Source organism: Lytechinus variegatus, chromosome 2 (assembly GCF_018143015.1).
Source record: "Lytechinus variegatus isolate NC3 chromosome 2, Lvar_3.0, whole genome shotgun sequence".
Taxonomy (NCBI): Eukaryota; Metazoa; Echinodermata; class Echinoidea; order Temnopleuroida; family Toxopneustidae; genus Lytechinus; species Lytechinus variegatus.
Genome location: NC_054741.1, coordinates 20,678,441 through 20,750,529, shown reverse-complemented (window position 1 = coordinate 20,750,529; position 72,089 = coordinate 20,678,441). Strand labels below are relative to the sequence as shown.

At 36.2% G+C, this 72,089-nt stretch overlaps 2 protein-coding genes across 2 annotated transcripts; one reads left to right on the top strand and one right to left on the bottom strand.

Annotated features, from left to right (window-relative positions):
• Positions 1 to 38,524: 38,524 nt before the first annotated feature.
• Positions 38,525 to 51,303, top strand: LOC121407540 (lysosomal protective protein-like). Its single transcript, XM_041598673.1, has 9 exons — positions 38,525 to 38,820; positions 41,249 to 41,360; positions 41,892 to 42,029; positions 42,553 to 42,711; positions 43,697 to 43,788; positions 45,452 to 45,536; positions 46,218 to 46,388; positions 47,376 to 47,521; positions 47,987 to 51,303. Exons 1-9 carry the CDS (start codon positions 38,636 to 38,638, stop codon positions 48,309 to 48,311), a joined length of 1,413 nt encoding a protein of 470 aa, XP_041454607.1. The 5' UTR covers positions 38,525 to 38,635; the 3' UTR covers positions 48,312 to 51,303.
• On the bottom strand, positions 50,661 to 68,282 carry LOC121407539 (scavenger receptor cysteine-rich domain superfamily protein-like). Its single transcript, XM_041598672.1, has 6 exons — positions 67,925 to 68,282; positions 59,218 to 59,535; positions 58,185 to 58,499; positions 57,606 to 57,733; positions 55,321 to 55,528; positions 50,661 to 55,072 (listed from the first exon to the last, which is right to left on the bottom strand). Exons 1-6 carry the CDS (start codon positions 68,013 to 68,015, stop codon positions 54,195 to 54,197), a joined length of 1,938 nt encoding a protein of 645 aa, XP_041454606.1. The 5' UTR covers positions 68,016 to 68,282; the 3' UTR covers positions 50,661 to 54,194.
• Positions 68,283 to 72,089: the final 3,807 nt, after the last annotated feature.

Here is a 72,089-nt window from a genome sequence, read left to right as displayed (position 1 = left end):
GGGACCGAGGACTTCGTACCGACTTAATTATGATCCAGGTTGACAATTCTTCTGACTCAACGCCATGTCATTACCTGTCTGGAAGATGGTGGCTAGTAAAGATGGCATCCTGTCTCGGACCTTAGGAATGACGGAAGATATCAGCACTAATTCTATGAGTTAATGTGGATGTTGAGCGTTAATCGCACAGAAGAGTCATCAAAGAGGAAGTTCGAAACAGCAGACATTTTAATGATCGGTGTAACATATCACGATATCGACATGGAAGGTCAGTGCTACCCCCTTGACCGATTAAACCGAGCGTGGACTTTCTGATTTGGTCAGACTAAAATGTGATAATGCAATATCCCGTAGCGAAAGTTTATAGTTAATATCTGCAATATATCATGATAACGCAGAAAAGTTGTCAGCTCTTAAATTAATTTCCCATCTAGGCTCTTCTAAACGTAAGTTGCCAATTACCATGTCACTTAAAAAAAAACTTTAACCTTGCGACAACTGCTATTACGAAGTCAAGCTCCTCCAAAATTAAACATTCTAGCATCCTTCATCAAAAGAAACACAACTGCTCCTTGTTTGGAATTACTCAAAATCAGAACTGAAATCAGGAAAGTGGATAGGAATTATCTCTTGACGTACATTTTTTTCATGATCAACATGATTAAAATTCCAGTTAATTCCCTTTTCGCGTCCCATAATCATCTTAAGGCAATGTCTTGAAAATGGTAATGAGCTGAAAAATGATATTCGACATTTGAATTGACGTTGATAACTTGCCCATAGGAACATGGATTATTGATGAAGATTAATTCAAATTATTTTGGCAAAATGTAATCTTTCCTTTGCGATGAAGCTGCAGTTGACGAGATTGTATGTGACAGTTATATTATTAACAATAACCCTGGAATCAATGACAGGTATTAGGAAGAGATTGCCCTGCATCTGCACTCTTATGATTGGCAATATTGTAAATTAGAATTTTATTTACGAGAAGAAAAAACGCGTAAAAATAAGGGCTTCGAGCTTTAAGTTCATTAGCCTTCACGATTGCTTATCACTTTGAATAAAAGCGTAAGAATAGCAATCAAACGGACAAATTTGTTCACGGACCATTAACTCGTAGAGTAACTTATCCTATGCTCTTATGTATCCATTCATGTACAATCGTCGATTTCTATGCGTTCAATATAATATTAAATCCAGTTTTAAAATATTTTTTCAAGCAGAAATAATTCAGCTACACCCATAGGCGTGCGTAAGGGTATTGTCAATAATGTATTGAAAGGGAATTAATTTAGCCAAAGGGATATCTTTGTGAACTGACACAGAATTTAGTTTATTGACATCATTGTGGTACTTTCGGATCCGAGACAGATTGGAGAAATTTTTTTTAGAGAATCGTCTATTGGATAGGATTAAGATGACAAAATAATAGGGATATCAAGAGAGAACTGATGCGGTATGACACCATGTTAGATTGAGTGGAAAGTATTGACTACTTCTCTTGTTCGACAACTATTATAAGAGCCAAGAATGAAATGCCTTTAAGTGGTGGGAATAATAGATCATCGAATTGTTCATGTCTTGACGCCAATCTGTGGTTATCAGATTCAAGAATATTGGAATTGTTGGGCACAGATTATCGAATGTTCCAAGTCTAGACGATGATGGGTCTGTGACCAAGTGATTTCACAGAACGGAGAACATTATTTTGTAGCAGTTTATTCACCTATCAGCGACCTGGGCACTTTTACTTACATTCTACATGACACCCACGACCCCTAGGATTGATACTTCTTGTCAGGAACAATTAAACAAAATGCTTTTTGGAAATTATGAGATCTTCTGCATGAAATGTTCTACGGCGGCCGTACGGCGAGTCGAAAATAGTCGTTTTATTCATTTTTATTCAAACCACCTATATCATGTATATGTAGCTGGTACACAAAAAATATTAAAACGGCTGTTTTCGACTCGCCGTACGGCCGCCGTAGAACAAATGTGACCAAGGTATAACTCAACCAACACTTTCGATCGCAATGGCATTTCATGAAAAGAGAATGGAACACTGTATTTATTATTCATTACTTTTTAATGGTAATTTTTCACATCGTTCCTTGTAATCTAATCTGAAGCTTAATACATTAATGTTGACCTATGATCATGATGACTCTACATATCTTGCTTATATTTTCGAATTGAAATGCAACGATTTCGTTTAGGTAAAAACTTAAGTTGTATACTGAACATGCTGAAGGAATGGTGAAGGAATGAAAGTAAAAGAAAAAGTCAATCCTACAATACGCCAAATGGAAAGAGTATCATCTTACATTGTTTGCATCTCAAGTTTTATATTGATCGAACTGACTGAAAATGAAGAAAACATGGAAAGGAGAAGCCGATCCATCTTCTATTATTTCCAAACTTTTCGAGAGGTACTTGTCCGATCTTCTTAAACATCCCATTTCACTTAATAGTCATTGAATGATAATATGAAGAAAGAAGAACAATCAAACCATGCGGCTTCCCAAGAAACCTCTCAACCAAGATTGAATAGTGTCCGCTCTATTTGTCATCACTCTTCTTTCGTGGTACAAATCAATTTTCTGCACCACGGAGGTATATAGTCATGATAATTTACCTTTGACTTGTTCTGAATATTCTATTTAAAAAAAACGATAAATCGTACATTTATAAATCCTTCACCATTATGGTGGAGTGGTATTAATTTTCGTGTAAATAAGATAATTTCTACAGAAAAGGGGAGCTTTTTGGAAGAAAAAAAATGAACGTTTGCGGTCAATTTCTCCGACTCATCCGCACCTGTGCGCCGCAAGAGGTTAGTGATTAAAGATTGGTTAATGATTGATGGAAGGACTGTCAAGCAAACACTCTTCACTACGACCAAACCCATTCCTCTCAACCCCCGGTCTTCACCACTCTCACCTGTCTCCAAAGCCTTGTTCCCATGGTAACCAGTCCTCAACCCTCTACATGAATTAATAAGGCCACTTGTCGTCCGTCTTCAACATTAACCCTACCGTTTCTCCTTTATTCACTCATCGATCTATAGCGCAAATAACCCACCCGATGTGCTGCTGTTCACCAAAGGAACAGTTGGCCTGGAGCACACCTGTTCTTAAACTACATGTTGCATTAACATTCTTGCACCTTCTTGCCGCGGCGGCACACCAAAAAAGCCCTTTCGACGCATGTGCCTACATTTGTCACTCTCCACCCAGGTCGAAGTGGGTACTTTAGCAATTAATTGCGCAACGAACATGTGGATCGGTTTTATTATTCAAGTAAAACACATTTTACAAATACCAAGCATACTCTTAAATGAATTTATGTAATTCCGTGATTTTATGGATTTGATTACTGGACTTTACCGAAGAACATTACCATTTTCTTTTATTATGCTGGGTATTCTGGGAAAACAAGTTTATAGCACCCCTTCATGTGTCAACATGGTCAATGACATGAAGCTCTTGTGTTGTGTTTTTCAACTTTAAAATTCGGCGTCTCATAATCTTTTTATTCTTGGCTCGAGCAATGAATTCTATAACTCAGAAGTGAACTTTGAGGTTATTCGTAATACACTCTGGATTCGGGTATCACGTTTACCATCTGGTCGCTCGAGATCGTTACTGATCTCAAACACACCCATCATTCGGTCCTAAGTTTAGGTTGCCCTCACATGACACCAACTCCAAACCAACTTATTCGAAATATAGCTTTGATAGGCCTGGTAACAATTAATTTCGACTTATACTCTTTGCCATCAAAAGTTGAATTGTTTTGGTTGTCCGGATCGCATTGCATAAGATCAATCCGGCACTTTATCTCCAGTGCTAACTACCATGGTAACGCTGCTCAACTGCCAATAAAAGTCAAGGATTTCATGGGAGCACGGACCTACTACTCTGAGAGAGTAGTAGTAGTAGAGTAATATGTCCATGATGGAAGTTACCATTGGATGACAAAGTTGTTATGATCATGCCCATGCAAGGGGTCTATAGACTTGTTGCGATCATGGAGGTCCTTTGCATATAGCTCCATGTTGCGATCCAACACATCCAGTGGCGGTTGCAGCTAACGAAAAATTAAATGCGACCAAACGTTACAAAATAAGGGGAGCGTTCCGTTTCATGAAGGATATATTATATTGTCAGTGATTTCACCAACAAGTTGTTCTCAGCAAACCACATGTAAGGATTGCAGTAGCTCATTGTGAAATAGCAGTTTGTAGGTGAAAATAATTGACAAATCGCTTCATGAAGGGCTGTCCGGATCAAGTCCGTTACAGACTGTTGAAGATATCACATGCGAAAATGTTCCACGTCTGTTTTACCACCTCTAGTCATGCTAGTAGGTCCATGGTTTTACCAGAGCGATGTATGCCAAGAGGTTAACGCTCTTTGCTTATTATCCGTCTATCAACACATGCAATATTTTCACCGCAACAACTACCCCTGGATGAGTCTTTAAATCGCATATGTGATGTCAATCTAATTCTATCTGAAGCGATCAGGGCAGAAAGGTGAACCCGATTACTAAAGTCAGAGACGATTAAAAAGTCTCCACCCTACACAAAACGCCTATGGGCTACGAAGAAGTTGAGAAGAATCTACATTTGGAGACTTCCAATTGGCTGTTAATTGATATCTGTTAGCAGATTGGTTGCATTTCTGTTTAATCGCTGAAAGATGGAAGCTGAAAATCGGGGATAATTGTTTACAATTTAACCACATCATTGATTTGTTCCTCTGAAATTTTGTTATTGCTTGACGAGAGATTCCCATTAAAGCAATACCCGAAGGCAGCATTTTTAGAAACCATTGAACACTGTCAATAAAAAGAGCACGGACTGCGATTGAAAGTTTTATTTCGACGAAAGCTCTTTGTAAAAGCCAACCAGTGACATTCATGGTCGTATATACTCAGTGGGGATACCCCCCGCTCCCCGGCCCATAAGTTTCAAACCATTTTTTTTAATGGACATGTCGCAAAATTACACGCGAAGTGACGTGCACCAGATGCCCGTTTCATAAAGCACATGGAACTGTTGTAACTTTGCCATTATGGCAACTACCATGGAAACCTTGATTTTGATTGGCTGCTGAGCCCTGTTACCATAGTAGTTGTCAATATGGCAAAGTTACAACAGTTGCAAGTCCTTCATGAAACGAGCCCCGAAACCACATTTTGGTCCATTGCTTTTGATATCCACACCGACCGTTACATAGATGTCAAATCATAACACCTACGAATCCGAAAACCATATCATATTTTGATATGACTGAACTTTTCATGGATAAGTCAAGGCCGCCCTCTCCCTTTCTCCATCTGTTTCTCTTCTCATCTTCAATCTGAACCCATGAGCAAAATGAGTTCTTAATTTCATTTTCAATTTCATGTTCTCCTAAGCTCATCATTCTGCACTTCCTAATGATGTAAAAGCTCTTTGAGGGTGAATTGCGAAATAGGTCTTATTCATTATAATCCAATCTTCCCCCTAGATACCATGAATACTAGAACGCTATCATCCACACTGTCATCCCGAATCACCATGGCAACCGTCAATCAACCCGTTTTTAACCGACCATGGCGACCAAGGGAAAAGTGTTTAATTGATTGATTCCGATACCGGCTCAGTGGGGCTAAGCCTAATTATTTGATTGGTAAAGTTGCATTGAAATAATTTATTTTAATTGGAGCGCCTGTTGTAAGCTACTGAATCTAAAAAGACGATGGCATATCAGTGATATAAAGTTACATTTTGATCATGGACCTACTACAAACGATTTGATATTGATAACACGTTCAGTGAAATATGACCCTGGTAATTCTATGTTTAGAGAGAGATTGATAAACCATGGAATTATTAGTTCGTTTATCCATGGATAAAGCCTTCGTTATCCGTGTATGGATGCCATAACTGTTTTGTATCTGATCTGCGTAGTTGTATAGCACAGCACGCATATATATGGTTTATAGGTTAGCAGCCTTGATGTCTGTCAATAATTATCCCAAGTCACAGCGCATCATCGTGATTATCGTGGCGTTTTGTGTCACGGTGCAGAGATAATGCCTATCGACTATGCCTTGTTGGGTCACTGCGGTCTGCAACATGCAGGGTGGACCAACAACACATGTCCAGTCTGTAACATATCAAGATCATGGAGGTTTTATACCGTCTATATTCAACGATCTGTTGCACGCAAGAAGGCAAGGTGCTGCAGATGAAAGAGCAAACTTGCTTGGAGTCGGGATGTATAGGATAGATCATGAAATTAGTCAAAATGTGGGTTTTGATATTATGGACCCAATCCCTTGCTATAAATTCCAATCGATGTAAGATCTTTCGACGATTGTCTCCACCACAAGGGATAAAATTGTTGAAACGATCTGGCGACGATAATAGCGATGGTGGTGGTGGCAGAGCTAATGCTGATGATGATGGTGGTGGTAGTGGTAATGGTAATGATGATGATTGTGGTTGTAGTGGTAATGGTGATGATCGTGGTGGTATAGTGGTAATGGTGATGATCGTGGTGGTATAGTGGTAATGGTGATGATCGTGGTGGTATAGTGGTAATGGTGATGATGATGGTGGTGGTGGTAATGGTGGTGGTGGTAGTGGTAATGGTGGTATTGGTGGTGGTGGTGATGATGATGATGATTGTGGTGATAGTGGTAATTGTGGTGGTAGTGGTATTGGTGATGGTGGTGATGATGATGATGATGATTGTGGTGACAGTGGTAATGGTGATGATCGTGGTGGTATAATGTTTAATAGTGATGGCGTTGGAAGCGGTGATGGTGGTGGGTGGTGGTGGTGATGTTGTTGTTGGAGGTGGTGATGAGATTAATAAGATGGTGAAGTTAGTAATGTTATAAGTGGCGAAGATCATCGTCATCGCTATCATTTCGTTACCAGCACTATACACTATATACCACTAGAAAACATTACTGTTTCCAGTATACGGAAATTATCTGGAGCCAAGTCAAATTGTTTCCATACCCAAGTTTAACGAGGAGGGGATGGGGGTGGGGAGGGGGGGGTCTGCATAGTCCTGCATACCACAGACCCATCATATTCAAGGCAAATTTCTATGACTGAACTTCATGCTTGGGATTTCATCTTTCAATATGTTTAGGACTTGACAGATGTATTCATTCAACGACCTTCCTTCCTTTTCTACAAACAAAATTACAAGCATCCTAATCATTCAGCAATACTCAAATCTAAATGTTATTCATGTAAATGCATATAGAAGAGATTCACATTTCTCCGACTCTTTAAAGTATATCACCGTTGATTGAGATGCATGTCCACGCGATGTCTGGAGTTACATGATCAAACATGCGACGAGTCGAACTTTCGATGTCCTTTCTTGCAAGCTTTCATGTCATCGGCAGAAAATTGACAAAAATTGGAAGGAAATTGGGAACGTTTGCTACTCAAATTATTTTCTTTCAACCTTGGCGAGTTGCATATCATGGGAAATTGGTGCATCTCACGAATCAGATCGTGGATTTGAGAAGAAAGACATGTATGTATGTCACATTCTCAGAACAGTTCTTCTTGTGAATCTAGACCACTGAAGAATATCATAAGGAGTAAATCGGACATGATGCACTTCACCGTTGCGTGCTTTCGAGTATCAAATCCAGGTCAGTGTTTCAATTATAGGACGAGTTCAGTGAATACGTGTCCCAATATTTGTCTCAAACCCATGGTTTCATAAATGCGTTTCAAAGGTGGAGTGAAGCAGAACGACCTCTCAAAACTAGGATTTGGTTAAGATAATCATTTTTTATCATGTTATGATCTTGTACTTACTGCACATGATCATGTTAAACATTTATCATAGACCTACACAATAGTGTAATGGACCATGGTTTGATTTCAATAGCTCATGGGCCTACTGTTCAGTATTTCCCGATCTCCCTATATATCAATCAAATGCATTCGATGACTTATTCAGAAGCGTAAAAGAAAGCAACCACCGATTAATTACCAATGACGAAATTCTGTCACACCTATAGAATGTTATTGCTTTTCCCCATGACTCGAAAGTAAAAAACGATACCAACACTTACTAGATGGATCCAGGGACGCCCCCTAAAAGATTGTTGCCACGGTGACGGAGTCACTAAACCTGGGAGGAGTTCGTCTGGAAACCCCCCTCACCGCGATTTCGTCATCGCCGGGCAGAAATTTACAATAATTTTCCATTACGCCATAATCATAGTCCCTTTCCCTAATTTCATTGCATATTTTCTAGATGAATTTGTTAGAGCAGAATAATTGAGATCGGGGGATTATCTATATTTAATGAGATTTTGTTTCCATTTACACGATGACCAATATGCATCTTCGCTCTTCCATGATTCCATGTTATTAGCATGATTAGGCATCTTTTAAACTGACCCATTTCATACCACTATCCTCAAAATGTTGGTTTAAAATTTTCCATTGCATGTGTCATCTATGTCATAGCAACGAATCAAGACTAACGGAGTGAAATAGAAATACACCGGGTATTGCCAAACAGACTCGAACAATGTCTTGTCGAACAGAAATATTATCGAATGGAAAATTTACTTAAAATATTAATTATGCAGCCAAGGACATTGCCATGGTGATACAATGAAACAGGATGCTTGCCTAGAATGTGATAATAGTGCTGGGTCTCTTTTCATAAAATTTGATAATTTTGCGTGTAATACAGTCCATGAAAGGGTCCTTGTTGTTTTGCTTCGTATCAACAGTCTTGAATTGGAAGAGTTTCAAAATATTTATTATGGCGTCTCTTATTCTCACGTTTTATCATGCCTTCCTTGATTATATTGTTCGTTTAGCTCAAATATCGTCATGCCCCTTGCTATATTGATGAAAAAAGCAACAGATCAACCATTCATAATAGCCATCGATTTAAGTCACCAGTGACTATTGTATCGATCTCAAATTGAATCCATTACATTTGCAACTACAAGTTGGACGACACAGGGGTTTATGGAATACTTCAAGAAATCGAAGTAAATTACACGTTTAGCTTGACTGCAAACTGTGACAGTGTACTTCGAGAACAGCATAGCTGAGCTGACAACAGGACCATGCAGGGCAATACAAGGAACTATTGCCCTTCGATGAAAACGATAGACACCGAGATGCTGCATTATTTAGCACATGTAAACATTGATTCGTGCTGTTATCTAACAATATATAGCTAATTATCAACCAAGGCTTTATGTCCTGGTGAGGAAGAAATTGAAGAGCATGCAGGGGAAAATTAAATAGAAATAAAAAAACAACTTCCAATATGTTGTAACTGCAAAAGGAGGGAAACTGCAAGGAAAGAATGATATACGATGAGTAATTTTACAGATCAATATTTTTCCATCTTTGATGATGATCGTTTAATCATGACTGAATGGAGAAAAATCGGAAATAGTTATCGATTACTACACATCGGGTATGGAACTATGTCCATAGTGGCTTTTATCTGGGGGAAGGGACGTCCCCTTGAAAATGTTGACATCAGTTAATTATCGATGCGGAAATTTCGCTCACATAAAACGCCTATCGATCCGAGCAGCTTTACTGGAGCCATATAACAATGAATGGAAATAACTGGTGTGACATCAGATAATGGCGACATCAAAGTAGGGGGCCTAAATCGTCTGTGAATAACATTCAAAGTCCGACTGTCTTCCTATACTTCAGTCTGTCGATAACTGTTGACGATTTGATAGCTTATATCGTTTTAATCTAAATTGACACCGAACATTTTGTGAAGCTGTAAAACATGGTTATAAATTGAATTCAACCTAATTGAATGTAACATATGCGGCATTTGCCATATAGTTACTACTTCCATGTTAAATTGAAAGAAATGTTCTGATGCAAATGATAACTTGGTTGTTACATAATACCTCAAAACGATAGGTCTCATATTATAGGCATACTCGTCCCCTATATATTCATGCTTATCGTCTGCCGTTCATTTTGGGCGTGCTGGTTTGCTATCTAAATCTAAATTGCACACACTCTATCTTCCCCAAAAATAGTTTATCTTAATCAAAGTGAACATGGTGAATGGAAATTATCAAGTTTTAAAGAATTATCTTGTTCTGCTTCGATTTTACAGCAGGCAGGTGATAGAAGTCGCGAATTATCCGTCGAAAATCCTCAAAACGCATGCGAACTGAGTCCAAATTCGCTGAAAACAGCCCGATAACCGTCTTTATCGAAATCGAGGGCAGTCTAGTTTGCCCAGGTCAGCCTCCATATAGGCCTATTACATATGGATATGTAATTACTTAGCCAAATTGACTTTTTCGGTCTATAGGCCTATTGTTTGTAAAACATGGTTATTTCTGTATATTGACTGCATAGATATTATGATACTAATAAGTAGGGAAAGCGATGTTTGGCATATAAACAGTGACTGAAATCCAATTATTCTGATTATTGGAATACGGTTACAACAGAACGGGTGAACATTCGTGTCTCTGTGATACAGTAAAGAAAATATGGTCTGTCAAATTTGGGAGGGTAGATTTATGTCGAGCTGTGCTGGTTTTTCGAACCATCAAAATGGTAAAAATCAATACCAAACCACTTTGCCATCATTTATAGGTCACGGGTGTCAAAACTGCATTCTAAAATTCCCTAAGACGGCACCAGGGAGATTACTTTACAAAATTGGAGGAATGCGGAAATCGACTCAAATAGCTGACGATTTAAATTTATTCCGACTGAAACAATAGCAAAGGACTGTATGCATCATCACATCAAATCGAATTTACAGCCCGCTGTAAATTTTATCGTCGAAATCAAGCGCGTGTATTTAGTGTGGGCCCAAGGGAGAAGATCTTTATAGTTGCAATGTTTGTCCAACATTTAAATCATAATATACTGCTCTCAAAATATTGCTGCTTTGTTCCGAAAAGTGTCTTTTTATTCGCTAATATTGGGGAAGTTACGAATCCGATTCTTTTGGGAAACGTTCGGAACATGACTGTGTGTAAGCAATCTTCCACTTTAAAACTTTGAATTCGTAACTTCTAACATTTTAACTCGCTTGACTAGCTGACTATTGACATGATGAGGGGGCAGAAAACTATCGAACAAAAAATAGGAAGCTTAGGCCCCTTTGACTCTCGAAAAAAAAAGATGTTAGAGATTATAAAATTATGTTAACCTTTTCAATTTGAATTTTTTTTTATCACAGAATATAATAGAATATCCAGAAAATTATATATTTCATCTGTTATTCATCTCCGTTTCTTTTTTCTCATGTTTTACTCGGTAGAGGAACTTTTTGGAAGTGTCAAGTGCCCCCACCCCCCCTCTATGGATCAGCATCCATATAAAATATTCTAACCAAGCCCTCATCATCACTCACGATGCTCTTCCTCTTAAATTTTCTCTTCCATCCCTCCATTTTATCGTTATTTCAATGCTACAAACCTATACCAGTCTCTTAATAATCTTATCTGAAATTAGACCCATTATCATGATTATTTTCTTTGGAGCTAAATGCGATTACACTTCTACGTGCATTCCTTGTGGCTTATTTGGGTTACCGGTGTGAAATAGGTAATTGTGTACATCTTGATCTCCTTCCGTTACGTAACGGTTCTAAAGAATGATGAGCATCTTTTAAGCTTCAGGATCAATACTGATTTTAAAAACCCTGTGGTTTGGGGTCATCAACCCTTTACTGATGAGTCAAACAATGAACTTGGCCCATCAGCGTTATCTTTGTCCTTTTCTTTACTGGCTTAGCCAGTGGCTTAGCCACTCAGGTTCACAGTCATTTTATTGGATTAATTACACAAGAGTTTTCTTTTACTCATTATCCACACAGATACTTCAGCCCTCTTTTTGCTGTCCTGTGATGTAGCCGCTCTTAAAACCCTCAAATATTTGGTTAATTACGATCATCGATCAACATGAAATCCATACATTTTTTACGGGGAAATCATGCTTAGAATTTGAGCGAAAAGTTCCTCGATATTACACTTATCTTTGGTCCACAATTTGCAGAAAAAAAGGTACACAGATTTTCTTCTTTAATCTACGAGCATGCCGAGGGAAGCGTTATGTAATTATTGGGTGTGTAAACTTACGGTCATTCGCAGAGCAGGTTGTTTACTTGAAGGCCTGAAATTGGTTCACTTTACTTCGGCACACTGTCATCACAAAAAAAATCTTTTAAAACAAAATTATAAGCTACCAACAACCGCTTGACGCAAAGAATACCTGACGCGCCGCTTGGTGTCTTCAGAAAGAACGTTGACTTCTTCAGAGCAGAACGTCTTTTATAATTACACGGAGAGTTGCAAAGGCTTCACGAGTCACAGCATATCAAGATAAATGGTTTCCTTGTATGAATAGGACTAATTAGAAAGTTTTCCAGGGGTTGTATTTGGTTGTTGCAACGGACAGGTAGACAGTTAGTGGGATGCTGCAGGGGCTCCGTGAATAATTGAAGGACCTATACCTACGCGAGTGGGAGAGCTTTCCACATCTCAGGCCACTTCAATCTTGATTGTTTTTCAACATGACCTTTGCTTGTCAGTTTAATGTAATTATTTATCATTCCCATGTAGACAAGAGTTTACATGTTGTGAGAGGACTATGGTGCATGGACATGGAGAAAGGATGCCATGAGGTCTGGGTATGGTCCTTAATAGCATCCCTGAAAATGACAAAATATCATTTCAGAAGGTGTGGCATTATATAGCGTAGTTAAGTGTATAAATAACATAAAATACGAAGTAATAAGTACAGAGAAGTAAAACAAAAAACGGTATCAGAATTTATTAAATTTGATTTTCGAGATTTACTATTCTCAAAAAGCATATTGAATAATGTCCTCTGTGTTCACAATGTCAAACATTTTCTCCAAAGGCCCAACAAGCATTGATAGTGTAGTAGGTTGTTCCCAATCTCAATAACGACCTTTCAATTTCAGAGCGGCAAAATACATATGTAATTACGATGTTAAAATTTAAAGAAAATGTCTGATCATAGCATTATTTCAATGCTTTCGTTGTTGGATTTTTCCGGGGAAGATTGAATTATGTAACAGAACTTCTTCCACACGTTAGTTATAAAAACGCTTCGAGATATCAGTTTTTCTATAAATAAATAACTGACCTTATCATTTATTCATTTTTTCCTAGTATTTCATCATCTGGATGAAGTGTTACGTAAATCATGCCATCAGACTGATGCAAATTGCATGAAGATTCCACGCGTGTCATTTTCCCAATATCTGCAAAGTAATGATGGTTGGAAAGGGGCATAAAATGTGGTCGCCAAAAAAAAATGAAAGAAAGAAAGAACATGAAGATAAAATTTTGTGGGTGAGTCATGCCTTGCATGTGCATGAAGATCGCCATCGTGTATGGTGTAGTTGAAATAAAAAGCTCAAAAGGATTGATGGTGAGGGAAACTGAGTATGAGTCAAGGCGCTGCTAACCGAACAGAGGGGGTACTGCATGCATGTGTTTCATTTCTTCTCAGACGAGGATTTTATTTGGCAGAAAGGAATGGATGTCGACATCGGAGAGGAACAGGTTTTTCAGTCGGTGCAGATGTCTCTCGATAAGCGAAGGGGACTCGACAGGGAGCATGTGTTCAACAATTCTTTTGATTTTCTTTAAAAGAAAACAGGATTAATCCTGAACTTCAGCGGATCACTGATGGAGAAAAGGCCTTGCAAAATTCATGACAAGTCATGAGAAAGAAAGTTTCAATTCCTGAAATGCACACATGACGCGGTGCTTGCCCATTCGTAATACACATGGGTGTTTGGTCTAAGCATTTGATGAGGTGGATTGTGTAAATTAAAAAAAAGTGATGATTACATAAGGAATTGACTATTTCTAATATTAAACGGAAATTGCAAAGGGAGAGAAAGAAAACCTGGGAGTTCGAAACAAAGAAGAAAAGGAGAGGTGGTCAAGAAGGAAGTGAGAGAAAGAAGCGAAAGAAATGATGGGGTGATAGGTGGTGGCGATTTAAAGATATTCAAAAGATGTCTTGTATAAATACAAGTCTTTTTTTTTGGGGGGGGATACCCTACAATTTTTCTTCATTCTCAATTTCAATGAACAGACTATAAACGAGAAAACAACTTTATGTGGCATCTTTATCAATCTAATATAGTGATAGTAATGCAAATGCAATTTATTTTTCTCATCATCTGAACCCGGCGATGGTTTGCGAACGTTTCTCGACTATTTGAATACATAATGATATTTTAAATATATTAGAAACACGATAGGTTATTAGCATTCCTTTCAGCAGGTTCCGATAGCATGAAGTCTATCGGTTGGTACGATCCGACAGCTATTCTGACGTCGAATCTTATACAGGGAATGACGAAACCCACAGAGCTGTCATTTTTAATTCTGAGGTCGTTGTCGACCTCATCATCCCGATCATCTGTGACACCATTGAGGGGGTCAACGAGAGAGCGATAGACAGAGGGGTGCACTAGGCAAACGGAGATAGAATATGGTTGTCAGAATAGGCCTTGCATATATACGTTTAAAAACAGGCGGATCCAGGATTTTTCCCGAGGAAAAATTGACAAGCAAAAATAAAAAAAAAGGTCTTCACTTTCAAAAGGGGGCACACTTCTGTTTTAACGGCGTTTTTACATTACGTATTATTGTACCTTTCATGGGGGAGGGGCGCACGGACGGCTTTGCCCCCCCTGGATCCGCCAGAGCTTACCAATAATATCAAATTTAAATATGAAATCACACATTAATGAGCGTGATTTTGAACATAAATTAATGAACACGTTAAACCTATAAACAAATGAATAGTTTTCTACTTTTATTGACGACTTACAAGTAAAATTAGTTTTTCAAAATCTTCTATTCAACCAGAAATTAATTTGTTACATTCGGACATCGAGTTAGCTTGTTAATTCGTAGTGCAGTGTGCATTTTGTGACAAAGACCCATAACCCGATTTTGACTTCTAAAAAAACTCGTCATTTGTATGATGCATTACACCAGCATGGTCCATGATTACACTAAGGCCTATGAGATGACTTTCGGAGATGAATTTGAAATCTTTGAAATGGTCATTATGACTACGTAATTGTCGACTTCACAAATCATATCTGGTATACGACATCATGTCTCAAAGAAGCCCCGAATAACAACAGACAATCAAGCAGATTAGCTCTAAATATTATTGAGTGGGTCACTCGGATTATTAGCGTTACTAATTGAATAACTTCTATTAACAGAAAGAAACATCCATCATGTTTAAATCATTAGGTATACTCATAGACATACAATCCGCGACTTCTGTATTTGTACGAATTGACGTCTGCTACACCGATCAATCAATCAAATTGTTACCGCTATTATCGGTCAAGGTACTTGCGTTAAACTTTACACTGTATGTGAGAACAGAATGGCCATTTGATTGACCTTCAACTGAAGGTCCAGAGATCGAACCCTGGACCAGGGATCTACTGAAATTTACGAGCTCATAGCATAATGTATATGCTTCAATGTGGTTGGTGAATATTTTGATGGACTTTACCAGTCGATTTCTAGAACTTACCAGTCGATTTCTAGAACTATCTTGATTACAGCAATACAATTTTTGACAGTTTTGCTCCTTTCTTATCCTCTCTTTGATCATGAAACTTAATTTACTTTATACCTTGGCTCATTGATTTTTCCAATGAAAGTCGCTTCAGGTTACGCTGAACACATGTAGCTAGCAATTCATTGGCAAATCGGAAACGATTAATTACAAGCAATATCGACGGTGTGTTCAGAATAATTGGTGACGACGTGAAGTAAAATATCATGTTTATGCTTCAAAGCTTGGGTTTTGTAATAAAGAGAATAAAACATCAAATCATTATTCTGGTTGATTTTCGTGGGAACAAGATATATTATATAGCAATAAGATCTACAAAATATTAGGTCAAACTAATCATGGAATCCTTGGAATTGTCCCTCATGACAATTTCAATAATTAAGCATATACCTGCATGGGGATCATTAGATTGGTGATTATTGTAATGTTGAAAATACGTTACTTACATATATCAATGCATAGTCTTGACATGTTACATGAAATTTCTTGTAGCTGGTAATTGAAACCATGGAGAAACTATGTGATCATAATAATAAGGGCCACAGCAAATATCCTATACATTATGGCATGGATTCGGAAAATAGTGCATTGCCATAGCAACGGACATGCATTCAGGCACAAATCAATAATAGACTTAATACTAATCATTCCAATCTTAAAGACAGGACTGAATTCTTGATATGTTTCTTGCAATGAGTGAAGCTTTTATTGTCTGTACAGGGGGGCTAATAAAACGTGATGTCCCGTTACCGTAACAATTAGTTTTCAGAAAGCGTGAAGCCTTCATTATCTAATTATCGACCAGGATTCTTACAGCTTGATGGTCCTATTGGAATTTATTGAATTTGAGAGATGAGTTGTCTTTTCTCCCCCACCCCCTACCATGAACGTTTGTTTCTTTATTAATATGGACACTTTCCTTGTCGATATTTCCATAGGCATTCTGTGATTGTGTGATAACCGCTGCTTTCAGTTTTAGTGCATAGGTGGTATCGGGAACTTTGAAAAAGCTTATTTTGACTGGCACACAGGAAACGGAAGAACGAGTATCGAAATAAACTACAATATGCCTCATTTTTAATAAAGTATCCGATGATAGCAATCTGCTACCGCCTTGTTCAAAAACATGGTTAGATTTAGTCATATTGATCTTAATGTTCATATCAAATTAATATTTTCTTTTAAGTTTTTAATGGGTTTTCATGATTTTGTATAACAAATCACATATAATTAATACAAGTATTTTAAAATATAATAATAAATAAGAAAAAAATCTGGTTCACATTAGTTGGCCTACAATGAAACAGATAGGCTAAAATGGCCACATTATCAATAAACTTCTTTTATGATGATACATTGATGTATCATTACAGATTACAGTGCATTTCAAATGGATGAGAATCAATGATGATGGAGGGATGGAAGTAATTTGATATGAACATTGAATTGAATTGAAGTAAAATTAAACTATGAGTTACGACTTGCATGGGCTTTTGATAATCAATAAATTTGTGGAGGGTCGTCGACTTACTTGTGACACCAAACGTGAGAGCTCGAACAGAGAAGAATATGCCCAATGTGGTGATGCTGGAGTCGAATTCATGAACTATGTCGTCGAGAAATACAGTCAAGCTTGTAGATATCCCAATCCCAAAGAAAAGACAGAGATGAGCATAAACGACGAGTAAGGCTGTGTTGCATCTCACTGTCCTGCATGACCAACGGGCTCCGTCTGGGCTCCGTCCCGCTGGTTCCACGGGAACCACCCCGCTGGCTGTCTTCACTCGATGGAACATGACGATTCAATCAATACCAATAGACAGAAAATTTCTCCCAATTCATTATCTCACTGCCAGAATTTTAATATCATTCTGAAGAACCCTTCTTGAAAATCCAGCTTTTAAGTCCGATGTCTGCTATATTTCTAAACTCACTTAGACTCTGCGAAAGTTCAGTCGTATGCTCACAATGCGACCAACAGATGAGACAGCAAACTACTTCGGATCAGAGCTTTTTATCGTCTGCTCGAGAAAGCAAGCCCCATTTACAGTGTGTACGGGCACGAAGTGGCGCCTGAAACGAATGCGATGCGAGAGCGCGTGCACTGTACTGGGAGCGGGGGCAGTTTAAAAGGTGAATCGACGGGCATTCACACGTGCATGCATATACACATCAGACAGAGAAGATGAAAGCTCCCGCATAAACAGGACCGAACAGGAACACGTTCGCATTACATTAACCGGCCAAGTTGAATGCCATTGCACAGCAAGACATCATCCACACAGGTGTAATATCACGCATGCGTACTCATGATATGCTTAAGTGATGTTTTCCTCTGAAAAAAAAAATGCTAATAGATGCAGGACATTTTCGATATTGTATTCAAATCTCTGTGCGCTCATCCTGTGACGCGGTCATTCCCAAAAGCAGCTTGAGGCGAGTACCCCTTTCAATATGGAAATTGCCTATGATTTCAACGGAACCATCTCGTCATATAAATGAAGAGGCACTTTGAGGCAGCCATTTAGGTTTCTATACTGTCTTAAATCAGCAAAATATAAAGGTTCAACGTAAAATCATGTGCCTTATGATTCGGACCTCCTCATCGACACTTTCTTCTCCTCATCCGACCCTATACAAAAGTTATCAACAGGGGCCGCTGAATGGGTTTGTAACGGGGGGGGGGGGGGTAGCCGAAAGTGGGGCTGACGACCATGTAAAAAAATACACACACCCACCAACACCCATTCAGATGATCATTTTTTTTTACATTTTGTTCATATTGATTTAAAAAGTGGGGTGCTGAAGCCCCCCCCCCTTCCTGTTCTGCGGTCCTTTGATCAAGTCTTAACATCGACAATTAACATTTTCCATGAATTATAGTAAACAAAAAATTCAGGTATCATTGTTGTTCTTCGTGTTTTCACTAATATCCCCATCCCTCTCTCTCTCACACGCAGCCGCCCGCTTCGTATTTACAATACTTGTATGGTATGGGTACCCCATTTTATAATAGGGCCTACATGGCTGTAATAGCCACACAATTCAATCTTCTGGTTTTGTGTATCTTCACGAATTTGAGTTTCTCTTCCTTCAAGTATTAACAATAAGCCTACTTGTAATACAAAGTCATGTAGGCCCTAATAGGCGTATACATTTAAATCTTCTAGCTTATACCATCCACACGAATCTCCATTCTTAATCAAGTTCGAGCGGGTACAAACACCCGTTCTGTATATGTAGCCAATTAGTTTACCACAGAACCGAAGTCTCCAAGAATCTCTGGAATTCAGATGTACGGAATCTTTGTATCTAGATTTTCTGAAATACGAAAATACGTGACTTAAAGAAGGAAATCCCTGCGTTCTTAATAAGTCTCCAAAAATTTGATATCGTTCCTACGACTCATCATGATTCAAAATCCTGTGATCAAAATCAATTCACCGATCATTACTTAATCTAGACTCGGTAATCCTAGTGAAAAAAAAAATCTACGGTGAACAGCAGCCAGCTAAGACTCAGACCAATTATTATTCACCACATCCTACAGATACGGGAACTATTCAGGAAAAATGAGAAAATTGCTTTAGCATGCTACGACTGAGGCTAGAGCAGGGGCTAAAGTTCAATGACCCGAATAAGCGGAGGGGTTTTCAGAATCCATTACACATTCACTTTCAACGCCAGCCACCTCTGAACCACGGAGAATGAATTGGAAAAGGAGTTACATTTTTTTGGAGGGAAGGGGGGGGGGGTATTCTTCTATTTTCATGCCTTATTCTCGAGAAAAAAAGGGGGGCTGCATATGTTATACACCATAGGCAACATTTCCAAATCCACCATCATTTTATAGCGAAACCTGTTTTCTTTCCTGGGGGGGGGGGCAACTTTTCTTCCATGTCATTTGTTTAATTAGCAACCCTCTTCAAAATGGATTTCCAGGGCCCTGATTCTATGTCTTAACCACTCTTTTTTGTGAATATTGTGAATATTGTTCGCATGGTGAAAAAATAAATAATTACATTAATTTGAACATGAATAATGTGATTTAGACAATGCAATGGCAATTCCCCTTAGTAATCATTATTGACAATCGAGTATTTATATATATGAATAATCGGCTTAGATACGTAGGAGAATAGTCATTGTAGTATTGTTTTAAATATGGGGGTGTTAAAAATCTTAGGATTATTGTTCTCGGCAAACGCACTGAGTTTATTAAGATGAGAATAACAATAAAGGCAGCCTTTTATGAAGCCCTATTCACATGCCAAAGTGAAATATATCTTGAGAAATAAAGACGTTGTAGAATCCAAATTGCTGGACAAACAGTTAAATATGATAATAATTCATCATGAAAATCAGCTCGCAGTGATCAAGCGTGCATGGAGACAACGTTCGTAATATCATAGAGCTAGTAATAGCTCTATGGTTATATTATGCACCAGATTTCAGCGTTCTCTCTTTGCATTCCATGTACTTACTTCCTTCTGTCTTTATTCTTGTCGTGAACTCAATTTTATTCCTGCAATTTTTGTCAATATAGGCCTATTCATCGGGATCGGGTTTTCCAGTCCAGATGAGTAATGATTTAGATTTTCACCTCAAGACTTTCTTCTTCTCCCCATCCCCTCCCTCCCTTTCTCCTTCCCACTCTCTCTCTACCACTCTCCTTTTTTCTCTTAACCCCCCCCCCTCCCTCTATCTTCAAGAATGCCTCAAATTCCCAATCCCCTATACGTTTATTGCCTTTTCTAACTCTCTGTTCTTCGTTCTCTCGTTTTCTGAACGTCTGACTAACATAGACCCTTTTAAAAAAAGTAAAATGAGTCAACTATCGTCGATTAATCAAAGTGTGTTATTCTTTTTTACGATGAAGAAAAATACATTGCTGAAGAAAAATGAAATGGTAAACGCAAATAATGAAATTGTGTTCAACGGTTTTTTTTTTATTCAAATCATTGTGTCTTTTTTCCTGTACCTTAATCAGTCAAAATATTGTTCATGCATTCGTCATTAAATTGAAGTATGAAGGTTAGTGCATCCTTATTTTGAAATATAATTATTTTCGTGTTAATTGAAATATATCAATAAAACACCGTTTAAATATAAAAAATGCCCCCACATTCACAATCTCTCTTTCTCCTGCTCAAACGCCCTATGGCCCTAGGAAGCAGGGGTGCTTGGGGTGCTGCGTGTATTATTCTCCTTATATAGGCAGCACCCCCTGGAATTCTGGTAGGTGTTGAAAAATATTTTGTAGTGAAACCCCTTTTTTTTTGCTTGTAAAATTTCTCGGGACTAAAATACTCTTCATTTGCAGTTAACCCCCCTTTTTTTTTGCTTTTCAAATTAACATCCGCACCCCCAGTAAAAAAAATGGTTCCTATAGCCCCGAACGCCCCTCCCCCTTTATATTTTCCGTACGCGCTTACTCACCTGTTCTTGATCACGTCAAACAAAACGATCCCAGAGCTCCTTCTGAAAAGGGTGTGAATTAGACCCCCTCTACCATGTCTACGAAAGTGAAGTTTAATTGAATCTATTAAACCCCTAATACACAAAACCGCGGTGTTAGGGCCACTTTCACCTCTTTCCTCTTTCTCATTCGAACTTGAGTTTGAGAGGCATTGCGGGGGGTCTTGACAGACAGGTGACACCCTCCAGATAAATGGTTCAGATCACTTATCGGATCTAAATCACTAATTAATGATTTCCTCATCCCCACTTTTGAAGTGTCGAAGAAGACCAATATCTAAGAACACTTAATTTTCCTAATTGCTTCAACCGCGGTAAAATGAAATGCGGTTACGCTTCGTTAGGATCTTAATGCATGTCTAATTTAAGAATGAGTGTACCATCATTTCTATTGATACCAAGAATCTCTTACAGTTAGAGGGGGGGGGGTGGGGCTGGGTCTTGCGGGTCCATAGAGATACACATACATTCTAAATACAATCTTTGTGTATTCATTTGCAAGAGATCATTATATCATAGAGGTACTTAGAACTCTTAAGAGCGAATTGAAATATTCATTTGAAAATTAATAACTTCAATTCGTTTGAATGACGAGATACTTTTCATCACAGGCGTACGATTTTCTTTGGCTTTTCAAGGCGAAGAAAAAAAAGAGAAAAGGAAAGAGAGAAGGGTGAAATATGATATAATTTTCTGAATATTACATGATATTATGTCAAATTTATCACAAAATTTTATATTTGTATTAATATGTCGAAATTTTTGCTCGCTCACTTCACTCGCTCCCAACTTTTGATGAATCTTACGCGATACGCCACATCTAGCCCTTTTGCTTTTTTAACCTCATTACTGCTTCTTATTTATTCATAGATAAAAAAGATATATGTTATGCGTCTCTCTGATAAATCAAAATTTGCAGATGCATCTTTTAAGATTCCCTTACTTTTTCTCTAGTTTCCTGCATATAATTTCGCAAATAATTATTGGTACTCACTTAATTTAGCCATATCGGTTGGAAAAAAAGTTAAAACAGCGTGCAGAAATATCGCTGAGAGATCAAAATTTGTCGGGTCCATACTTTGAACCCAGGACCTTTAGTATGAGCGCCTGGGGGCCCCAGTCACAATGTTCCATCACTTATATCATCCAGCTTTCCTCAACATGAATGCTAGGCCCACACAGCTCAATCAACGCTCTTGTTTCAACGTAGTTAACGACATGATGAAATAGTGCATCCACGGATGCCTGGGGATGCTCAGCAGGCATCCAGTATATCGAGTATCAGTCGAATTCAGGAAACATTGCTCTCCATCGCATACATACATTAATAACCGTGCACTTCCGAATGCCTCACATGCCATAATCTGTCAAACATTAGGTTACTTCGCGATGTTCACCAGAAATACAATTTGACCAAGATTTGAAGAAAAACGGGTAATTTAACCAAGCTTCAGTCAAACTTTGAAAACAAAAAGAAAGATATATGCAAAATAAATGTGAGAAATATTCGAAGAACACAGTAATTTTCAATTTTAACCACTGAAACAATTTTACATGGAATGTGGGAATAACATTGGAACATTTAATAGCATTTACAATTATCATAACCCCATGAACTGGCACATTAAAATCTAGAGGAAAAAAATAACAATTTAGAGATTTAAATTAAATATTTTGACATGGTTGTAAAGAACTGCACAATTTGATTAACGATTTATATTTCTTACCACAGTCAATCATGTAATGGCGGAATGGGACCGAATAAACGCATATAATAAGATAATGAGGTTCAAAGAATATGAAAGCATTATGGCGAAAGGAGTGACGTTGCCATGGTAACTTACTTCAAACCATCCAGCTTGAGTTATTTGCTCCGAGCTATAACAATATGGAAATGATAGTAATACAATATTTATCGAATGCCCGATTCATTGTTAGTCGTAATGGCTTTGTCGATTATTGCCATTTTCTCAATATGGGAATGCATATATTATTTCAAACATAAAAAAGGTATTCCTGGTTTGATGTTCGTCTTCACAAGAGAAGGGCTCTGATTGATTGCTACCACCCCCGTCCCATGATGACTGCCCCCTCCCCCCGTCCCATGATGACTGCTCTATTATACCTCTTTCCCCTGTGATCATGTTGATGGGCAAATTTCGTGAATGCTCACACCATCGTCAGATTAGGTAAGGGAAGACTGTAATGGCTGAGAGAGGATAGAGTGGATCGTGAAAGAGATATTGATTGATCGGCAAGAGGGAGGATGGGGGTAAGGCTTGAAGAGTTTAGAGATTTGAGAAGGGGGGTTATGAGAGGAAGATGCGGTACGAGGGGTGCAGGATCCGGTAGCGGTGGCGCTTGAAGAGAGTGGGATCATGTGAAGAGGTTGGTATGCTTATTGTGGAGGAGGAATAGGGAAGACGAACAAATAGAGGGGTGGTGGAGTAAAAAAAGATGGGCGCATGCAAGAAGGAAAAGAGTACACGTATGTGTAGTGAAGTGAGGAGTAAAGCTGTGCCCGGAGAGAATAGTGGATATAATGGAGAAAGTGGGCTGGATACGACATGAGCATAAGGGGGGGGGGCATGTTCGTGACGATGGGAGGAACGCTTGAATCATGGACCTATAATAGGTCCATGCTTGAATAGAGATGAATATGTATTATGTGTATACTGGTAAGCCTATTGGCATTTATGTAAAGAAATGTAAGTGACGAGTGAATATGAACGAATCAGAAGGGAATAAAAAAACATGATAAAGAATATGAGAGATGCGGAAAAGTGGGCTGGATACAACATGAGGATAAGGGGCGGGGACATGTTCGTGACGATGGGAGGAACGCTTGAATCATGGACCTATAATAGGTCCATGCTTGAATAGAGATGAATATGCATTATGTGTATACTGGTAAGCCTATATTGGCATTTATGTAAAGAAATGTAAGTGACGAGTGAATATGAACGAATCAGAAGGGAATAAAAAAAAAACATGATAAAGAATATATGAGAGATGCGGAAAAGTGGGCTGGATACAACATGAGCATAAGGGGGGGGGGGGCATGTTCGTGACGATGGGAGGAACGCTTGAATCATGGACCTATATAATAGGTCCATGCTTGAATAGAGATGAATATGTATTTGTGTATACTGGTAAGCCTATATTGGCATTTATGTAAAGAAATGTAAGTGACGAGTGAATATGAACGAATCAGAAGGGAATAAAAAAACATGATAAAGAATAAATGAGAGATGAGGAAAAGACATTTAAAGAATTGAGAGAAAGAAAAAGAGGGAAAGTTGATAAAAAAATATATAAAGGGGGCGACGAAACATTGAAATGATATTATATTACTTCTACGATTGCACTAAAAATACAGAACATGCTGAAAAGATCGCACAAAGAAACGTTATATTACTATATATTCTCAAATCCTTTGATACAATATGAGAGTGTGATTCGAATAACAGTTTATTGATTTAAAATGAATTACTGCTTTATACATCCACTGATAATTATTGATACATGTGAAATCCAAAAGCGCAGACCACCATGTTTTATCATCACAATTCTCCTGGCTCGTTTCTCTACATTCTCCATCTCACTCAGTGTGTCTATGACATGAGGAAATAAAAGGAAATAAAGAGTTCCGTCCTATATCAGCTTGATGGCCTGAATAAAGGAAATTATTCTCAAAACATTGATGGAAAATCGTTTGATGAAAAATATGATACCGTCACCTTCTGCATTTCAATTGAGTTGACGGTGATAAAAATGATCACCACAATCTCCATCATCTATATAATAACTAAGAGTGAATAATACTCTGGTTGCATATTATAATGACTTGTAGATCATTGGATTTTTTTAAGCACGAGTGTTAAATATAGTAAATTCGAAAATTATTCGCAATGTTTGTCTGCATTTCTTTTCAGTTTGACGGATTTTTCTTTAAGAAAAAAAATCAGCTGCTGGTAAAAAGAATAAAACTGTGTCATGAGAAACCATTAAAAATTATAAATCAAAATAATAAAGGGAAATACTTCGGATTGGGAAGGTGTTTCTTCATTTATTTTTTCATATTTGACTGCTGATGCAATTCTTCAATTATTTGATTATATGATGTGTTTTAATACACAGATATCTAATCTCTATCCCCAGTGCATATATAAGCATATTATTTTTTACAGGTTACATCGTTATCACTGAAATATTACAACTGTTTAAAATAGTACCCATGACATTGATTTTTTCGACCACATATCCTTGATCCCCGTCTTTGACGCCCCATAAATACCACGAAATTCGTTCATTAAAGGCTACAGAGTGATGATTTTACCAGTGTTTTTTTTTACAAAATCATCACAATCAGCGGCATATCATCAGTAAATATTATTGTAGATGTGGTTACCGTAGACGATATTTCATATGCGTGGAAATACAGAGACATGAGGATTTTCGGGTCATTTGTTTTCCCGGATAGAGAGAACAGTCAAGTCGACACGCGATCCGAAAGCGAGAAAAAAGGTTCAATCCAAATTAGGTAAAAGTAGATTTTGATTTGATAATATTAAGTGCAGGCGGAAAGTGTCGTTTGTAATTACACCTAACTGGGTCAAGAAGATGGAAATATTGTATAACCAATGAATTATAAGTCCATACTCTCGACGCTGTGCAGGGTTATAAATGTATACTGCTCTGTTATACTGAAACAATGTTGACAGATCCATTTGTTTTGTCTCGTGTTTTTTAATAGAAGGTCAATATTTCCAATCTATTTTCAATTAACCGCAGTTAGGCCACATGTGCTTTCCAAGCATTTATGACAAAGAACAAATCATGGAAATATGCAAAAGTGACCTTTGTGAATGAAGTGATTGAATCTGTCAACACTCTTAATAAAAGGTTTACCCAATATTGAGTAAAATGGGAACATGCATGTTGGTTGGGTATTTAAAAAAGATTTGAATTTTACGCAATTTTAGACCAATATGGGATTTAAAAAATACCCAACAAACATGCATGTTCCCTTCCTACCCATGCAACATTTGGTAAAATTTTACTCAGTGTTTTGAAAGTGAAAAGAGTCTACACTTATGCATTCTAACGAGTTATATTCTCAAATATATTTATACTCAATAGGTCCATGGTATATTATGACATGTGTTAGTTATTAATTTTTTTTCTAATTACTTTTACCAATAAAATTGGTCAAACTTTCTAAATATACTCAAATTTGATGGTCATTTTTTTTTGGAGAAAGTATACCAGTCAGTTGATTTTCACCACGGGGTGAGGGTTGGACACATATCCATCCAGTTTCTTACCAAGTTGACAGGTAATTTTTAAGAGCTCAGTGAACATGGATCGCTTCCAAAGTCGAAATCTCAAGAAAATACAAATAAATAATAAATTATGAAAATGCAGACAATGCCAATTTAAGCGTCTGCAGCTAGGTGGTTAAAGGGGAAGTTCACCCTGATAAATTGAATTGAACTTATTTTATTTCATATCACTCTTTTAACATACAAAATATAAATACAAGAAAACTTGCATGCATAAAAATTAAGATACAAATCACTAAAGCTTACACTTTCAAATTGGAAATAAAAATACACACAATATACAGTTAACAAATACCAATAAACAAAAGGTTTATTGTAAAAATAGCCCCCAAAAAAGAATTAAAAGATATTGGCGAAGGTTCAGAAAATCCATCTAAGAACTAAAAAAAGTATAGAATTTTATTCATTTTTTGTGACTTCATATGCGAGCAGCTTTATTACATATTGTTTGGTAAAAAAAGTCAATGAAATGTCAGTTTCTCAGAAAATTGAAAGTGATTTTTATTGTGCCTATATTGTTTATCAATAGACAAATCATTTCACACCCACTCCTAAAAAGGACGAAAAAACTAGTTGTCACGAACCAATTAACAAATTTAAAATTTATGCACTTTTATAATACATGACATATGGGCCAGCTGCTCGTACAGTGCACATGACGTTACAAATCAAAAACTTGAAAATTATCACAAAATTTCTTTGATGGATTTTCCTCAAACCTTAACCAATGTTTTTGCATTATTTATTTCTGCTATTTTTACAACAGGTCAGGTTAAACTTCCCCTTTAAAAGGTAGGCCTATACTTTTTAACATGTTCAAAGACGGGTGTTGTCAGTGAATGTATGAAGTATTATAAGAAATTCATTATTGCATTATTTGGGTGAATTACTTCTATGCATGTCGTCATGATTATGATTGTCATAACCGAATGACCGAGTTGATTACATAATGTCCCTGGCACTTTCCTTTTTCTTATTTGATTTGATTTATTGTTTTCTTCTGCATCCATAACATTCGTATATTACATTTTTCATAACATAATAAACATAATATGTTAGCATTTTTGGCATGAATCATAAATAAAGTGTGCTAAAAAAAATAATTCCAGACAAAAATGATTAAATACCAAATTATTATATGATATTCAAAATTTGCAGGATTGTCATCATAAGCAGATTGCTTGAAAAAATGACAATCCCATTATCATATGATTTTTTTTAATGATTATTAATTTAACAAGTGTAAAAAAAATGATCTTGTTCTAGTAATAATATATAGTTACAGCAATAATGATCTTTCATAATTAGGAACCATATTGTTTCACAATAGAGCAGAAACTTGAAAAATTGAAGGTTTAACATTATACAAAAGGGAAAGAGGATAACATCAGTACAATATAAACACTGACATGCATATATACTTGGCTGCATAGCTAGAACTGTGAAATCATCCAAAAAAAATAATGTCATGTATATAGCTTCACTCAAATCACTTTTCGTCAGATTAATGACATTTTCAAAGTTTTTATATTTTATTTTGCTGAATTATTCAAATCCCATCACTTTAAGCCTGGTAGAGGCGTGCAAACTTCACTGGATGGGGAAGCTTGGCCAAAGCCTGAAATATTTTTGACAATGGTCTTTATTGGCTCAACCTATCGCCCACAAAATCACTGTGGCACTTGAACCTGTACTGCAGACCGCTTCCATCTCGTTAAATACTAATCTGTTTATGGAACTCCTATTTCTTGTAATGCAATATGGAGACCTGGAAATGACATCAGTATATACCGTCTGTGAAACCGACTCTAGACCAGCCCACGATATAAACAAGAATTGATAGCTATCAGGTCCTCAGCCCACAAAGTTACTCGGATCGGCAAAGTACAGAAGCAACTTCAGGTCAAGTTATCATCTCGATATACATTCAATTAAATAAGAATAGTCCTGGCTTTATACAGTAAATGTATGTTTACACTCTATATTTCTTTCTTAAAAAATAGTTTTCACTTGAATAAACATAGGAATTAAATCAATATTTACGCAATTTTGGTCGGTTTCAGATATTAAATGAAGAAAGATAATTACAAAGATACACGTGGGAGATGTCCCTACATATACTCCAAAGAAAAAAAAACTATAATGCATAATAAAGGATGACCGAAAGATTGGCATCTGCAAAATCCTTTTAAGTTTAAAATCAAGAAGAAAATTATAGGAAGATTGTAATATAAAAGAAGAATTTAGATATAATTCATCATAAGTAAAATCTAGTAAATATCAAAACGAACAAAATATTACACTCATCACATTGATTTTGGGGAACAAGTTTATTTTAGAAAAAAAAGAAATATGAAAGATTTCTTTTTAGTTTTTAGTTCCATTGAAATTGCTCTTGATAAGAGAAATAATCAAATACATGCATTGCATTTATTTCCACCAACTACAGGGAAACATAAAATACGAATTATTTTATACAATTCTATTCCCGAGTTATTTTTGTTAAATTCAATTATGAAAAGGCTTAGAAAAATAGAATTTCTGATAATGATTTCTTTAAAAATAGTGGAAGGTGCTGCTTCTAATTTTCCCATTTTCATTGAATTAATTTTCAGGTCTGCTTACATGCAGTGCGCCGTGTCACTTTCGTCTGGTCAAGACGAAGTCTTGGTTTCTTCCAAGACGAGATGACCGTGAACAGTTTTCAGAAGAAGTCATCAACGATTATCCAAATGGATTGGTAGCAATTAAGGCCATAAACTTGGTTGACCCCAATAGTTCAAAGAGGTACGGGTTGATATGGGTCACGGAGGCGTGGACGACTTGGGAAGTGTGTACTCTGAGAAAAGATTCCATATATTCTTAAATAAGATGCAAAAAATGGTTGCATAATTAAGGGAGTGCATGTCATCATCTTTATTTTATTTTTTGCCTTTCTCTTATGATAACTCATGGGAACAAAATGCGTCTTTTCTTTCATCCATTTTATTTCTGGAAAGGAAAAGCGGGGAATGTGACCTCGAGTCACAGGCACTCAGCCACCCAATCTCTCTTTATACAATACATAAATGAAATCCAATAATTTTAAAATCAATATAGTTTAAAATTTAAAATTTGTGTTTTTGCAATTATCAATTTCATTATGGGTCCCGATAAAAGTCGCATAACATTTAGTAATCTTTTGCTATATCCAGAATAGTTTTCCTTATTCATTGTGATTATACCATGCATACAGGTAGGGGCCACGAACGGGGGGGGGTGGGCTGGGTAGGCTTCAGCCCCGCCAACCTAGCCCCCTTTCCACTTTTTTCCCAAACCGTGTAAAAAAAAACACGTAAAGGTGACCATCTGATTGTCATTTTTGCATGGTCAGCCCCACCCGCCTTTCAAAACCGTTCCACGGCCCCTGCCTGGTACCTCAATAAGAGTGCGAGTTCTCATAAAATACGGCTACATGGTATATATCTGATCTCATGCATTTTCCTCCAACATTACAAAAAAATCCTCTTGACCTCAGAAAACGAAAAAAATGTAATTGATTTAGGTCATATTTTCTATTCCATAATTGTCATGGATCAAGCTGTATTTGCCCCGAGGGCAATCAAAATGGCCACCGCCTCTTCTCATTCCGTAGCTAGGCCTACTTCATCTTCCGACTCAACAAATCCATGCCTTCCTTTTTCTTCAAACCAAGATGGCTCTGAGGGTTCTGAGTCAGAGGCCGGGGATTCCAATATTGAAATGTACTTCTAAACGGCGGGAAAACCCCTGATGATTGAGTAAATTAATACAGGTCCAAGAACAAGGTAGGCTGATACATAACATGTACATATTTTAAGGATTGATTGACTGTTACACTTCTCTGGTCTAAATCGATTTGACGAAAGATGTCCAGTGATATCTGAAACTTTGAAATACAAAATACAGTTTTTCCCTTGAACATGTTGTTCTCAATCTATCTTCATCTCTCATAGATAATGTTGAATTTAAATTGTCTATATTTTTTTTCTTTCTTTCTTTCTCAACCACAACCTCAACCCACACGTACATACGTCATCATCTTGACCCTGAAATTTCTTCACCATCCTTCTTCAAAGGACATCTTCATCATCATTTCTCCCTTTCGTCATCGACCATGTAATCGATCACACACTTTTTATTCCATGAAAGATAACCCTTTCTTGCATTAAAAAAAGGTGAGAAATCTCTCAATATGAAAATATGATACCCACATAAAATGAACAATTACAAAAAAAGGAAAACGTAGTCCGAAAGACATGAAAAGCAAAAAAAAAAAATGAGGAAGTTTGACTTCGATGAGATTTAAATGTTATTCTCTTTACTTCGGTTTTGTAGTTTCATGTTTTTTTTCATTATTAGTCATCAGTCTACGGTATCAACTTACCCCTGTATTGATCCTGTATTAGAATCATGAAGAATCGTGTATAGGTATCCATGTATGGTAGATCATTAATCTTGTCTCAATCTAATCTCAAATACATACTTATTTTCACCGCCTTTTATTCCTCTTTAGCATACATTCTTTAAGCTGAAAAGTTCATTACCACGAACAGTACAGGTAATCAAGTATCGCCCCCATAAAAAGAGGAAGAAATGTTCGACTAATTAATAAGATTTTATTCGGTGTGTCGGCTAAACAAAGTCCAGATAGTAATCAGCTGGTGAATTTGTCAAATAGTCGCACAAGATTGAATTCCTACATCAACCTGCACTATCCATGGCAATTATATATTTTTAATGTATTTCTTCATCACGAGTATCAACAGCGTTATATGCGGCTGTATTTTTTTTGTATTGAGTAGTTTTTATTGTCTTTATTGGTTGTATATTAAGTTTAATCTGTTGTCTTGTAAACAACCTAAAATGCAATAACATGGCGGAATTTTCCCTTTCTGCATTACTGAAAAGAATATCAGCCAGATATTTATGGAAATTAAGTGAAATAGAATATTGGAATGTGAGAATAGATTGATAAAGAATTTGTCCGCGGTCCATGAAATTTTGTGAAAGCTATGTAGCAGCCCCAACCCCAATTGGTCATGATGGGACGCCAGTGTAGGTTTTTTAATGTTTTTTTTTTTTTTTTAGATCGATTGCAACATGTACATGTCTAAAGAATCGACGGTGGACTTATTCAATTACTTTCATTTATTTCTATATGATTGATTGCTTGATTATATCAATAATCAAAGCAAATAAGCTGAATGGACGTGTTTTAAAAAGACGCCTTGTGGGTTACAAGTTCTTATAACGAATATGGAAAACTTTTGAGATAATAAGCAAACAAACAAAAAAAAAAAAAAAAAAAACTAATTTGTTCCTTTTGCTGTATGATACATTTCTAATCTTTACACTCATGAATAACTTCTTATTGATCCCTTCACTTGTTTGGAATACTTGTGTGCTGTGCTTTCATGTTACAGTAAAAAGGTTGAACAGTCATAGCAAAACTAAATAAGTAATCAATACACACTTTGAACGTGTGCGTAACTATAATTAGGAGAGGAATTTATCGATTGTGTATTGGTTTACGACTATGTCTTGTTTCTCCGAAATGCCGACTCATCCTTTTTTCATTATCAGGTGCATGGAAACCTATATGGTTTTTACGTCTTTGATAACCTATTTATTTTACAAGCTGATTCACGAAGTTGCAAACACAAATATTGACATGGTAACGTTTACTGGTTCTTTCCGCTATCATGGTTATGTCTTCCTATAACTTGTGTGTTTTGGGTATCCTCGTGATTCATAGTTTTATACCACATTTTACATTTGGTGTCTATTTTCTTTTCTGCATCTTTCCTCAGTTCCTTCATCGTTTATTGTTACCTTGTCGTTTGCTAAGTCTGTGTTTGTGTTTGGATAGATGTAGGTTGTAAGATTGGGATCCGATGCATGATATGTTATTGAAGCCGCAAAACTGTGCCCTATATTATGAGGCCCATTAGGCATGTTAGGCTAGGGTGTTAGGCGGTAAGACCTTTATATGAATTAGATGTATATCAAAATTAAAATACACATCATTACCAGTTTGTATCTCTCTCCCTCCCTCTCTTTTTGTCTCTCACTCTCTTTCTATCGATACCACCCCTCTTTGTACCCATCTCTTCTATCTATTTTTATCAATTGGGGCTCTGCTGAAGATAGTACCGGAGACAGTGACACCAGACCATATAACATCATCAATAACTGTTAGCAGATTTTTCAAGTGGAGGCCGACATTGTTAAACAAAAATACATCAATGATAGTTTGGACAGCATGTTGAAGTCCTTCTGGAATCTCTGTTCCATCGAGGTTCCGTCCTCAAATTATCTTTAGAGATAAATATTTTGAGATACCTGCATGGTCTAGCTGCGGCCATGTTTATCCGATATTCCCGTCGAGATCATTGGAGATGCTCTCAAAATCATCCATCATCCAAAACAAGAAGACGACAAAAATGAACTAAAAACGTTCTTAACGTTTAAGTTCTTGTATATCGCCCTATTTTTAGCATATGTTTCTGTATTCATTAATTAATTGAAAACATAGATCAAAGCAATCATAAATATATATATATTATTCAAAAGTACGAAAAATTGTAATATTAAAAATTGCGACATTTATAGAAGCAATATATAACAGATAATTCACATAAATACAAACAAGTACACAATAATCATGATAATCAAAATGTATAAGGACCAGCTATCAACAGGATGAAAGAATAGCAGCCAGGAGAAAGGGGCTGCATGAAAACCATTAGAATGAGGACGAATAGAGAATTCTATAAACTTGAATTCTTTATTAATTCTTCACCATGATGAGTATAATCATACAAGATCTTGTGTCTCGCTCCGTATCTCCCCATCTTGACCAAATGAACTTCACGAGACATAGTTTTCTTTTCTTCTGGAATCTTCCATTAACTTCTAGCTCTGTACATGTTTTTTTTTCAAAACTGGCTTCTTTTTCTATTTATTGCCATTTAGACAATCAAATCCAGACGATTAAAACCTATTAAGGAACACTCTTTCTCTGCAAGTAACCCCGCAAATAACCAAATTCGAAATCTACGTTAGATCCATATTATTATGTTATATCACCGTACAATCAAAAGGGTTTTTTCAGAAAAATTGGGTTATGATGCCAATTTTGGTCGAAAAGGGTCAAAGGAGTATGCACATCTGAATCAGACTAACAGGTCCTTGATAAATCTGTCTGAATTAAATGAGTGAAGACGAATTTCACTCCGGAATCAATCTAACATATTTGACAGCTATATGACAGCTATATGACAGAGGTCCTTTTTAATAGTATAGGGCTAACATCGATTGCCATTTTGCTAGTATGAATGGCTCCAAGTACCAAAATTTATATGCGATGTGCCGTTTCATGTTAATATACTTGAAAGTGAGATTTGATAATAAATTCAATTCAATTTAGTTTATTCGTTGATTAAGAGCCCCTAACCATGTTAACATGTAAATGATAATCATTTTCACTCATGGTTAGACAGTAAATTTTCGACCGCCCCCCCCCCCCCCCTTACCCCGCGATGCGGCTTGTGATTACTTCCATCGTATACCGTTTGTGTCTGTTGACGAAGAACGGTTCCCAGACGTAAATAATCAATTCTGATTGATACACGTCTGTCCAAAGAAGGCAAGCCCACTCCATCAACTACGCACGTTTATCATGAGTTCATGCCTTCAACGTCTGAACGTTTGCCCGATTAAAGTCACTTGCTCATGAAATTGAAATAAAATAACTTGTTTATAGATATTGCTCATTCTAGAATATACACGTCTTCTGATGACACGGATATAGGTGTGTGCACTGCGCGTTTCGCTGCCCTTTCTGAAAACAGATTCCATCCCAGTACTTAACAGAGTAGAGGCGAGGGGTAGGTGCCCAATCATTTCTTTAAGCCTACATTTTTTCTGCTACCCCCCCCCCCCCGAAAATCCCAAGTATGTATTACCATTAGATCATCCTTGAAAGTAATTATTTTTTACATGCTACATCGATCGTTTTGCTTTCTCGCGTACATAAAAAAATTCTTAATCGAAATCCCTTTTTGATGATTCTTTTTTGTCAGCATCAAACTTGTTTAAATCAACATTTTGTTAGGGTGGACTTGCCCTTTGACTTTTCCTCTGTCTAAATCTATAAACAAACTTTTACATTATGGTTATATAGGGAACTGCATTCCAACAAGTAATTTGGCTTTATCTTGTTATCTGCATCAATAATACCAACTTTATAGGCATATTATTATTATCAATGATTGGTAAATTATAAGGTCTTTGGTCTAAGATGCCAATTTGGTGTCTTTAAGTACATTGTTTCCTGGATATAATGGGAGAAAATTGGAACATTACTCTGGTAAAATGCCTCATTATCATTCTTATGTGTGCATACAGGCGACAGTCCTTCATCTCTTCATCTTGCCCGAATAGATAATACTATTTGGATAACATGATACCATGTGCTATTTTAATGTTTGCTATGTTCTAAAGCACTCGAATGCTGCAATAAACCTAAAGGTCATTTCATAAGACTGTACATCGCTAGTAGGTTTCAGCTTAGTTTGAAATGTGGAGATTCTGACAATGTCCATGATATATGACAGAGGCATGAGCAGGTTGGGAATTATTCCATATGGGTCAACTTCATGGTGTAATATACGTTATGTATTTGTAGGAGGGGTGAACATGAGTAAAAAAAAAAAAGGGGGGGGGAGAAAGGGCCATTGATAGATTAAAAGTATACGAAGAAGCCCCGAAATCAAAAGTTGTAAGGGGTATAGGTTCAGCGCTTGCCCACGGTTTTAGACGTTGGAAGGGGAGCAAAATTGGCACTTTTTTTTTTGGGGGGGGGGTTAAGATACGCCACTGTGTTCTCAATACGTCGTGGGCATGACCGGATTCACTGTATCATTTTGCTAATCAAAATCTTGAGGAATTGCGTATTTATTTCGGATCATAAGTTTCCTTTTTTTATTTTATCAAGCAAAGACGCAGTCTCATCAAATCCGATACTGTTAATATTGACAAACCCAATAACCCCTGGATGGGGAGTGGTAGAGGCCTATATAGATAAACATTCCACGAAGTAACATTAGAACCTTAACAGGGACACGCACTAAGGAACATTAGAACCTCAACGGGGACATATCCACTAGACCATGGAACCTCTGTAGCCAACAGTTATTGATAATATTGATCTTAGTGACTCAATAAAATGCCACTAAAATCTCAGAGGAGCCGCAATGGCGTCCATGATGCACGATCAAAGATGCTCGCCATCGTCCGAAGGCCACTCGGCCGCCGGAGAATTCGTTGCCATCTTTTGTTCTCTATTTATTGTCTCTTCGAGTTTCACGGCCACAAATAAACCATGATAAAACTAAATAATGGCTCAGTTTGCCTCACATACAAAACACATATCAGAGACCCGTTTCACAAAGAGTTAAGAATGATAACTTTGCTATTTTCATTGTAACTCCCATGGAATCCTGATTGTGGTTGGCTGTTGAGTCCTGTTACCGTGGTAGTTAAAATGGTGACAAAGTTACAATAATAAAGGGGGGGCCTGGTCAGTTGTTATCGTTTGTCTCACAAAACGTGTGTAAAGAGTAGTACATGAGGGTCGTTATTCGCCGCTGTCTGTATGTGATTGTTTTTAGAATTGGGTAATAATGATGCATTTAGAGTCTGGCGCCGCTTGACCCTAGAATGAAAACATTGTTACCTTAGTAACGAAACCATGGATAAATCATTGCTAGGCTGGTCATTTTGGGGTCTAGTGTTCTAGTATTTGATCCCGAATAAGAATGGAATATATCCATTATAACATTTTCTATATATCAAATTCCAATGAAGCTCAGTGGATATACATAACATTCATTGGTGTAATCAAGGAATTTAATTTTTAGTTTGCGAACGATATAGATACCCCTCCCATTTCGTCTTTTAAAAAATGTATATTTTTGTTATTGTATCGTATATTTCACTAAGATGATGTACACCTATAAATACTCGAATAGCAGACTTATTTGACCAATTTTTATTCGCTTGGTCTTTTATATCCAATTTCTTTTTACGACTTGTGTCAGTAATTATTTTGTAAGTGTTTGCTTCCTGCTTTGCAATTATTTTGTCCAATATTTTTTTTTTGCTATATTATAGATCTAAAACCTCAGCCCAAAGTTGCAGTTGAATGTTATCTCTACGTTCATGAACCAGGGATCAGATAAGTAAAACAGTACAACGTATATAGTAAAATTACTTGCAATGTATTATAAACCAATACAAAAACACTGGAGGCAGCACATCTCTTTTGATTTATTTAAACACACCAGCTCCAAATGCGAGATTTTCCCCCATGACTAACGATGGTGGCGATATTTCGAATGGCATTTTGTCAGCTTTGCGCGTGAATAGGTCAGTATCGGAAACCTCAAGTTGTAACGCAAATTAGACACAATGATGCTAATTTATGATAAAATTAAGTATTGGAACATATATATTAATCGTTACAAGATTTGTATATTGATTAGATATAAACAAATTTTCCAATGGATTATTGTATGCACAATCACACTAAAAATGTTAAAATGAATGGAGGACCAGGATGTAGCTCAATGGATAGCATGCCGTGTGAAGTAAAACTGTCGATTTTCTTCTTCTTCTTCTTCTTCTCATTTTTTCTTCTCCTTTTGTTTTCTTTTCCTTCTTCTTCTCCTTCTTCTTCTTCTTATCATTCTTCTTCTTCATTTTTTATTCATTTTCTTCACCCGTCGCATTTGCCCCTTCCCCCTGAAAGTGGCACCCGTATGACTTGTATAATCTTTATACGTGGCTCCCATTGAAACGAAATTGATATGTTGCACGATATTATGAACATGTTAAGGGCAGTCTTGGAATTCATTGACAGTTCTCGTAAAAATAAACAAAAATAATAATTTCCACATTTTTTAATAAGAAAGCATAAAAACAACTACTATAGGATATCGGAACGTTCAGTGCCCCCACCCCCCGAAGCTTGGGCAAATGTCAACTAGTAATTCACATTTTTTGTGTGACTCTTTGGTTAGATGGGGCTATCTTGTCAATAATGTGAAATGCACTTGGTCACTGAAATTCTGGATTACATTGACATGCAATATTAAACATGAACCTCATCTTCGATGTCCACACAAATCTGTTACCTTATCTTTTACCCAAGTTGAATATATAGGCCTACCAAATCCAACTGGTTGTTAGGTTCCTACATGTATTCAAATGCCAATGACCCATATTCATCCACACAATATTTTATCCAGCTATCCATCTCCTTCAGGTCTCACGAGCCTATTACAGCAACAGGAATTAAGGTAATTAATTCGAGCCAACCTTTCTTTTTTGTTAAAAAAGGTGTATGAATATGATTGGTCATTTTACACTGATTCTAGGGAGAGTAATACCATGGTCACATTTGCTCTACGGCGGCCGTACGGCGAGTCGAAACAGCCGTTTTATTAATTTTTATTCAAACCACCTATATTTAGCTGGCACAAAAATGTTAAAACGGCTGTTTTTGACTCGCCGTACGGCCGCCGTAGAACAAATGTGACCATGGTATATTTACCATAAACTTCCTTGCCCGATTGAAAAGAAATATCACTAACTTTGGAACTACTGCATGGCTGGCGGAAGAATTAGGGCTATTTTACTATTTCAGGCCAGGAGATATTATATCTTCATAATTATTTTAAAATGAGCCGTCGTGGTAACTTTTTTTCTTGTCAGATATACCTATCTACATATTCGACCCTCTAATTTCATACGTTTCTTTTCTAAGAGCCAATTTAACACACGAGTCGACCTATGGGAGATGGTTTACTATACCAGGGAGTCCCCTCGTTTTACCCTTGTTTCCGCCCCCTCGTCTCAGCCACTGATCTCCCCTCCTCATCTACCCATCGTTTGGTTTGGTCACGTGACCATGGGCATCAGCTGACCAGCGCAACATCATGTGATACCGGTTAGCTGTGATTATTTCGCACAAAGCCTGCGTGTAGTCCGACTAGGCCTACGGTAACATCGCGTCGGTGGCAATTTTCTAAACATTTACCCTTTTCACCTTTTTAAACTTCTCAAAATGGCTTCGTCTTGGAAAATCAGTGTTTTTGTGATATTTGTTGTTTCCCAGTTATTTGCAAATGTAGCGTTATCGGCATATGCACCAGATGAAGTAACAAATCTTCCGGGTTTAAAGACGCAGCCGAGCTTTCGTCACTACTCGGGTTACTTGAATGCATCGGGACAGGACCGGCTGCATTACTGGTGAGTGTTCTGTAAACTAGCTCGATCTCGACGTTCGACCAGATCCAGACGCCGATGAATGTGACTGTGTTGTTGTTTGGCATTAGGCATTAATTCATATAAAGCATATTTACGCCACAACATATTTGATTTATTAATATTCTTGCTCATTAAAAAATTTCTAGATAGACTATTTTACAAGTTTTAGTGTTGTTTTTTATTTCTTAATTTTGCTGAGTGCTAGTCAGGACCAAAATCAACAAATCCACAGACACCTTGCCAGATTCAGACCACCCATGGCTGCATCTCTGCCGCTGACTACAGGAAAATTGAAGGCATGGTGCATTCAACAATGCCATTAATTTCTGCAAATTTAATAAGAGGTCTTACCGAATGAAGTCCTAGGAAACTTATGAAACGATGTGAAGACAATTCCTCCTGATAATATGATGAATATCCCTCAAAAAACGTCATTTAAGGGTTGATTTTTCTTCTCGTTGACAAATAGTGTGAGTGGACACAGACTGGCACTGAAAATTGCACACTCTATCATTATCAGCCTGTCTATAAATATTACTCTGTCAATCACTACCCCATATTCAATAATGAAATATAACCCGACCTTAAAATTTGTTTACTCACATACAGTCTTACTCATAACTTAATGCTTGATTAAGACGGAACTTTGTAGATTTTGCTGGAAAACAAAATTTTGGATTTTGTAATTAACTCAGCAATATTTGGTTACAATTTTTGTCAAGTATTAGGTTATTGTTCTTTTCCTCCAAAAATCAAATAAGTGCAATCATCAACCATTACTGTATTCGATTTTCAATTTATCATTTATGATTATCTTCTTTGAAATATTAAGAAAATAAGTATAATTGACACAAAAAATGTAAAAACTGAACTTACCACTATCAGGCACTTACTCAGACTTGAAAGCAACTAGTTTACTCAAATTGAAAGCAACTAGTTCACTCGTATTCTAGGGTTGTATCAATCTCAACATCACTGATTTTATGACTGATACCGTATCTTCATGCATTATAGATTCACTCCAAGATATCGCAAATTTTTCCAATTGCGCTTGCACAGGAAACAGAGATACAGTATTTTATCGTGAATGCAATATTTTGGAATCAGCAATGACCTTTTTAAAAGTGAATATATACATTATAGGTTTTTCTCCTTTTTTTGTATTTGAATGTATTTGTTTATTACAAGTATTGTAAATAGATGAAATTAAATTCTCTGTCCAGATCTTCACTCTGGCAAGGAACTAGAATGTCTCAAAGGCATTCAGGTGCAAGGAGTGGCAGATTCAATTAAGTCATGCAATACTATGTTGCTATACCAGGCAAGACATTTTTTGTGACTGAAGACGAAATGATTTCTCCCCATCATCATATTTCTCCTATCTGATCCTAATCCAACAATGTTCTGAAGCCTCACTCCTGCTTCATTGAATGATTTCATCATTTTTATCTGATGATAAAGTCTACTTGCAGTTTCTTGATCTCTGATGAAATCCCCTTGTTGCTCTGAAAAGATCTGTCCCAATTTCTAATGCTTGGACCGGATATGCTATGGTATCTCAATAAAAAAAATCAAACAACTATAAAAAAAAAAGGGGGGATATTGACAGTCACACGTTTATTGAATCAATAAAGTCAAGATAAAGGAATGTAGATGCAGCAAACATTGAAACTTTAAGAACTAAGGTTGATTGTCACCTTATCATGGTAGGCCTGGATCTGGTTTATTTACTTAAACCTAACTCTGTGAATTTGTGAAATCATAAAATCTAAGTTGAAAAATTGACTTAATTCCACCTTGTATTGTCAACTCTATGTACTAGTACCCACCCTCTGAAAATGTCTGGCTCATTTTGAGTGTTTTAATGACTTAATATATTGGACTGTGTATAATGCCAATTCCACTATATCGATCATGCTCAAGGTGCTTTTCGAAAGTAATGAAGTAAATTTTAAAAAGAATTGAAAAAAAATGTAGATGTTCTTTGAAAGTTTCAGAGGTTATTTTTTAAAATGACTTCTGGAAGACTTTTCCATATCTGTGAGGATGAGTAGACAAATGATCTTTCCTCTCAAATTTGGGAAATTTGGGGTGTAACAAGAGAACTGGAAGTGGAGGAACATTTAAGGATTTTGAAGGGGTGTAGCTTTTACTTGATGAAATTAGGTGTTATGGTTATTTGTTTTGTAATTTTAGTTGCTAGTAAGTAAGTAAAAAACAAATTCTCAGTGATTTATGGAAAGATTTCTCACTGGTCTATTTGTTGCTGTTTATGTCATCGTTGGCTGTGAGTGTGTGTCATTCTTCTTTCTCTCTCTCTCTCTCTCTTTACGCCTAATGGAATGGAAGCTCAAGTGCGAAAGAGTGGTAATTTATTTTTATTCCAATCATCATTATCATTTTATTTCAGGTTTGTAGAATCGCAGAATGACCCAGCCAATGACCCTGTTGTCCTATGGATGAATGGAGGGCCAGGTTGTAGCTCAATGGATGGCATGCTCTCTGAACTAGGGCCATTTCATGTATGTATTATTCTTCTTCTTTAGACTTTAAACTTACACTTGCTTTCATCTCACCCACTGTTTATGGTTATTATACAGTATTGGGTGCTGAAGTAGATTTTGATCCTGAAGTGGGACAAAACAATTTACATTCAAATTTTCAGATTCATAATGACAAAAAAAATTCCACAAACTTGATCCTTTTTTAAAACAAATTTTATTTCAGTGGATATTCAGTTTATATATTCAAGTTGTATTGGTGCTATAATGAATGTCTTTATACACAAATTCCTGCATTTTATTTAAACCATGTTTTTTATGCAGGTTCCCTTGTATCTCACCATATTTCAATTTGTCTTTGATTTCAAATAGCTGTATATTTAATTTAGATGAATGCTGTCATGTCTTATTTTTTTATACAATGTTATTTCATCAGATGTTATATTGTTTTTGTACTATGTTTATAATTATGTGAAATATGTCAAATAAAGTTAATATCAGTAAAACTGATTTAAATGCATTTCATGTGTAATTCTTTGGGTTTTTTTACAGGTAAACTCTGATGGTCAGACGTTATATATGAATAAATACAGCTGGAATACAGTTGCAAATGTCATCTTTCTGGAAGCACCAGCTGGCGTCGGCTACTCCTATAATCCTACCAAGGAATATGCTACTGATGATGATAAGGTAACCTCTATAGAAGTGACTAAAACTATCTAAATTCTGTATGGGAATTCAATGATTATTTTTAATATTTTGATGGACAACTTCGTTGCTTCAAACTATTATCCAAGAATAAGAATGAATGATTTTTTTATATAAATTCAATTCTACTTGAAAATAAAGCAGCAGTTTCAGAAGTTGTTGCAAACGTGAATGATTGATTATCTCTACAATGATGGCAAGATAGCCTTATCACATGTACATCATTGGTAACTGGGATCTAACTTGCGTTTAACCCTGTAAAATAGCTTTTGGTTCATTTATCTCGAAATTTATGTCTGACTACTGAAATTCTTAAGTGGTGGTGGTTTGATTCATTATAACGTGTGGCAAGTAATTTATCATTAACCGATCAGTTATCCATGTAGGGGTAATTATCCGTTCTTTGTCTCTCTCTCTTTGCTCTTTTTTTTTTGCTCTGTTTACCACTTTTACTTGTACTCTCTTTGTTAAACTTTTGTCTCTCTGTTATTCCCTCGTCCTCTAGGTATCAATGGGTAATTATCTGGCTCTTCAGAGTTTCTTCAAGAAGTTCCCAGAGTATGCTTCCAATGATTTCTATGTGACGGGCGAAAGCTACGGGGGCATCTATGTGCCTACACTCACTCATAGGATCCTCAATGGCAATGCTACCATTAATATGAAGGTAAGGAGGAGGGGGGGGGGCATATTAGCCCCCTTACTATTTCTATTTTCTCTTCTTTTTTATTTTCTTGGGCCCTGTTTCATAAAAGTTACTGTCATGGTAACTCAGTCTTCTAATAGACTACCACGATTACATGGTCCAACAGCCAATCAAAATCAAGGATTTCATGAAAGATACCATTGGTGGCAAAGTTACTATTTATAGTAACTCTTATGCAATGTGGCCCAGTAGGGTATTTTCTATATATACATGAATTGTCAAGAAGAAAAGATTGAAACATATATACTTCCTTGTTCACATTCTTATTCTCTTATTCTTGATTTATCATTCCCCCCCTTTAGTCTACCCCTATTTGGCCTACTTGGCTTTTTTTTCCTATCATGGTAATTTCTCCCTGCATAATGACGATAATATAGTATTTAAGAATTGCTATGCCTTTATCATTGCACTTAGCATTTACTCAGTAAGAGGTAACCCTTTACATAAAATCATACAGAAAAAAGGGGCATTATGTCCCAAACCGTTTCTGTCACCTCTCAGACTATATATAAATATCTTACAGTACAGTGCCAAGAGATTTAGTTTTTGGAGGATTCTACAAGATCTGATCCATACTTATTTTTCTAATTCCAACAGGTCTTGTATGGTAACTTAGGGGTGAGGTATTAATCAGTCAAGAAAGTTGTGAAAATATAATTGAATATCATGAATGAAAATTATTGTGAAATAGCCATTGATTTACCATCTTTCAGTTCTTTGAACTCTTTATCAATGAAATATAGAAACAAAAAGGGATAGAAGATAGGGGTGATTATTTTCAAAGTACATATACAAATTGAAATACTAAAAAACATGTTTCATTTTACCAATTACCAATGAGAAAGAAATTGATATACAATTTATTTTTACAGGAAATTATTTTTAATCATCATTTTTTCTTTATACTCATTGAGTTTTATTGGAATCTTTATTTTATTTTACACAGGGATTTGCTGTTGGCAATGGTATAACTAATTTCACCACAAATTCGGATTCTCTGGTCTATTTTGCCTACTACCATGGACTTATTGGTCTTGAGTAAGTTTCACTGTATTCAAAACAAATCATTTTATGGCTATGATTGCCTGTTTTAATGATACTGTAGATCTATATTGCTCTATTTAAACTCACCATTCTTCATTGTTTTCAAGGACTATCTGTGTCTAATGAGCTATAAGAAGTAAATCCTTGTGAATTGTTTAAAGGTACTTAAACACACCCTAGTATGCAAAGTATTTAAAAAAAGGAAGAAACGAAATTGTAACGTTGTAATTATTGTAATGATTTATGAATCTTTCCTCAAAGTTGAGCTATGAGAAGTAACTACTTGTGAATTGTTTAAAGGTACTAAAACACACTCTAGTATGCAAATTTTTTTTGAAAAGGAAGTGAAATTGTATATTGACATCGTCATTATTGTATTGATTTATGAATCTTTCCTCAAAATTGAGCTATAAGAAGTAAATACCTGTGAATTGTTTAAAGGTACTTAAACTCACTCTAGTATGCAAAGTATTAAAAGAAACAAGTGAAATTGTACATTTTAATTCTTTTCATGATTTATGAATCTTTCATTAAAATTGAAAAGAGACATACATTTTCATTGGCCGATGCTCAAAATACCAAAAATTAAGTCATGATACAAGTAGGCCTATTGTGCTAAAATCATTAGAATCATGGAAGCTCAATAATACCAAAACCTTGTTTACAAGTATAGTTGTTTTGTTCTTGACTCTTTTCCTTGTCTTAATGGTAAAAGAAATCATTGACTTATCATTTCTGAATAGTTTTTAAAAGTTTTAGCACCAGTGATTGCATATAAATTGAGCATCTTCTGTAAGAACAGCAGATTCAAAACAAATGCATTATGATCAAAGTAAGCAAATCACATTCAAATTTACCTGCCAAAATATAATTTAATATCATTTAACTTGGATCTTGCTGTTTATAAATAAGAATGTTTACACACACACACACACTGCATAGACTGCTGTTTGTTGATTTAAAATTTATTTGCTTTGCTTGTTCATTAATATTTATATTCCATTTCTTTTGAAATAACATGATGTTTCAACAGTACTGACACATTCTGTCCAGTATTTTCTATTCCTTTCAGCAGTATTCAGTTGCTTGTTATAATTTCATTGGTTGCTTCATTCTAATTTATGTGATGTAGCAAATAAATTTGATTGAGGCCTGGCACCATTGCATAAAAGTTTTACTCTTATAGTAAGTTTGCCATCCAGTGGTAATTGCCATGGTAACAATGCTAATCAGCCAATCAGAATCAAGGATATCAGGGAGGTTAGCGTTCGATAGCAAAGTTACTATAATAGTAACTTTTATGCAACTTGGCCAAGGTGAGTGATTCATTGTTATTTGGTTCTATCATTCTACACATTCTTGGTGGATGTTTTATAAAGCTATTCGTAAGATATAAATGACTTTATGCACGACTGGTGATCTTTTCTTGTGTTGCATGATATCCCTATGTAATTGAGTTATGACCTAAGAACAGGTTCCAGTCGTGCGTAAAGTCGTTTGTAACTTTACGACCTTTCGGAAACACACACCAGCTTTTATGTTTATGTGATAAATTTGATAAGAAAACAAATAATGTTATGATTCTTTTGAATAACTTTTATTTGAAAACGTTGACAGGTCTGACAAATATTATCTTCATGTTTCCTTGTTTTTTCAGTCTGTGGAAGAGCTTGAACAAAAGATGTTGTGATGGGACGTATTGCGTCTTTTCACAATCTACAGATATAGAATGCCAGACACTTGTAAGTAGAAACATATTGTGCAGGTTAATAGCAAAAAAATATTTAAAAAAAAACCCATATAGAGACTAGCACTGATTTACTTTGTGAAGTAACCTCAATGTTTTCAGTGCCTTCTTGTAAAAATCCAAAGGTTCAGTTCAGTTTAATTCAATGCAATGCCTATGGTTTATTCTTCCATTTAACTTTAATAAAACAAGGTCAGTTGTACATCAGCTACAATGGGGACTGGGGTCCATTGCATTTTTTAGAGTTGCGATTGATTGCAACTCTTTCTGCAACAGGACCCAGGTGACACGGCATTTGCTTCGGTGACAATTGCTCCAGGATTATTACGTCTAAGATTTTGGGGTAGGGTTGCGAGGGTGTTATGTTAGATTTAGGGTAGGATATAGTGCTAAATCCAGGGTTGAAGTTGGTCATTCCATTCATGTGTGGATTCTGCAGCAGGAGCCAATGTCATGAAACCCAGAATCTCTGTTGAACCGAACGCTCCAAAAATTGGGCTGGTGTTTTTCATCACGCTCTTTCAAGATGTGAAAAGAATCAGTTAATGAAGTGATAAAAAACGTGACATCACTTCTTTACTCTATTTACACTTGTATGTAGATACTGCTTCATTAAGGTGAACAATGTTGTACTTATTATTAGTTTAACTGAATTTGTTTTATTTGAATCGTGTAGGTTGCCGAAGCCCTCAACGTTGTCTATGACATTGGGCTGAATACCTACTCTCTCTACTTGGATTGTTACAACGGTCCGTCATCAGTACAGAGCCCTCTGTTGACCAGATATCAGTTTGACATGATGCATGCCTTGGGTTATCTACCAAAGGCACCGCCTAAGTACTATCAGGTACGGTAATCTCGCTATGATGTACTGCAACAATATGGCCTGTATTTTCAACCTTTATCTTGTTTTTAGTGTACTTTATTCATAATTTGATTGTGAAGAAAGATTGTGTTTATTATTCCCAAAAAGTCATTAACTCTGTGATGTATAAGGATTCAAAGACACATTAGATGTTTTGAAAATGCCCGTCTCAAGACAAAGAACAGCTGGGAGGTCTTTTTCGAAAAATTTGTGAACATCAAAAGCAGCAGATTCGTCTTAAATTTTGGAGCTGACAAAAAGTTGCAAATATGTCATCTGTCCAGAGTCAAGAACTAAACTGCTGTTTTGATTCACCAAGTTTTGACAAAGACTTCTTGGTTGAGAGGCATTTGACAGAAGACTTTCTCTGTTCTTGAATTCTCTGTACATTGCTCTCTGAAAACTCCCTCCTGCTATTTTGAGTGTCAAACATACTCAGAGTTTTGACCTCTACAATTAAGAATGTGTGTTACATTTGGCTACCTATACTTGACCACAACTTTAGCCAAGATATAAAGAACAAGTAGATTATGGAAAGAGCTTATGCACTTTCATACTTAGTTCCTCATAAACAGTTAGAAACATTTTGCTTTTAGAGGACAACATTATTTTCACATTGCTTCTCAATAGCAACAATGTTATTCTTTTAGCTTACTTGTTAAATGTTTTTTACTATCATGTACATGTATGTGGGTGAAATGGGCACACAAATTTTAATGACTGATATTAATATCAATTACATTTAATATTACAATATGATACCAGAAAGAGGATTTTTAGAGCTTTTTAAAAAATATATTTTCTGAAAGTCCATTCACTGAAGACAAAGTACAAAGAAAATATGAAAAAGGGACACCTTGAAATATACAGTAAGAGATTAAGGCTGATGTGAGTTAATTGCATATTGATGAATTTTACCACTGCTATGAAATATGGTGTGAAGTGCATCTTTTAACCATTTTTCTCCAGCCCATGTCTGCTATTTTGTCAAAGAATAAAGTTGGTTTGGTACCACCATGCATCAACGTCACCGGAGTGACGGCCTATCTCAACCTTCCTAACGTCAGGAAAGCTCTTCACATTGCCGACGAGGCCCCGTCATGGGAGGTCTGCAGGTAAGACTAACGTGGATAGCAGCAGAGCTGTCCAGTTGACATGAGGTCTGTTGACTTCACAAAGAGATGTGCAGCACCTTCCTAGAAATCTTGGAAATGTGAAATTTTGTCATTGTTAAGTTGGTAGACCCTCTTTTCGAAAGGGTATAGCTCAGTGCAGAACTCCACATGAACCTTTGGGGGATTTGAAATTGAATTTAGATTCCCGATGGTATAAGACCATTATTTCATAACTTAAGCCACTGATTGTATCTAGCTGTGATTGACATATCAATTACAGGGATAATTTTTCCTGATTTTGCATCATAATTTGGTATGTAAATTTGACCACTACACAGAATTTGTTGTGTGTTTCATGGTTTTTAACACAGTACTGTACAGAACCTTGTTGACAGCATTTACCCTTCTTCCCTTGAGAAGTAATATTATTCCCTAAAACGCTTTACTATTTCTTTTTGATGACAGTCAACTCCCGTACACAACCATCTACAAGACCATGTACTCCACCTACAAGGATATCCTGGCTAAATATCGAGGCATGGTGTACAACGGAGACACGGACATGGCCTGCAACTTCCTGGGTGACGAGTGGTTCGTTGAATCTCTCAACCTGAAGAAGAAGTCTGATAGATCACCTTGGATGTTGGGAGATCAGATCGCAGGATTCGTGAAGGAGTTTGAAGGACTATCATTGGTAACCATCAAAGGGGCAGGTCACATGGTGCCGCAGGAAAGACCAGCACAAGCTTTAAAAATGTTTACCTATTTCCTCCAGAATAAACCGTTGTGAGGCAAGATCAAGCAATACATTTCCAAAGATAGAAAAAAATTCAGTTAAAGAGGAGCTGCAATTAGAATTCAGCAAATATTCTACTATTTTTTAATTTTGGTTCAGATGAAATATTAACCTGTGTGATTCATCTCTTTGAATGATTAAATGTTAGTTTTAAACACTGGAATTTGAAGTAGAAATTTCAACCTTTTATTAGAATAATTGTGGTACACCAAACTGTTTTTAAACTGCATATGATATCATGGTTTGCTGGCCTTTACTTTGTCTTTGTCTTGATACATACACTTTTGATGTTTTCCAGAATATTTTTCACAAAACCCTCACAACAGGGTTTTCAACATTGCATTGACATGTGTGTGAAATTCGAATTTCATGCTTCAATGATTTGAGAGTGTACATGTTTTGATGATGGTCTTGTGAAGTGTGCCGTAGGAGGGCTCAAAATATCATCGTCATGAAGGAGGTTCATGGTGATGACTCTGCACCTACCTTGAGAAGAAAATTATTTTTAAAAGTTTGAATGCATCAGACAAGATTTTGGTAAGTTTGTAAGCAAGAATTTTATTTGGTTGGTCCTTTTCAGGCCCAACAATTGCCTGAGAAAGATACATGGTGTACCTTGAAACCTACTAGACTATTCTTCTTCACCATGGAAACCTTCAGAAATTACACAGCTGTAGGTTTGCGAAACTTTGTGCATTTTAATACTGTCTGATATTAGGCTACTTTCAAATAATTTATGAAATATTGCTTGCAAAGTTCTTGAAACTGTCACCTTTACCAGATGAACAGCCAATGGGTAATGGGTATCTAATCATTCAGTATTTTAAAATTTGCAATATCTATGAAGTATATTGCAAGCAAAAATGAATAACTTCTCATTGTAGTTTGGCTAAGAAACAAACAATATTTGCAATGATAAATCTTACATATATTCACGTGTATGAAAAAAGTTTATTGTCTTGTAGCAACTTTTAATGGGTTGTGTAATAATGACAGAGCTTTCAACAAGCTATGTTCTCATTCCGTCAAAGTTTGTATGTGCCAATCATATTTCATTGTATGTTGCAACCTGTGATGAATTCTGAGCATTTTTTTAAGTAGATGGGAAATTTTTACTAACACCTATATGTGATACTTGCTTGTTTGAATCATGAGCAGTATATAGTTTTATAACTGCAATAGATATCATTGGACAAGATATACACCAAATTTTATCTCTATATATACTACTTACATTTGTATAGCAACCATCTGTCCATCCATAAACCATGCTTCAACCAAATTAAAGTAGATCCGGGTCCTGTAACACAAAGGTTATCGCTTAATCGCATGGTCGGTTTTCATGATTGACTGTACATTATAGTCAATGGAATCAATCATAGAAAAGTGTTCTACGATCATTGCTAAGCTTTGTGTTGCAGGGCCCAGTGTTACATGTTTATTTTCTATCTTCTTTTCAAATGTTTGTTTTCTGCCTGGCCCGAGAGAGTATTTTGATTAGGATTAGAAATTGAGTGTAGTGCCATTACTTAGATATTAAGCTACCTTGAAATTATTTTTGATGTATATTATAATTGTTTGTAGAGTTTCAAGATTTTCACTACCTCTCTGTACCTTTCCCAATTGTAATAGACCCAGAAAATACAATTATGCATAAAGGTACTGTTTTTTTTTATGGTTAATGAAAGCTGCAATTTAGACATGAATTACCATCAGGTGATCAGGATTTTTCAAAAGGGGGCACATTTTCCAGAAAAAAAATTTGACAAGCAAAAAAGAAGGTTTTCAGCCAAAAATTAAGGGGATTTCGTCCACGAAACAATTTGACAACCCCCCCCCCCCCAAAAAGTCTACACTTTTGAAAGAGAGGGGCACACTTCTGTTTTATTGGCATTTTCACATTACAGATTTTATTTGTGCCTCTCAAAAGTGGGGGGGGGGGGCATGGACCATCTGTGACCCCCCTGGATCCGTCAGTGAATACTGTCTATATTTAGGACATCTTATTACAATCTTTTATCCTGATTTAAAGGATAAATATCTTACAACACAGAAACATTTTGGGTTGGATATCAACTCTTAATTGGTCATGAGTCAGGGATTTAAATCCCCTTATGGTTTTCTAGATTGTTTGGGTCTGGTGGTGAGTCCTTTAAATTGGAATCTTATTATTTTTCCCATTTTCCAAGGATTTACCCCTGATGAATGAATTCTGTTGAAGTGCTTACACACTCTAATGGAGGCAGTTGTAAAACAATATGAATGTATTCTATGTTCATCCTTTTTCATAGTTTACCCCTTATCATAAAGTGGAAGTAGCCATGTTTTTTTTTATTGTTTTGGGGGTGGGGCATAAAATAAAAGAGATAAATCATTGTAGTTGATTTTCCTTTTCTCAAATGTTTATTGATGAAATGGATAAGTAGAGGCTGTAGATAGTTGAAATTAATTTCATACTAGTACATGTGAAAGTGGAATATTGTTTGTAAGTTATTCACCCATATAAGTTATAACCTCAGAATGAAATGAACGATCAATTATAAAACCCAGATTTTATTGGATGTAATTTGACTCATTGTTGTGTGTTCAATAAAATGCTGCATTGTGTTATGTATGTCATAATTACCAAACACGTAAGATTTCTTAGATGAATATTGTTAAAAAGTATTAATTATATGAAATTTCAAATATAAATCATGACAAATTGTGACTTGCCCTTTTACAGTGACGTTTCTAAAGAAATAATGTTATAAAGTTACCAAATTATTATTACTTACTGATGCTCATCAACAGATTTGATTAAACCACTATATATTATGCATACCTTATAATACATACTTGTATTTAAATAAATCTACCAGCAACCTGTCCATGAATTGGCCATAATATTATATGTTAATATTTTACAAACTAAATAACTCATTTATTTGGCATCCTTGAAGTTTATTGATGTAATGAAAGAATTTAAATAAAGTTTAAAGTGTAAGAGGATTATCATGTGTGTCTTCATTTTACATTATAATTTGTTTGCCATCAAATGAAATAAACCATACAAGAGATAAATATCTTCTGAATGGGAATCTCTTTAAATACAAGGGCCATTTCATATTTTTTTTAGCCAAATCGCTCTTAACACCTGTATATTGTTTTGCATTTTTCAAACTTCCAGATGATATACAAGATGATTAAGACTCCGGTTTCGTGAATGCTGTCATTGCTGACAAGTTGTCATTATTTAGGAAGGGGAGGGGATATCTGTGTGTGTTGTGGGAGCATGTTTGAGGGCGTTAGTGTGGCTATATCTGTGTGAGGTGTTGGTGTAACTGTGTAAGGTGTGGGAGCACATGTGTGAGGGCATTAGTGTTGATGTAACCATGTGAGGTGCGGGAGTTAGCATGGGTGTGGGAGCACATGTATGAGGGCATTAGTGTTTGTGTATCTGTGTGCGGTGCAGGAGTTTGTGTGGGTGTGGGAGCATATGTGTGAGGGTGTTAGGTTGATTTAACTGTAAGGTGTGGGAGTTAGTGTGGGTGTGCAGAACATATGTGTGAGGGTGTAAGTGTTGGTGTATCTGTGTGAGGTGTGGGAGTTAGTGTGGGTGTGGGAGTATATGTGTGAGGGTGTTAGGTTGATTTAACTGTAAGGTGTGGGAGTTAGTGTAGGTGTGAGAGCATATGTGTGAGGGCCTTAGTGTTTGTGTATCTGTGTGAGGTGTGGGAGTTTGTGTGGGTGTGGGAGTATATGTGTGAGGGTGTTAGGTTGATTTAACTGTAAGGTGTGGGAGTTAGTGTGGGTGTGAGAGCATATGTGTGAGGGCCTTAGTGTTGGTGTATCTGTGTGAAGTGTGGGAGTTAGTGTGGGTGTGGGAGCAAATGAGGGCATTAGTCTGGGTGTATCCAGAGTGGGCGTGCAAGCATGTGTGTGAGTGGGTGGGTATATCTGTGTGAGGTACGTCAGTCTGTGTTTGCTTTGTGTGAGTGTGTGTCTGTATGTAGATGCGTGTTTGTGAGGCTTGGGAGCTTATGTGTGGGGATGTTAGGGGGGGGGGGTGTTTCTGTGTGAGGTACGTCAGTCTGCGTTTGCTTTGTGTGTATGTCTGTGTTTGCTTTGTGTGTATGAGGTTGTGTAGATGAGTGCATGTTTGTGAGGCTTTGGAGCTTATGTGTGGGGATGTTAGGGGGAGGTGTTTCTGTGTGAGGTACGTCAGTCTGTGTTTGCTTTGTGTGTATGTGTGTGTTTAGAGGCGTGTTTGTGAGGCGTGGGAGCTTATATGTGGGGATGTTAGGTGGGAGGTGTTTCTGTGTGAGGTGTGGGTGCTTTGTGTGTGTGAGGGTATTAGGGTCAGTTTGTCGGAGTGAGTTCGTTTGTGCAGGTGAGTCTGTTTCAGGTGTGGGAGCATATGTATAAGTTTGTTTGTGTGTTGGGGACAGAATAAAGAGACGTGAGTTGAGTACAAAACACACATTCATATTGTTCATATCAGTTTTAATATGTATCTTCCCATCCAATTATAATAATAACAATATAGCATAATATACAAACCAAATGACATTCATGTGATATAGGTTTGAATACAAAATCTTCGTATAAAATCAAAAGGCATTCACGCTGAAGTCTTGCATTTTAATAGGCTCGTCAATTGAATACAAAGATATATGCACTTGTCAAATATGATATTTCTCTAAAGTTTTTTTTCTACTAATATGACATATCTATACAAGGCCTAGCTGCGTTATTTTATACAAAACAACATCTTTATACAAACAAATCTTGTGATTCTAGAAAGAAAGACGATTGTGTAAGTCATCAGGTAATTTGCAATTGCTATAGGCTAGCAGAATCTCTCGTTTACTATTCAAATTTCAGTTATTGTATTAAATAAGCCTTCCGCGTAACTTGTCGTCGCCAGTCCTCTGTGACAAAGCCTTATTGACGTACGCAAGCAGTTTTCTATTCTATGTTACATCTTGAAAATATATCCATACATTTTAGAAATGCATCTTAAAATTATATTGACTCTTAAACCCACATAACTTTCTTTTTACATCCAAACGACTGTCCAACAATGTAACCATGATCTTTGTGTAACAAATTACAATCAGATGATCATTTTTTATGAATATAATGATATTTTCGTGATGTTCGACAAAAAAATCAAGTACATACTGCAGTACTGTCTTTAAATGTATCTTTTTCATTCATTCCTGGGCCCCGTCTTACAAAGAATTGCGATTAATCCCTTCAATCACAACTATGGCAGCAACGTCAACATAAAAAATGCATGATTTGTTCAAAATGTTTTTCTAGATATGATGTATAATCATACATTCATCGTCCATTTGAAGATTTAGTGTGATTCGCTTTGTTACTAAGGAGATTGTGCAAATTTCCTGTAGAAAAAATCATGGTCTGGATGGATTTCCATAGAGTTGAGATTGACTGAATCAATCGTAACTCTTTGTAAGACGGGACCCTGGTGTGCTTGTGCATACTGCCATTACGTTCTCTCCAAACGCCTGCTTTTAACAAAATTTAAAAAGTCAGTCGATCCTCATCACGATATGATTAAAATAATATTATAATATAATGATTTCCTTCTAAAATAAGCTGATATGTCTTGAACCAATTTTAAATGTATACAATCGGGCTCATTAAATTTGGTAACTGCTTCAACAAAATTTTAGACGAATTCTTCATTCCTTGCATTCTGTCTTCTCGATCACTGATAGTGGGCTACACCAAACCATCAGTTCATTTGACGATGAGACTCGGAAGATATTTTTTAAATAATAGCATTAAAATCGAGCAATTATTACATTTTTAAAATGTGTTTTAAAATGTTTTATTTTTGGGTTAAGAATCTTTGTTATAATAATATCAAGCATCCGATAACCGTTCGTTATCATCTGGCAATCCTAGGTTTATTGATTCTTCGGCACTGTTTACAAATGTAACGCTTGTTACTTCGGTAGCAGGACTTTCTGCTACTGTTACTGAGTTCACCGGTGAGGGCGCCGCGGGAGGCTGCTGAGACTGTCCTTCTATGGGTGCTCGGGGTGTATATGGAGGTGGTGCAGAGGACAGCTCGTGGTCATTCCCTAACTGATTTGTAGACGGTGATGTAATTGTCTCTACTGGTGGCATGACTACCGATTGGTTTGATGGTATTGGAGGTTGTTGATGTAGAGGATGAGGATTGTTACTTGTTGGCTGAGGTGGAGGATAAGGCAGACTACTGGCGGGTTGAGCTGAAGGGAGGTTAGGCCTACTATCTGGCTTTGGAAGAGCACCTGTATTGACAGAAGGTATACTTTGGGGAAGAGTTGGACCAGCTTGATTTACACAATTGCTGGCGACAGTTTCGTCGCTGTTAACTGGTACTGCAGAACCTTCTGGTGTAGAAGTTGACATGATAGTTTCATAAGCGGGGGGTAGGTCTGTAGGAGAGAAGGGTGGTGGTGCAGATCCCGGGTACGCAAAGGGGAAACCAGGAGGAGTGAATATTTCATCTTGGTTGTCACTAATCGTGTACGCGTTGTTGAAGTGTGCGTTAAAATGCTCTTCTGGATCGGTTGGTCTTGTCGCAGTCGTCTGTGATCTCCTTCTCTGGCGTTGAATTCGTGAACGGCGCCGTCGTTGATGTCTTTTGTTGGACGCTGCCTCGCAACAAATGTATTTAACACAGCAGAACAGAATGGATGCTGCGAAGAGTGATGCGAGGATTATCCCAGTGATTTCTGCTGCATCGAATTCACCTGCAATTGACAATAAAATCTGAAAGTTAATCACACCTACCCGCACCCCTAGTGGAAGATCAGTGAGCTTTAAACCTACTCTGCTTTTGGAGACTAACAATGATTGAATTTAAGCAAAATCGATGAACAAACCTCAAATTATTCATGATAAAACACAAAGTTTGGTAAATAAACGTCTACACAATACATGTATTATCCTTATTAAATTGTATCTATAACAACTCAAACCCTGAATTGAAAACACTTACCCCTTTCATCACAGTAAACACCTGCGTCTTCACCATGACTACAATCATGTGCTCCCCAACCACCACTGGTGATGCAGTACTCGAGGCGTTCCTCCGAACCTATGCATGCCAAATTATCCAGCCATATCCTACCCTGGCCTGGTCCAAAGTAGCTTTTGTAGTAGGCTTTGGGCTGACTGTCTGAGTACCCTAGCTGACGACATACAACCTTTATATGAGAGTGAATACATGAGAAGGTCTGATTAGCTGATGAAGACTTGCCCTTTTTACCCCCTCTCATGCATCTTTCATTGCAACAGATACATACTGCCCGGTAACTGGTGAGGAAAGTAACCTACACGTTTGATTGTTTTCGCCTACCTTCACTAATTACTTAATTAGAGAACACTTAATTTGCAGGGGAGCGCTTCATGAATGGACCAGTCGGATCTTTTATCCTGCAAGTCCCATTTTATCCTGACAGTTACCATATCAACATTACTTCTCAGCTAATCAAAATGTAGGAAAGTTGACAGATCTGACAACTTGTCGGATGAAAATGTTGATGAAACACTACCCTTAATGTATAATGATGTAATTCAACTTGCTTTAAGTCATGTTCCAGAAATATTGGGAATATGCAATATACTAAAAACATCAACCGTATTGCTCTAGCACTGTGCCATATGATTTCAACTTGAACATGTTGAAGACACGTATAAAAAAGGATTGAAAAGAGAAATAGTCGTGTTGAAGAGTTTCGATAGATTCAAATCGATCTTTTTTTCTTTTTTTAACAAGTGCACACCTAGTTAGCAATAATGCATATAGCATTTCCATTTATTTGAAAGCAGGATAAAAGATTTCCATTTATTTGAAAGCAGGATAAAAGATTAAATGCCTTGCTCATGGGCATAGGTGCCACGGCCGGGGATCGAACCTCGTACTTTCCATGTATAGCCAGGCGCCTTAGACCACTCGGCCACGGCACCTCCACTACGACCTTAAACTGATATTACGATCTTAAACTGATCTTAAACTGATATCGATCGAAACTGTGTAATCGAAATGTAGGTACTGATAGGATTAGCCAAGATCTTAGATGGTTAAAAAGAGGACTGATTCCTGCGCCATCCATCTGAAATATGGCCATCAAGGTAATGCCGAATACAGACATTTTAAGAATTTAGCAGATGATACAACCGCAAATACAACATTCTGCATTACAGTGTCTTCAATCTACTTGCCATAATCATGATAATAATCCATTTTTAAGATTGTGGGCTTAAACGGGAACTCGAGAAAATAGGACAGTTGGTCACATAATCGCGCAGTATTGTTCTCAAGAAATCAACCCGGGGGGCCACTTCCATTCACGAGTGGATACCATGCGCGACCAAGGGGTCTCGAAAAGCACCCTAAACACGTAATATCCATATTCTGAAAATGAACCCCTTAACAAGTATTGGCGTGTGAAACCCTACCCTTAACAAGTATTGGAAACAAAACGATACTCTTGGCAAATATTCCCTGAAATGAACCCCTAAACAAGTACAGGAATGTTTTATTGTTACGGTTCCTTCGGTCGTCGGCTTTACCTTATTTGGTTTAGTACGACCCCACTTCTACACCTCGCGCAAATCGGACTCTAAACACGAAGTGTTGGGGCAAAAATGATCCTTTATAAAACATTTTAATTTTGTTTTATCATCCCCGCAAATTAGACCCTAAACACGTAATTTTCCTAGCGAAATAGATACCCTTTTTTCATTATTTTTGTGTTTTTGACACCCTTATCACGTTACGTACGTAACGTGCCCTATCGTGAAAAAGACATCCTTTTTACGTGTTTTTTTGGTCGCGCATGGTATCCACTCGTCAATGTAAGTGGCCCCTCCGGGGAAATCAAAGCTTGTCCAAACTTCTGTGGATCTTAACACTCTAAAAAAGGTTTACCCAATATTAGGAAAAATCGGAACATGCATGTTTGGTTGGGTAAAAAGAAACCAAACATTTTGTAAATTTTACGCAATTATGCGTAAAAAATTCCCAGCAAACATTCATGTTCCCTTTCTACCCAATATTGGGTAAAATTTTACTCCGTGTTTTTAGAGTGAAGAAAAGTAATTGACCAAGATTCCGAAGTCCTGTATGTAACTTTCGCAGACTTTTCGCGCATAAAATGCGACTTTTTTTCCCCTATTTATTTTCCTACCATATTTGATTGCATTCGCTTGAGTCTTCGCAAAACGTCCTCGTACCTGCGAAAAAACAAGATTCACTCATTTGAAGTAAAAATGTCTTACCTTTGCGTCATAGTAATCCCAGTAATCGTCACAAACGGTACCCCATTCCCCATTATGATAGATCTCTACTCGCCCTCTGTTTGGATACCCAGAACCAGCCAATCGCAATTCTCCGTCCTCATAGTAGTCTAGCAATGATAAACAATCGTGACAATAAAGAGTAATAACCGAATTATGATGACTTGTGCTTATATTACCCGTTAATATGTTTGTTGATTTATTCATTTATCTATCTTACTATTTATCTATCTTACTATTTATCTATCTATCTATCTAACTATTTGTCTGACTATCTATCTAGAAAATATAGTATCTAGAGGAGAGGTCTTGGTCGCGTGACTCTTTAATCCCAATGTCTTTTATTAAGACCCTGAGGTCATCTTGCCATCAAAGTCTTTCAAAGTACCCTTGCACCACAGTCCCTGCGTTTGATGTTTGCAGCGGAAACAAGTAAAAATGGCAAAATCTGTGATATCAACAGGGATGTCTCCTTCTCTTTATCATATCTAACAGTACTTCTGACTGAGAGTGTGTTGAGATGGTAGTCTGATGTTGTGAAACTTGAACTTTAATTCTCACCCCTTGTGCAAAGAGCCCCAGCTTTGTCGAACCTTGTGCAGTTCCTCCAGCCTCCATGCTGACACTCTTGCAGGGTGGACTCGTATCCATCGCACTCGACGTTGTTGAGGACGAAAGGCGCATCATCCCCCGTTCCGTACGACGAATTAACGAGGGCATACTCGCTGGTACGTTGGTCCAGTTGATTACAGGCGACCTGTGCGTCGACGTCATCCCAGCCGTCGTCGCACACGTAACCCCACGTGTTATCATCGTCGTCCAGGACTTGGACATTGCCCTCGTAACGATCGGGACCGCCCATTAAGCGAACGGTGGCTAAATGTTAAGCAGACCAAAAAAGAGAGAAAATTTCAGTTTATGGTATTAGTCGATGATTGTATTGTATTTGTATTGTATTTTATTTATTTAATCACGGTTAAAAAGCCTGCTTTCAGCTAGAAGCTGCTTTTCAGCAAGGCCGTGGACTGATTGACAGTTGAAGGTATATTTCAACTATATATATTCATTGTTTTGTATGTTAAGACTATATACTATATTCTAGATACGTTATTCATTCAACATAAAATTGGTGACAAAATGTCTGGTGTAGTCGGTACTGGGGTGTATGTAATCACTCTATTATTCTAAATTCAATCATCACAAATAGTTACCGATACATGCATTCAATCGTTTTCATTATGGTTTCTTTATCAGAATATCTGGGTATTTTGTATTCGAGTTTTTTTTTGATGGATAGTGAGTAGTTAACGAAGGTTCAAAAAAAGTTCAAATAATATGAAGTGAGTTGTTTCTGAATCTGTAAATAATATACTTCACAAGAATGTTACATAATAGACCGTTCCGTCGTTGGTCCATGACACAAAATTACACGGATATTTCAAAATATAGAGCAATCGTTTGTGCAAATTAGCTTGGGCACTCAAAGTAACAGAGGTGCACCGGGATATACCCCTTTAACATTTTCAAAAGACATGCGTATACCTCCATCTGGTCGACGGATGAAATGTGACTGCAGCATAAGAGATCGACCTACCTGTCGAACATTCCACTGAAGCATCCTCAAGATGAACGCAATTATGAGTGCCCCACCCTGCGTTAGGGCAGTCCTGTATCCTTTCCTCGTTCCCTGTGCATCTTACATTATCAGCCCGTATCAGGCCTTCGCCCGGACCAAAGTAGGCCCTTGGCAGAGCCCGGATTGCCCCAGTGAACCCAAGTTGCCGACACACCACGTCAGCGTCGAGTATGTCCCATTCGTCATCACATATGGTACCCCAATCACCGTCGTAGTAGATCTCGACGCGTCCCTTGTTGGTTGCGACGTCGAACTCATTCACCAAACGTACAGTGCCTGGAAGGGTATAAGAGATCGTTTGAATATTATTGTTCAATTACAAAATTCAGTACAATGCATTTCATTTTGTTTAGGAACCTTCATTCTTTGTAACAATAAATGATCGAAACGGAAAATCTATATTTTCATCAATTTAATAATTATCTTAAAATCTATTCAATTTTGACTTTAATCACTCATATTTACGATTTGTTTTAATATTTCATTTCATTTTATTTTATTGTTTTCTTCTGCATTCATTATCATTCGTATAATACATTTTCCATAACAAATATGACAAAGATGATATATTAAAGGAACATATGTAACAAATTAGATATATTAAAGGACAAGCGTCCACCCCCAAAAAAGTTGTTTTGAATAAAAAGAGAAAAATCCAACAAGCATAACACTGAAAATTTCTTGAAAATCGGATGTAAAATAAGAAAATTATGAAATTCTAAAGTTTCGCTTAATTTCACAAAATAGTTATACGCACATCCCGGTCGATATACAAACGAGGCCGAGGGAACTGGGGGCGTTTCATCAATATTTTCGTCCGACAAGTTGTCAGATCTGACAACTTTCCTGGATTCTGATTGGTTGAGAAGCACTGTTACTATAGTAACTGTCGGATAAAACAGGACTTGTCGGATAAAACGTCTGACAAGTCCTTTTGTGAAACGCTCTGATGACATCGTCCTCTCACTCTTTATTTTGTATTTTACTACATGAAATATGAAATGTTTTTATTTTCTCCTCACTGTCGCGTGAAACTTGGTTTAATTTCTCCCTGAACATGTAAAATTTTATGGTTCAGTCAAGTTGGTCCTTATTTTCAAATCTGTAAAAATTTAAATATTGTATAATTCAAACAATAAAAGAAAAGAAATTGTGAGTGAGTGGCATCATCCATTCTCTCATTTGCATGTGATTAATTTGTGCATATGAATATTTTGTGAAAAAAACATTGATCGATTGTATAGACATGATAGAGAAACACCAAAATATTTCAACTGTCGGTATTCAAAGAGTGTACATAAAAACCACAACTACAGGCTCCTTACTTATGTATTCGGACTCTGATCAAATTATCTGAAAACCTTATCTGATTTACATAACTCCTCATTATGTATATATATATATATATGTATATCTTATCATTAAAAAAATGTGTCAATTAGATTATATTCAACAGAGTAATGTATACCTAATATGTGACATTGACGTCATTGAGAGAGACAAAAGTTAGAGGAGTGCAGTGTATTCAATGATAGATTATTAATCATTATCATCTTTTTCATTTGGATCGTATCTCTTAACCAATTAGCTTGGGGAGTCTATTAATTCAATAAAACTTTGAATTCAACAATAACTTATTGTGATCAAATTAAATTGAAATAGTTGGGTTGGGTGGACATTTTAACCATTTCGAACAATGAATGATGACTGAATATGATCCGTTAAATAAGAAAGCTTTTATTTTTTATCACCAGGTCTATGAAGGCGATTTAATCCCAGTGTTTGCTTTTTGTAAAAGCATTTTTGGGGGGAGGGGGCAAAATTCTCCATTTAATTTCCATCATTCACTGTAAGAAAATGGGTCAAAATTTGCACATTAAAAAGTTACACTATATAACACCATATTTAAACATGCTACATCGCACCTATTGTTTTTTTTTTAAGTTTCAACTTTAAAGGTGCATTAATTTGCGAAAGGAGGTACAAAATCGCACCTGTAAAGTTGCCCACTGTGCAGTGTGACATTCTTCTCCACCTGTATTCTAAGAGTGGTCAGGAAGAGTCTCCTTCCCCCATCCCCGTTGTTCGCCTCGTGATTTTCGCCAATTCTGATGTTTATCTAATGAATCTTATGTTTGACTCTAGATTTATTTTATGGGCGTACAGTCCAGTTCATTCGGTTATGCTATATTTGGAATGTATTTGTATTAACTCTAGAACGGAAATAAATCTAGATACAAATGATGTTGAATAATAAAACACACAAAAAAAAACATGCTGTGTAGACATAAGTAAAAAAGAGCTCTGAACAAGCGCAGTTGAATATATCCATATAAAAGCTGCGCTTTATACAAATTAATGTTTATTAGCATTAATATTATTCAACTACTTCTTCCATTATAACTGCAAAGAAATTAGGGAGATCATCTTCCCTCGGCAATAACCGATAGCAGTCATTGGACTACAAAGCTCGTGTCCAGATATTCTTATGGAAATTTGCATTATTAGAAATTTTTAATCTAAATATCAATAGTAATTATTATTATCAGTCACATCCTCTTGAGATTGAGGAAGGAGTAGACGTTCCGTGAGGATTCCAATTGGTGATGCAAACCTGTACTTTTTAAAATTATGTACCGGGTTGTATTTGTAATGAAAAGAGAATAACCGAAGAGCAAAACTACTGAAAATTTCAATTAAAGTTTCGCTTATTTCTACAAAACAGTTATCTGCACATCCTGGTCTGTATGCGAATGGGGGAACTGATGACATCACTCACTCACTATTTCTTTTGTATTTTATTATCTGAAATATGACAAATTCTATTTTTACCCTCGTTTTCCTGTAAAACAACGTTTTATTCAACCCCTGAACATGTGTATTTACCATTGTTTCAACACTCTATGGTTCAGTCAAGCTGGTCATTACTGCCGAATCTGTAAAAATTGAAATATTCTATAATTCAAACAATAAAAAAATAGTGAGTGCGGGACATCATCGACTCTCATTTACATGTCACTTAATTGTGCATACTGCTGTTTTATGAAAAATAAGGAAAATGAAAAAAAAATTAAAATCCGATTTTAATGAAATTTTTAGCATTATGCTTGTTTGATTTTTCTCTTTTGGTTCGAATTAACATTTTTCTGGGGTGGACTTGATCTGTAAGATCTTTTGTTGACTTCGTTTGCATTAATATTTGTTGTTACTTATATATATTATATATCCAAAGGAACTGTTGCTGGTTGCTGGGCTCGTCATGAGCGTCTCTGGACGATGTGTGCGCTCGATAAGATACCACAGTTATTATTATTATTACTATTATTGTTATTATTATTATTATTATTATTATCATTATTATTATTATCATCATTATTATAATTATTGTTATTATTATTATTATTATCATTATTATTATAATTATCATTATCATCATTATTATCATTATTATTATCATTATTATTATTATTATTGTTATTGTTATTATTATTATTATTAATATTATTATTATTATTATTGTTATTATTATCATTATTATTATTATCATCATTATTATTATCATTGTTATTATTATTATTATCATTATTATTATAATCATCATTATCATCATTATTATCATTATTATTATCATTATTTATTATTATTATTACCATTATTATTATTGTTATTATCATTATCATTACTATTATCATTATTATTATTGTTATTATTATCATTATTATTAATATTATTATAAATGGGATACAATTTTCCAGGAGAGCGGGTGTAGAACCGGAATGGAGAACGCTAAAGAGTACTGTTGATAAACCTTACAAAATATCTGGAAGGGTAGAGTACAGTTCAATCCCATGATAATTACATTCACCAATTGGTGAGTGGTACTAGCTGCAACAGTCCGGTTAATCTGTTAATCGTTAATCCATTAGTAAAGATACGATTCTTCGTGTTGATATTACACAAGAGATATAAATCACCCGCCCGCCTGACAAAAATATTAGGAACGGTAATTACACACATACGCAGTGTCATAATTAACATATTGATGTGAGTGTGAATAGACTTCAAGTCCGTGTATATGAATATATATATATATAAAGCATTTATTTTCATTCTTTGGAAGAGAGGGTTGGCAAAATTAATTGAGACGCTTGAATTTTGGTAAGGGAGCGAAGTGAACGAACGGTGTTTCCCCCTTGATTTGCAACAATTGTTTTCCACCTATAGCCAATCTTACCAACCAATCATGTACGTCTGCCGTTTCTATTAAAAGGAGCATAACTAATAACCATCAATTTGTTCATTAGAAATTATGATACAACTGTCCTTATGAGGAAAAGCGCCATTTACTACTAAATAAAAGCAAAAACTGAAAGACCTCGAGTACATAAGCATAAGCCCGTTAAAATTTTTATTTAAAAAGCAACCCATATAAAAGGGATGTGTTTTAAACTAAATCCACAGAAAAGGGAAGTGATACGAAAAATAATTTTACAAACATCGCCTACAACCATGGTGTAATGCGTCATAATCATAATTCCACAAAGATGATCTATCATTATCTCATCACCTAAAAAAAATATTTGAAAGCATTATTTAAGTATAACTCGTGACAAGTAAAACGCTTGAAACAATGAAGCCTTTTTTTGGGGGGGGGTTAGGCATGAAAGGCAGGAATCATGCATTTAGTTTCCCCTATTTCAATTAAACAGACTAGGTAACAGGAAATGTTTTTGAAGAAGAGAACCCCCAAACCGAAGAAAAGATAATGTCGATTTTTAATTTGTAGTCTTAAATTCCTTTAAAAGGGGCATGGTTTATAAGGTTTGTTTACTACATTCGATCAACAAAATATAAGTTTTTTGTCGAAAATCTGTAATCATGATATTTACCCATGTATATGGCGATATAATTTTTTTGGGGGTGGGGCAATTTTCACTTCCTTTGTTCCTATTGGGGCGGTTGCGATCAAGTAAATCTGCAAAAAAAAAAAGCTTCAGGAATTATTTATTCAGGACATTTTTTGTCATTTCAAATTCACACACACCCTTTTTGTTTGGATTATTTAGACTTATTTTTAGGAACGCGCATTGTGTCACAATTTCTTTTATATTCGTAACATTTATCACTTTATAGTGAGTCGGATCGGCATGTGTGTTATATTCCGATCAGATTCACAATTTTTGCTATACTGACATGTAACACCAGTGGCTGATCCAGGTTTATTTAATAGACAAATTAAAAAGTGTTAATAATTGCTTGGTAAAAAAAAATCAATCGTTAATGGCATATAAATTATAGGTTGTGAAATCTCTTCCCTACATCATAATTTTCCTAAATATATTGATGTCATTGCACTATTTCGAAATCGCATGTATCGTAATTTTTGTTTTAGTTTATTGCTAGAGAATTCGTCTTATGGTCTAAGACGCTTAATGACATTCTCTATGATATTTAAATTGAGGTTAGCGCAATACAAAACGTATATATCAAATTCCACCCCCCCCCCCAAAAAAAAGGTGTCAAAATCTTATTTCACAAGATTTAATAGACCTTCTAAAGCAGATGCTCTAAAAGATATAAATACTTATTCGTACTTGAGCGTACATATACAAATTATTTTGGTGTAAAAAATGGTCAAATGAATAAATGGTCGGGCAGGCGCGGGTCTATTGCCCCTTATGCACTCTTTTCTTTTATTTGCTTACTTGCCTATTTTGTCAACCTTGCTGATTAATCAGGCGCGGATCCAGGAGGGGGCCGAGCCGGCCCGGCCCCCCCTATTTTTTGACAACCTGCAGAAAAAAGTGTACTCTTTACCTTGATAGAAACTACGAAAAACAGAAAGAAAAGTAAGAAAGAGGTATTTTACCCATGATGTGTAATTTACAGCCTCGTAACGACCGGCCCGACCCCGAAAGGATACAACAAAAAAAAGTGAGGGGAAGAATTGAAAAATAGACTTTATATAATTTTTTTTCACTCGTGCTTCGCGCTCGCATTGCCTGTGTAATGAATCCCATTCAAGAGGGTTAAATGACACTAATATATAACCAATATATATATACAATATATCAAGTTCTGATATCAATTTGCACACATTTTTTTAGCTCGCACATCAAGCTTTCATTATTTTGTTTGATTTACACAAATTGTTAATGTGTATTTACTCATTTAACAGTTTTAGAATGATGGTAATGATAATTACACCGAATATGCCTTCTTGTTGTTCTTATTTCAGCAATGATCTCGTTATACTCTTTTAATCGTCTTATGTATAAGAACGAATGTATTACGTGCATGCCAGTATTTTGTATTAATTTTGTCTCTCCTTGATTATGTATATTTGTAATCTGTATGTTTGCATGTAAACAAAATGAATTTCCATTAAGTTGGACAATAAAACATTATATATAAAATGTTCAGCTCGCGCTGCGCGCTCGCATTGTTTGATTTGTGAGAAACCTATGCTCTTTGGAAATTCTTACCAAAATTTGTCAAAATGCTCCTTTATCATGTCAGTATATCAAAAAATTAAGCTCATGTTTCGTGCTCGCATTTAATTGTTTGAGACACACAGTTTGTTTATTTAAATAAAAACGCGCTTAGACTGTTCATTTTCTTCAGGTCGGAATATCAGAAATTTTGAACTCGCGCTTCGCACTCTCATTTTTTAATTGGTGATACTTGTATCCTCTTCATTAATCACTAAAAACAGTCCTAATTGAGTCACTTTTCACGTTACTATATGATAAAATTTCGGCTCGCGCTTCGCGCTCGCATTGTTTAGTCGGATACTTATCTTTGTTCATAATTATAAAAACTGCTCTGAATCTTCAGTTCTAAGGACATAAAATATAAAAGATTTTTAGCTCGCGCTTCGCGCTCGCATTATATATCAAGACCTGTGAGATACCTTTTATTTTTTCATAGCAATAAAAACTAACATATACTTAAGTCTTTAGTTAGGACTACCCCCTGAAAAACCAACAACAAAAAAAGCCAGATTGTAGCGGCCAATCGAGAAAAATGTTGATCAAAATATTTTTCGGCCCCCCCCCCTATTGGCGAAAGTTGGATCCGCCCCTGGATTTGAATATTTATGGGTGTGTTTTGCTTGTAAAAAATGGGCTAGAAAATGTTCCCCGCGAGTGTAGGTAATCCCCTTTTGGTAACTTGGAAGTGCCCCCTCTCAAATCCTGGACTTGCCTCTGGAAATGGGCCCGATAGAAGCAGTAGTCTGAATTGCATACTCCCAAATAAAGTATGTTTTGCTCTTTTCATTCATTTATTATTATGTTGGAATGATGTACCAACTTAGTCCAAGGTTGAAATACTAATTGCGTTTTACTTATAGGCTTGGGACTTGCTGATGCTTGGCAAACGTAAAATGTGACTAAATTACCAGCGTTTCAATCAGGGTTTTCAATGAGAAATTTACTCTGAAGAGGCAAAGGAGAATGGCGGAATATTCATTAATCACAAGAATATATCAGGCAAAAATTGACCCCAAAAATACTTTCATACATATTCTTTTGGCTGAATGACAGGCGTGCTAACTTGATTATGTCTAATTCCTTTTGATGGTCTTTGTTTTAGTAAAATGTCTCTTAAAGTTCTCACTGAGAAATAAGGTTATCACACATCACGACCATAATTTATAAAACAAATGAAAAAATTAATTAATTGTACAGAATTGATCCATAAAGCATAAACAATATTCATAAAGCAATTGATTTGATTGGAAAACTCGATTCAGAATAATTCTACTTATATTGTGCCTAATTTTTGTTATATCATTTATTTTGGTGCAGGACATTTTTACACACTTTACAGAAAAAAAACATGTCATCTGATATAAAAGACTTGAGAGCATCTGTCATGAGTCTATCAATCATTCACCTTTTCTATCGCTACATTGCTACCATTTTGTGCAATAGGCTCTTTTATTGCATTGTAGTATGCTTTTCTCCCCCTTTCCTTTTGAAACCTCCATCAAGTTTCAAGCTTAAGATGGCGGTCTCCCATATTTAAATTTACGATATTATATGTATTTTTTAAAGTTCATATACACGTTTCAACATTTTTTAAAGAGAAAATTTCCAAGTGTAATTTATATTTGACTTACAACCAGATTCAGTTATTTTAATATGCTTATTGTTACTTAATGTTGAAAATGATTATTCTTTTGTATATACCTTTGTTATTGAAAAAAGGAAATCAAATCAAATTGAATAATAACAAATATCTTTGTTTAGAAACGTGATTTCTAAATATATTATATACTCATGTATGCATTGCATGCCTCCTTTATGGACCGATGACATATTCATCAAATCCATTTATTTTTGTGAAGTGCAAATGTATTTTTACTTGTTTTTTTTTGGTCTGACTAAATTAAAGTTATGACAGTATAAGGATATGACCAAACCAATTCCAGTGTAATAGTGTGTTTTCCTCATTTTGTTCTTTTCTTTTGGGGTGACTTTTAGTTTCTGATCACAAAATTTGACTAATAATTAGAAGATTCGTCGTATTTACCAACCTTCTATTAATTATGTACGTGCTCATATGAGTCTCGTGGACAATCATATAGAACCATACCTGTGACGATTGTCAGATATTTGCCTCTAGAGCTGCAGTATAATTTCGTTTAAAACACACTTACCGTCTGCATCGATCAAGACTAAAGAAGAAGCTAGGAGAAAAACCAGTGCAGAACAATGAATAAGCAGGTTTCTCATCAAGTAGCGAGTCATTCTCAATATTCTTCCTCAGGAAAATAATAAACTCGTATAAAAATAAATCAAACGATGCTGGCCCGACCAAAAGAGTTCCCTATCGTGAATATTCCAATTTTCTAAGAATCCTTTGAAATTTCCTTAGTCTTCAATTTCGAACATATTAACATGCATATAATGAGTTGTCAAAATGATTGTTACTTAATTGTGGCAAAGAGAACTTTGTATGGAGTAAAACACCACTTGATATTATCTCAAATACTGGTGGTATGACAGTTCTGGTATCAATTACATCTTATCGAAATCTTAAAGTGTGTAACAGTCTCGTCGTTAAAGTATATATGAATCTAGGCCGTGTCTTGACATGAAACTGGCATTCATTTTATGGTGATTATCTCAATTCTGACTGTATCTAAAGTCTAGTTTATCAAAATGGTTTCGTAAATGATTATATGCGTTGGTAAAACGTGAGGACCAAAGTCCGAATTCGTAGATAATTAATCAGACGTTGGTCAATAGCCCCCCCCCCCACACACAAACCCTCACACACACACTCTTCTCAAGGATGCGACTAAACTCCTAATTGAACACCCGTCATAAACGCAGCGAATCCCTCATAATTTAGCTTATTATAATCACGCGCCAAAAAGGCAGGTCAGTGATAGGTGAAGACCACACCAGTTTGTATGGATATATATCTTTCAAAATAAAGGTAACATGATGGCTTGTCAATCTAAAACAGACAGTGATACACGAACTGTATTTTATCGGTAAAGTGGATTTCATTATTATTTGAGGTACTATTGAATAATAGAAATATATGGAATATCTCTTTCCTTTAATATGAAACAATGCCGTAGATTTGAATCAACAGTTAATAACAGGTCTATCGGCTCCGATCAAGATCACATGCAGCTTTTTTCTCTCACTCCAGTATCCAATAAAAAAATTAATGTATAGGTGGTCGTAAGCCAATAGAATATTGAATTATAGTTTTATACAAAATACAAAGAAGCCAGAATATGAGAGAGCAAACATTTCACTCTATAAATTCCTTATATCATGTATACTGAAATTGACTGTGACCAAGGACGGATCCAAAGTTGTATTGAAGTTTTGAACGTAACAGATTTAGAATTCAATATCATCCGAATGATTCTTCATTTAACAAAAACAAAACTATTCATAAATACCCTATCCGAGGAATTTCATTTTCCTCTACCCCGGACAATTCTGGCCAAACCAAAATTCACTTTCGAAGGCCCTCGACTTTGGGGCACTCTTATATATAATAATATCAAAGATTCCCCAAGCCTAAATTCTTTTAAATTTAAGTTGAAAAAGTTTCTCCAATATACTCGTTAGTACATTATATTTTTCATATGATATACTCAGCACTACGAACTATGAAATATGATATTTTTCCTTTTCCTGTTGATCCGTAATATTCGCTGTGAGTGTCGGGGCAAGAATCTGGAGACCATTGATCTTGCTTTTTTCTCTCATTTTCTATTTCTTTCTTTCTTTCTTTTTTTCTTTTAAACTATTCATTCAGATAGATTTAAGTTCAATTTCTACCACGTTGTATTTGTGTTTTGTTCACATTGTTCATACGTATATGTTATAGGAGTCTGCATCCTACAAGCTTCGCTTTTTAGCAGCTTCCTCCATTTCCGACCTGTTATCTTGATTATTATACATACGTTTCTTTGTTTTATTGATTATAATTATATCAAGATGTGTGTAACAAAACTATTGTAAATGTAAATGATTGTTGGAAATGGAAAATAAATGAAATGATTGAAAAGTTCGATCCAATTTCTGATTGGTCCCTGACAGGGACGGCGCGATCCTGGGGGCATAGTGCCCCCACTTTTTAAGCAAGAAAAGTGCCCTTTAAAGCAAGAAAAATGCCCCCACACGTACGTGTACAATGCCCCTTTCACCTGAGGACCCGTTTTATATGCTAGCAAGTGCCATTTCTAATATCAGTGTCAGTATTTACCCCCAAATCCCCATTGCGAACGTGTTCTGTGCCCATTTCACCTGAGAAGAACCCGTTTTAAGTGGGAGCAAAGGCCCCTTGCCTTCTTGTAAGTGCCCTTCCTCGAATCAGTGCCCCTTTTTTACCCAAGAAAGGTGCATGTCATTAGTGTTCTGTGCCCTTTTCATACATCTTTGCCTCCTTATAGGTGCCCATATCGTATTAGTGCCCATTTTTACCTGAGAAAATTGCCCCTCAAGAACGAGCCCCATTGTATTTGCGGTAACAGATTGATTGCTCAGGTTCCGTTTACTCTATTTTACCGGAGATTCGACATTTGCTTCGGTCTAAAAGGGGTACTCCGGGCTGAAAATATTAATATCTAAATAAATAGAGCAAAATATTTACGAAGGAAAGTGTTGAAAATTTCATCAAAATCTGATAACAAATAGCGAAGTGCACGTCGTCATGAATACCATTAGGTGGGACGGTGATGTCGCATACACACTTTCCTTTTCCCTATGTAATTACATGAAATCCGAATTGTTTTATTTTTTCATGTGAATGTTATATTTCCCTTATAATGAAATAGGTTGCAGCAATGAATATCTAATGCACTAAATCAATTGTCAATCATTTTTCTTATTAGTTTATGGAGAAAAAATTGAATAAACCTGATTTGATATAACAAAATACAAAAGAACACGCGGGGATATGACATCAGTTTGCTCATTGGATATTCATAGAAACATGACTAGAACTGTTTCACTGTAATAATGTAAATCTTTAAAATGTCATAAATGTGTTATTCCTTGTACGATTTTGATATTTTCAGTGTTTCGTTTGTCTGATTTTTCTTTATCTGTTCAAATCATATTTTCAGCCTTGAGTACGTACCCCTCAGAGGGCATAGGGTTAGAGTTAGCATTGTAATAAAGTTTTCAGTTCAGAATAATGCAAAGATAAGGATTAGGGTTTATTTATTTTTGGAGGTTAGATTTTGTGTTTGGCTTAACATGCAGATTTTTCCATCGGAGCACTTGTTACCAGAGCAAATGTAATGGGACCATTGTTACCAAAACCTGGAATTTTTTGTTGGTGGTGGTGATTTTATACCTGATTGCTAAGAAAATATGAATGCTTGTAAGCAAGCGACCAGAGGACCGACGGCTCAAGGTCCTCTCCGAAGGACCTGGTACTGAGGATTGATGCCTTATCATAGGGCACTAGCGCACCAAGTGGGAATCGAACCCGGGTCACCGGAATACGAATCCCCGCTCTACCGACTGAGCTATCGCACAGATTGAATCTAGTAATCCAGATTCATTCATTTAGCCACGTGCTATGTCAGTATTAAAAGTTATGTATCATTTAAATGTAAAAAAAATATATTTCATCTTCTGGGAGATGTAAAATTGTAATAATCAATTAAATATCTTAATATCAGCTTCCTATAAAATTTGGTTTACTCTTGAAACTTCTTGGTATCTCCATTTTCCCCTCTACCATTCCATTTCCAGTCATCCATCATTTAAAAGTCATTAAAAGGATAATATCAAAAAGATACTTAAAGATCAGGTCCACTTCAGAAAAATCTTGATTTGAATCAATAGAGAAAAATCAGACAAGCACAATGCTGAAAATTTCATCAAAATCGGATGTAAAATAAGAAAGTTATTACCTTTCAAAGTTTCGCTTATTTTTAACAAAATAGTTACACGAACGAGCCAGTTACATCCAAATGAGAGAGTCAATGATGTCACTCACTATTTCTTTTGTTTTTTATTGTTTGAATTAAACAATATTTCAATTTTTACGAATTTGACGATTAGGACCACCTTGCCAGAAGCACAAAATGTTAAAATAATGGAATTCCACGTGTTCAGGGAGGAATGAAACTTCATTTCTCATGACAATGACGAGAAAATAAAAATATTTCATATTTCATATAATTTGGAAATCTGCCTGCTGCACAATTTTTAAAATAATTCATGAACTTGCCCCACCTATACTTTCACGTAGAATTGTACTTCTAGACACCGTACTAATGAGGAACTCTAGACGATCAAATAAACTGATTTTGAGACTCCCAAAATGTTCCCTCTTTC

What these genes read in the sequence shown, in the direction of transcription:
- LOC121407540 (XM_041598673.1), top strand. Translation starts at nt 38,636, where the DNA reads ATGGCTTCGTCTTGGAAAATCAGTGTTTTTGTGATATTTGTTGTTTCC. An exon ending in ATGCTACCATTAATATGAAG is followed by an intron (nt 42,712 to 43,696) that starts GTAAGGAGGAGG and finishes TATTTTACACAG; the next exon opens with GGATTTGCTGTTGGCAATGG. An exon ending in ATATAGAATGCCAGACACTT is followed by an intron (nt 45,537 to 46,217) that starts GTAAGTAGAAAC and finishes TGAATCGTGTAG; the next exon opens with GTTGCCGAAGCCCTCAACGT.
- LOC121407539 (XM_041598672.1), bottom strand. Translation starts at nt 68,015, where the DNA reads ATGACTCGCTACTTGATGAGAAACCTGCTTATTCATTGTTCTGCACTG. An exon ending in TTCAGTGGAATGTTCGACAG is followed by an intron (nt 58,500 to 59,217) that starts GTAGGTCGATCT and finishes CTTAACATTTAG; the next exon opens with CCACCGTTCGCTTAATGGGC. An exon ending in TGGGGCTCTTTGCACAAGGG is followed by an intron (nt 57,734 to 58,184) that starts GTGAGAATTAAA and finishes TATCATTGCTAG; the next exon opens with ACTACTATGAGGACGGAGAA.